The 72,089-nt window shown below is 42.0% G+C and overlaps 3 protein-coding genes across 11 annotated transcripts in view; 1 reads left to right on the top strand and 2 right to left on the bottom strand.

Annotated features, from left to right (window-relative positions):
* ST7 (suppression of tumorigenicity 7) overlaps positions 1 to 8,775 on the top strand; it is a 135,585-nt gene extending 126,810 nt beyond the window's left edge. For all 9 annotated transcript variants that reach the window (XM_042815680.1, XM_042815678.1, XM_042815677.1 and 6 more), the window contains 3 exons: positions 4,086 to 4,178; positions 5,832 to 5,971; positions 8,460 to 8,775. In XM_042815680.1, coding sequence (XP_042671614.1) covers positions 4,086 to 4,178; positions 5,832 to 5,971; positions 8,460 to 8,555 — 329 coding nt within the window. In that variant the 3' untranslated portion in view covers positions 8,556 to 8,775. The remainder of the gene's footprint in view (positions 1 to 4,085; positions 4,179 to 5,831; positions 5,972 to 8,459) is intronic.
* A 2,487-nt stretch (positions 8,776 to 11,262) lies between these two features.
* WNT2 (Wnt family member 2) lies at positions 11,263 to 26,530 on the bottom strand. Its single transcript, XM_042815941.1, has 5 exons — positions 26,397 to 26,530; positions 25,432 to 25,655; positions 24,037 to 24,314; positions 20,863 to 21,127; positions 11,263 to 13,046 (listed from the first exon to the last, which is right to left on the bottom strand). The coding sequence occupies exons 1-5, from the start codon at positions 26,528 to 26,530 to the stop codon at positions 12,817 to 12,819; spliced, it is 1,131 nt and encodes a 376-aa protein (XP_042671875.1). The 3' UTR covers positions 11,263 to 12,816.
* A 5,886-nt stretch (positions 26,531 to 32,416) lies between these two features.
* Positions 32,417 to 69,410, bottom strand: ASZ1 (ankyrin repeat, SAM and basic leucine zipper domain containing 1). Its single transcript, XM_042816034.1, has 13 exons — positions 69,303 to 69,410; positions 67,712 to 67,808; positions 63,635 to 63,757; positions 60,090 to 60,201; positions 51,905 to 52,016; positions 51,474 to 51,608; positions 48,878 to 48,990; positions 45,568 to 45,643; positions 45,176 to 45,232; positions 40,935 to 41,047; positions 35,775 to 35,880; positions 35,246 to 35,359; positions 32,417 to 32,861 (listed from the first exon to the last, which is right to left on the bottom strand). Exons 1-13 carry the CDS (start codon positions 69,408 to 69,410, stop codon positions 32,712 to 32,714), a joined length of 1,416 nt encoding a protein of 471 aa, XP_042671968.1. The 3' UTR covers positions 32,417 to 32,711.
* Between the last annotated feature and the right edge of the window lie 2,679 nt (positions 69,411 to 72,089).

The following is a 72,089-nucleotide window of genomic DNA, read 5'->3' as shown; positions in this document are numbered from 1 at the left end:
ATATTTGAAATTCAATCAGAAAATATACGCCTCATTTAATGGGAAAAAAGTTTCTGAAGTCTTGGATTCTGTTTTTTGTGTAACACCAAACATATTTTCCCATCTCCTTTGTGACATAATTTTTTACTCATGAATAAGGGCTTAATAACTTACCTTCCTCATCCTGAAGTTGCAGAAACTTGTTTGTCACTAATTTTGATTTTGGCAAATTATGGACGTGCCTTACAAGCAAATAAAGACCAATGTGTAGTATAAAACAAGATGGTATTTTCTGATTTCTTTTCTCTTTAAATAGAGTGAGTCCAGTGGAAGACAACTAGAATGCCTGGGAAGCTGACATAGGAAAGACACTGAGGGAGCTGTTCTTAGCCAGCTTGGAAGAGACTTCCTGTAGTTGAAGGGGGGTCTAACTGTGTCTTTAACCACCTGATAGGGATAGCATGGAAGGTGGAGTCAAAGTCACAAGGGCACAAGGAAAGGCAGGAGGCAGTAGACACGAGTTTTGGCACAAGAAATTCCATCTAGACATGAGAAAAGTATTTTTAGAATAAAAGTGGTGATGGATTGGAAGAGGTTGCAGATAGGTGGTGGGATGTCCATCTCTGGAGATACTCAGAGCTCAGCTGGACATCGCCCTGAGCAGCCAGATCAGCTTTAGAAGATCACCCTGCTATGAGTAAGAAGTTGGAGTGTGACCTTTGGTCAGATCTAATCCTTGTCTTTTAGACATGTTCTTTTCAGGTTCCAGGGAATTAAAAGCTACTATTTAGAGTCAGCCTTTGTAGGCTTTTTTAATGCTGATTGTTCGTTCCCTAATCCAATCCATTTGTTTCTGCTGCACTTTCCACTGCTTTCTTTCAGCCTTTTCATATGTTATTACACAACTGTTTTTTTTCTTCCTCCATTTGCTATTCTCATTTAAGTTTCTTAGAAAGATACAGTTTGTCACCATGATAATTCCCACTGAAAGGAAGTTACCACTTGAAATGCAACTTAAAAGTTGTCACAGCTTCCCTCCCCGTGCTCTTTTTCACTAGCTATCCTTCTGTGGTGTTACTTCTTTTCCAGATGCTTACAGAAATTCTTTAGCCCAACACCTTGTTATGCCATCGTTATTGAACAGTATTTTAGAGGGAATCCTGAATAGAATCATGGAATCATAGAATTGCTCAGGTTGGAAAAGACCTTAAAGATCATTGAGTCCAACCACAACCTAACCTTACTACCCTAACAACCCTCCACTAAATCACGTCCCTGAGCACCACATCCAGAGCACACATCCAGGGATGGTGCCTCAACCACCTCCCTGGGGAGCCTATTCCAGTGCTTAGCAACCCTTTCAGTAGAGAAGGTTCCTGATATCCAACTAAACTTACCCTGGCACAATTTGAAGCCATTTCTCCTTGTTCTGTCACCAGTGAGAAGAGAACAACCCCGCTCTCGCTGCAAGCACCTTTCAGATATTGGAAGAGAGCAATAAGGTCTCCCCTCAGCCTCCTTTTCCCCAGACTAAACAGCCCCAGTTCCTCCAGTCTCTTCTCACAGGCCATATTCTCCAAGCCCTTCATAAGCCTTGTTGCCCTTCTTTGGACCTGCTCCAGCACCTCAGTGTCCTTTCTGTACTGAGGTGCCCAAAACTGAACACAGTCCTCAAGGTGAGGCCTCACCAGTGCAGAGAACAGGGGCAGGATGACTTCCCTAGTCCTGCTCACCACACCATTCCTGATACAAGCCAGGATGCCATTGGCCTTGGCCACCTGGGCACACTGCTTCCCAGTGCTGGTGGGAATAGACCTTTGTTAAACTGAGGAGTGCCTAAGGGGTAGCTTACAGGAGCAGCTTTTGGCACTGGAGGCTGGTTACATTGCAGTCATCCTGCCAAGTACGAGCTCTTGTCATCTGTGCCTGAAGGCCTTCCGTCTAACTGTTCAAACTGATTCCTCTCTTCATTGCCTCAGCAATCTGAATATGTAATTCATTATGAAATATTTGTCTATTAGCTAGCCTGCAAGATGTAAATTACTGTTATTGCATAATCTGTAAAGAAAAATCCGTAATTTTTTTTGCACAGTAATTTCAGTGAGAGAAGTCCTTAAGACTGTTTTTCAGGTTTCCCTCATGCATGAAAATGGCCATAGATTTAAAGTTTTCACTCAGGTTTAATCAAATAATTATAACTTTCGGTTCATATCTTAATATGAGTAATATGTAAATAAGTAATATATTCAAGGATGTACTAAGCTATTTATGTCACTCTTACGTCCTTTCCTTGACAAAGATTTCCTTATTATCTCTGTCTGATTCTAAGCTAAATCCAGTGGAAAATGACAGAGGAAATGAATTTAATTAAGCACATGTTTGTACCAACAGCCTGCCATATATGGTCAGTTGCCATCACATTCTTTCTAGGTGTTCACGTGCTTGTCATGTCTTTAAATTGAGCTGTTCTGACTGTATTCACCAGTTTCACTTCAGCAGCTTGTGTGTAGGAAGTTAATGCCCATATGTATGTACTCTTCAGTTCTAACCTTGTAGAAATCAGGTAGAACTAAGTGCTGTCTTTAAGCCAATCAGTCACTTAGGGGTACATTATGAGTGCTGCTAAGGTGACCTCTTATGGGAGGTCACTCCTAATTAAGGCAGCCTCTAGCAAGGTCATGTTCTAACAGTAAAGAAGATCGCGCTAGCTTCACAGCTACTCACTAGCTACATGGAGAGGTTGTAGGTGCTTTCAAAGAGAGTCTCATAATTCAACAGTATTTTGCACTTCTTGTTGAAAAAACATTATTAGTTAGGTAGTTTTATTCCACACAAGCAATTAGAAGCGTGAATCTTCCACTTACAGAGAGCTAAGGAACAGCATATCTTTAGTTTTCTATCTCAATTTAAGAAGTTTCTGACAACAGGCAAAAATGTGTTAAGATCTATCTCAATAGTCTCCCACAGAGCAGTGACTGATGTTGATTTGAGTTGTACACCTGTCGTATAGATTGGCTCCAATCCAAATACTGAAATTGGAAGCATGATGCTTTTATTTTATAACAATATTCAGTCGTATTCAAATACAAGAATGCCATGTGCCAGCTGGAGGTGCACTGGCATACTGTAACTGTGCTCTGAGGATTTCTGCCTTCTTTCCTCCTGCTTTAAACAGTTATCAAAAATAAACATGGGTAGAATTGCACAAAAATTATGGCTAGTGTTATTTCAGATGCCACACGCACAACTGAAAACATTGGGGTTTTATGTATTTTAAACTAATTCTTCTGTTGTCTTGTGAGCAATATTATCATGTAGGGGTTGCTGTACCTAATAACTATACAGTGCTTCTAGGACATTTGCTGAGGAAAATATTTCTGCAGTGACTGACGTTCATAGGAATAGTGAGAAAAACACATCAGTTACACTTTAAGAGTGAGATTTATATATCGGATAATGGAAAGGGATGCATTGATTGCAGAGCTGTAATTCAGTCAGTATAGATGTTTCCATAAACCACACGAGCATCACTCAGATGGCCCATGACATCATCACAGGCCAGACTGAGTAATGCCTTTCCCTCCCTCTCTGTTATTATTTTCAATTTTAAAAGTTTGTAAGATTAAGTATTGTTTTGTCCATGACCTGAAGATTTATATCAGAAACCTGACTTTATCTGGTCAGAATGCATTTGAGGAACCTGGTTTTAATAATTCAGCATTAATCTTTGATTGCCAAATATAAAATGGAAACATGACTGCGTTGGAAAGCTGTTTCCCTGGGCTTGTCTGATCGGTATTACCTGTCTTGCTTGAAATTCTATGACAAAATCTGTACATTTTCCTATAGGATTTTAAGTGTATTGGGCTAATATCTTACAAACATGTATTTATGCACCTGTAACATGGTCTGACTTTACACTGCCAAGAATAAAGGAATTGTGTCTTCAGGATTAAAAGCTTTCTGACATTTAGCTAAGCAATATATATACTGGTTGCAACCAAATGTAATTTTTTTCTGCTTGTTCTTCAAAAGTGTAATTACAATTACATGTCTCCAGTGAGTACCACAATCACAGTCATTAATGCACGGTGTTTTCTTTCCAGCTTTCAGAATGATCCCCTATCCACTGGAAAAAGGACATCTTTTCTACCCTTACCCTATTTGTACAGAAACTGCAGATAGAGAACTACTACCGTGTACGTTCAACTTTTCTTATCACTGACACCAAGGAATTGTTCATCTGAATCATGCACTACTGATTGCTCCCAATGATTTTCAAGTGGGGAGTAGAGCAGTCAGGTGACAGCAAACCTCTGGAGCTCACAGTTGTTTAAAAGGCAGTTTCAGGCCATCAGTCATAATGATCAGCTATCTGTAGTGTTGTCTGCAGCGTGGAGATAGGGAGTGAGATTACCAAGGAGATGTGTATCTGTTAGATCTTGCTAATTCTCTCTTGCCAAGACGGTAGAAAATACGTCTGATCATTTACCTAGGAAACACCACATCAGACCAAGAGCACGGCTGCACAGCGGTGTTAGTTTTGTGCAGTCAAATTAGCTACTTACATTCCAAGGCAAGATCCAGCCTGTCTGAGGACTGCCAGATCATTAGCATGGCTGTTACTCTGACAAATTATTTTGACATCTTCTGAAAAGCAATCCAAAATAACAAGAAAGGATTCTCCATGTGTAGTGATGTGTGTGCCATTCTAAAGAGACTGAAATTACCTCAGTCATTTATCATACACATTTATGGCATGTATTAGCAACATGCCAGCAGAGTTCCCCGTGCTCGACAAGATATGGCTATAAAGACAGGCCCAGCCCTCAGCAAGTGTTTCAGAGCAAGCTAATGGAACTATTTGCAGTGCTTGCAGTGAAGTGCAGGAATTCAGAAGAAGAGCCGAAGCAGTCCTTGCAAACAGTTACACTTCATTCCCACATGTTTTCTCACTGAAGTCAGTGGGACTTTGTGTGAGCACACATGGGACACGCACAAGGGCAGAGGGGATAAATATGACTTGATCCAAGGAAGGAGATTCCTCACTCACATTCTCTGCTGGGGTGAATCAATACAGAGAAAGATTCTTCTAACAAAAAGTGAAAGTCTGCTTCTGCCGTGAGCACCGATTTTGAGGGCATTTGCACTCTTTGTCGTCCTTCAGTCATAACTTCTCTGCTTTGGGCTAAAAAATGTGTTGCCACTTTTAATGAGCCTGTCTGAGTACAGGCAAGGTGAGAGGAACAGGGCTGAAATCCACCCACTCCGAGGCTCTCCTTCCCAGTTCATTCTCACTGATACTACGCAGAAACGCTTGGCAACCAACAGCGACTCCCCACCCCATTATAATCAGCCTAATTATAACAACACCTCCTAGAGTGTTTTGCCTGCTTTACTCAGAGGGATACTGAGCAGGGGAGGGTGGAGTGTCAGGAGATTTAGGAATGACAAAGTCATGCAGAATAGCTCAGCACTCTTTCTAGTTGCAAAACTCATTTTTCTTTTCAAATTCTAGAAGTAAGGGACTCTTTTAGCAATGTACACAGAGTGTCATGTTTTGCTCTTGCAGCACAGGAAATGCATTTCACTGCAGAATGGTTGGCTTTGAGCAGGGAAGGGTTTAACATACTGTGGCAGATACAGACCTGCTAAATAGATTCCTCATACCTGTCCACAGCCTTTAATTGCATTCAATTAAAAGGACAGTGAGAAACTGAGATCTAATAGGCTTTCCAAATTAAAACATCAGTCACATAATGTTAGTCATGACTGTGGCTGTTTAAACCAGGTAAGAATGTTGTTTGTTTTTTTTTTTACATACAGTGCATTCTTCCTTCTTTCTCCTGCAGCATTTCATGAAGTTTCAGTTTACCCCAAGAAAGAGCTTCCCTTCTTCATCCTCTTCACTGCTGGCCTATGTTCTTTCACAGCCATGCTGGCTCTCCTGACACATCAGTTCCCAGAGCTTATGGGGGTCTTCGCAAAAGCAGTGAGTATCCCCTTTTGTGTAGAGGTGACATGCTTTCCAGTGCAATGAAAACTCTTCACATAAGCAGAAACACAGCATGTTGTTAATGAGGAGAAATTTGCATTCCTTCCCCAAACTGCCATGAAAAAAGCAATCTCAGTATTTCCTTCATAACTTTTCTTAACTACATCCAAGGAACTGTGCGCTAATTCTGCTTTTATAATCCCCCAAGGATTAGTAAGAGTTGGAGACTGAGGGGGAAAGGCCATGAATAGTGCTGACATGCTTTTCTCATTGCAAAGCCAAGGACATCATTGCCCTGGTAGGATATTCTAGGATATGAAAAGACATCAATTTCTTGAAGAGTTGCTGGATGTCAAAATTCTGTCTCCTCCTTCAACAAATACGGATTATCCTCTGCAATAATATATTTTCTCAAACATATTTGTACCTGATGTAGGTCTTATGTCTCCGGTGCTTTTGATTTTGTGGGGTTCGGGGCTGAAACATGATTACTTTCTCCTGTTTCTTAAATGTGTATGTATGCACTTGGTGGACAGTAAGTATGAAATTCAGGCATATGTTCTTAAACTTCTTTGTTAAGCTTTTTTTTTCCTCTCCTTGAGTCTTTGCAATGCGTGACCCGTTTGAGGGCCCTTTCCATATAATCTTCAGTTTTCTGAGATTGGCAGTTGATGGCCTGTTGCAATTGTCCCTGTACTTTTCAGTCCTGTGTCCTGAATCAAGGGCTGTGTGTCAAACTGGCAGCGTGATGAGGTTTTGCACTTCATGTGCCTGCAACAGGCAGTTGTAGGCTACTGGAACAGACAAAACTTGGCAGTGTGTTTGTGTGAACTTGACTCACCTGCCTGTGGTCGCTGAGTGCAACCAGACAGAGGTATGAGAAGTGACACTGGTGCTGTGCTAGCTATTGTTTCTGAATTGTGTGAAGCCTGCAAGCTCCAAAGCCATTTCAGGGGTAGAGTCAGACTAGAAGAAGACTAGAAGACTCTCTTCATTTGTGTATGGAACAGCTGCCATTGATACTAACAGAACAGATACCACAAGACTCTGTATGTGACTGTTAAGCTTTGCCATCAGAGCATATAAAGCTTCTGACTAATAACGTAAGCACAGACAGAATCAAAACGTGGGCTGCACTGTGTGTGTAAAATTACTAGATTACTGAGGATCTCTGAACCTGTATTGACATAGTTGGTATTTCAGTTAGCAGCTATAGTGACTGGATTTAGGTGGATCTCCATCCTCATAAATCACCACAAACAGCAGATTAGCTTTTCTTTTACCTAGGAAGAGCATGTGACATTCACTCAGTGACTCACAAAAAGACTTTAATTCGGAAAGGCTCACAGTGCTGTCTGCTCTGGGAAAAGCAGCTGAGGGACATGAGATTGCAGAAAGTCATGGCAGATAGCTCTTTGAAATGCAGTTGTATCAGAACAGAATAACAGGGGTTTGCCAGCTGTAGCTCTTCCCTTTCAGTTTTAAGGAAGGTAGTTTCATAAGTAACTGGTTTTCTAACTAAAAGAGGAGCTATTTGTTGGCTATTGCTGTGGTTATGAGCACTGAGGTACCTATTCCAGTATGCTTGGTATTCACTGCTATCTGGTATATTACAGACAGCATTAAACTGTGGATTAGCAGCTCAAAATTATTCTTTTTCTTATGCTGGCCAATCTCAAAAGCATTTCACAGAAGTAATATCATCATCACACTCCAGGCTTATTTTACAGCAAATTGGTACTTACTGCATTTCACAAAAACTCAATTTACCGTATTTCACAGTCACCAGTTCTGGTGACTGAGTGCTGGGAGCTGACACTGGCCTTTGCTCATTCTCAAGGTGGTCAACATTGCATATTATTGTATGCTCCTGTGCCTACATAGAGCCCCAGAATAGCTGTATGTGACTACTTCTGTTCTCAGGTGCACAATTTGCAATTTTTTTCCTGTGCTAAACTGGCCTTTATTAACTTGATTTTGTCATGTCTGTCATGATGTTCATGTATTGAAATTTCTTCCGTTACTGACTGCGCCACAGTAGGAGGACATGGAGATGAATCCCAGTTAATGACACCTCAGAGAACCATTTCAAACCTGAAGACGCACATTTTGTCTCTGGCAGGTCATGACAAATTTTGCAGTGATGGGAGAGCCTTTCTCTCATGCTTCAGTTGGTTTGGGGTTGAGTTTTCAGTTGTTTCAGTGTGAGCCTGAGCCTGGGATATGAGATGTGGGGGACTTTTGTAGTTCAGCGCTTTAAGTTTTGTAAAAATGGGGATCTCTCTTGCCTGGCTGCAAAACTGAGAAACCTCTGGATGCACAAGGCTCAGAATTTGGCATAAGGGCTTTATGCTTGAATTATTTAATTTTGATCATGCTTAGAGGGTTTTACAGAAGCAAACAGCAAGAGCTTGTCGTGTTGGACAGCTTTGCATTGAGTACTGTCTCCAGGATTTTGATCTGAATGTGTCTGCTTTCTTTGCAGTTTCTCAGCACCCTCTTTGCCCCTTTGAATTTTGTGATGGAGAAAGTAGAAAGCATCCTGCCCTCCAGCCTGTGGCACCAGCTGACGAGGATCTGAGGGAGCACCCGCTGACTGACTGCCACGACATCTGCTGTGCCAACATTTGGTTGACCACAAGAAAGCATGATAAAAAAGGGAAGCAGTTCTAAGACTGAAAAAATCTTCATGGATTGTCTGTTCTCATATAAAAACTGTTTCGTTGTACAAAATTCATTGATGTTAGGTTCTATTATATTTTGCCTTCAGAAAAGACAAAAATAAACTTTTGTGTATTGCAGCATTGCTGTCTTTTGGCTTCTTCTTCAAAGCTCACATTGTGCTTTGTGTGCTTGAGTGTGTCTGGAGCATCTGCTTCACCACAACTCAGTTAATGAGAAAGCACTTACTATTCACAGTTTAAGGCACTGAGATATGTTCGTTTGTCAATAAGAGCAAAGATGAAACTCCCATTGCTGGAGTTGGTGTAAAAGGAGAGTGTTCCTTAATGGTTGCATTATTTTTGCCCTTTGATCACACATTCTCTAATCTACACAGGAGAAAGGCTTTTGGCCAAGCGAGCTGTGTTAAAGCAAACACTGCTGTATGGTGAGAAACATGGCAGCCCCGTGCCAGGAGAAACTGGCTGTGAGAGTGAGATTTAGGAAGAACACAGAAGGCAGAGAGCCCCATGGCTGGCTGCAAAGTAGTTTGCTGTGATGTCATAGAATCATAGAATGCCCTGGGTTGAAAAGGACCACAACGCTCATCTAATTTCAACCCCCCTGCTGTGTGCACCAACCACCAGACCAGGCTGCCCAGAGCCACATTCAGCCTGGCCTTGAATGCCACCAGGATGGGGCATCCACAGCCTCCTCGGTCAACCTGTTCCAGTGCATCACCACCCTCTGAGTGAAAAACTTCCTCCTAATATCTAACCTAAACCTCCCCTGTCTCAGTTTAAAACCATCCCCCCTTGTCCTATCACAATCTACACTCATAAACAACTGTTCCTCCTCCTGTTTATAGGCTCCTTTCAAGTATTGGAAGGCCACAGTGAGGTCTCCCAGAGCCTTTTCTTCTCCAAGCTAAACAAGCCCAGTCCCCTCAACCTTTCCTCACAGAAGAGGTGCTCCAGTCCTCTCCTGTGTCATAATTAGTGTGGCTTATGTTTCATGTGAGATGTGGCCTGAGATAGCAGGAGGAGGTTTGCTCATGGACAACATGTGGAAATGTGGTCTGATACATGTATTCTTGGTTTTGCATCTGAATTGCTAAAACAGCCACAGGGAACACCCTCAAAGCAGGCACACCTGCACACGAGCAGTGGTAAAACTAAGGGTAATTCATGCACCTGTTATCTCACAGCAGTGCTGTGGAACCAGAAGGGGCAGGCACAGTCTGCCTCTGGTGGCTGTGCTCAGTTAGCTCTCAACTGTCCTGTGGTTTTGTGTCACTCATCCCAGCCTTCTCAAAACCTTTTGGAGTTAGTTTATATAATGCCCTACATTTCAGAAGAGGAAAGTGTTGTGATTAACAGTCCTAACAGAAGTGTGTTTGCATATCGGTGTCTACGTAGCTATGTACAGATGCTGATGTTTACCAGCAATCAAGGTACAAGTTTGGCCTGCTGCTAGGGGAAGAGGTAATGTGAACGACTGTCTGTGTGGAAATCATTATTTGTAACAGATGGAGAGAAAAGAATGCTTAACTCCTTGGAATGAACAATCAGAGCCTTCACTTGAACTACAGGAACTTAGAAGAACTCAAAAATGTCAGATATGATTATTTCTGCTATCTCTAATATCCACCTCCCTTAGCAGCAAGGAGCGATGGATTTGATCTGGCACGTACCTTTTGAGCTGTAATTGGAATGGTGGGCAGCTGAGACCAGGCGGTCAGACTGGGGTTCTTTGCCACTGGACAGAGGCTGCAGCCTGGGACTCTGCTGCTGGGGAGCTCAGCACAGCCCAGATCAGGAAGTGCAGCCTGCGCTTCTGCTGACAGAAGGAAGCCTCTGCCTTAGTGCAGAGAGGAGCACTCTGACTTCTGGCCAATCTGAAATGGCAGAAGCTCCCAGGAGTGCTTTCTTTGTGGAAGAGGCAGAAGAAGTGCTGATGAGAGTGAGCAGCCCACACAGTGACAGCAGCCATAGTGCCATGCATTCAGGAAGTGCAGTTTCCAAGAACTTTTAAAAACCCTCTAAGATGAAAGCAAATTAAAAGCCCCAAAGCAGTCAGAAAATGTGTTTTTAAAGGTCATTCTATCTGCAAATTCATCATTACATTTTTCATTCATTATTTGCCCCCTCCCTGGAGACATTCAAGGCCAGGCTGGAGGGGGCTCTGAGCAACCTCATCTAGGGGCAGGTGTTCCTGCCTATGGCAGAGGGTTGGAACTAGATGATCTTAAAGGCCCCTTCCAACCCGAACCATTCTATGATTCTATAATTTCTACATCATTTCTTGTATAGGTGAAATAAGGGCTTAAGTAACAAGATGTGTATCTAAGCCACATTTCCCAGTAAGGTGTCAGTCTTGCTCCAGGCTTCCCAGTATTTCTTCTGCCAGAATAAAATTTCTGGCACCTTTAATACAATGATCCCGAAACACTTTACATGGGGCTGCAGAACTCAGGTGCATTCTCCTGCTGTTGTTCTAGGTGGATGGTTGGATCAAATGCTCTTAGAGGTCCTTTCTAGCCTAACGATCCTGTGAACCAAATGATGACATTAAGAAGCAGGTGAGGCTGATCTCATCCTCTTTTATTTGACTTCCCAGGACAAGTTCCCTCGCAGAACTGAGGCGCCCTTTTTTCCAGAATATCAAAATACTTCCAGCATTATTACCTGCTGAATTTGTACATCACTCAGATCCCTGAATCTTTCCGAACACGTGGCACACACAAATAATACTGTACTGCTTCTAGGTTCTTTAAGTGTAAGGCTTTGCTCAGACTACGAACTCCATGCAGATTCAATTTCACAGTGAAATCTGAATGAAAGTTCTCCTTAGGGCTGACCTCTAAATAAAATCAGGTGTGAAATTTTGCTTGTCCAACCTAGAACCAGAGTTTCCAGCAATGAGGCCAATATCATAACCACTGACCTTAGATGTGCACTGGGGTACGTGTATCCCATTGCACACATGTATGCGTGTAACACTCGCACAGCTGGCAGGGCTGTTCTCAGCAGCGCTCGGTTTGTACCCAGAGTCACAATCTCCGTCCACAACAGCCCCCAGCATTTCTCCAGCAAGGCCATGGTCCCAAGGCCTCGTCACCTGCAGCCATTGCTGTCGCTCAGCTTTGTGTGCTGAGCCAGGCAGGACATGGGCCCAGGCAGTCTGCCACTGCCACCATCAAAGGCCAGCGTGCTCCTCATCAGCTGTGGGTTTGTGTAGGGTGGATTTGGAGCAAGCCTCACTGCACCTGAACTGTAAGTATCAGTTTAAGCATACTGAATAGGTTTATTAAATTTAAAACAACGTGAGAGCTGATAGACTCTATAGAACAAAACCCAATTATTAAGATAAGGCATTGCCTTCTCCACCAACTTTCTGCATGTTTTCCTGTTTATTATGTAAATGACAAATAGGAAACCCTATCCCTGCGTAGTTGAGCATCCTGTTTCCAGACGTCATTGGGCTCAGAAACAAAGATATTTTCTTTGATCCTTCAGATCAGTGGTTAATATTAATGACCTTTAACAAGCTCTCAAGGCAAACTGTCACAAATTTATACCAAAGGCATTTGCTTTCACTCTTTTATAGCAGATGAGACTGTTGCAGTTGAATGCATTTCCTGTTCTCTCCTTTCTGCTATGGGCCAGTCTCTGCCCAGCACAGCTCATGCCCCAGAGGGCCCCGCAGCGCACACACAGCTCCGTGTTGGGTAGATGGACAAATTCAACTCCAGCAGAGCTGTGGAATCATCCTGGCCTCAGAGCTTTCCATGGAGGGGCTCCTGACCAGTGCCGAGCCCTGCAGCCTCACAGGCTGAGCGTCCAGAGCAGCAGGTCCTCTGGAGGAAGCCACAGCCATGGCAGCGGGAGGCCCAGTAGGATAGGCCTCATCCTGGGGCCCCACCGTGCTTGCGGTGGCAGCAAGGGCTTCCGGTGAGGAGATGGGGGTCTGTGTCGGATGGGAGGCCCAGTGGTGGCAGCTCCTTCCAGCACAGCCGTTGGTCCACACAAATTGTGCAACAGCATGGTCCTGCTGAACCGTGCAGTGAACGCTGCAAATTCAGCATGATCACTGGGCAGCTTCTGTGTAATGAAAGAGAAAACTGGCGTAAATGTAGCAAAGGCCTCAGAAGCATTCCCTGCGCAGACCTGCACCACACGTCATGTCCGGGAGGCCCAGCCCGCAGCCTTGGGCGCCTTGCATGTGTGGATGTCCACCTCCTCCAGGCAGTCCTGGCAGCGCACCGCGCAGCACCAGTGGAATTTGCACTCGCATTTGGTCATCCTGCTGACACGCAACGTGTCGTAGCCACGGCCGCAGCACATCACCTCACAGCTGTCCATGCCGCGGGAGGTCTGGTTGCACACCCGGCCAGCCGTTCCCGGAGAGCCTGCAGGAGAAAGGCAGCGGTCACGTGAAAAGGCAGGGTGGGTTCCAGGAAGGACAGACAGCATGAAAATAAGGAGACACAATCTGCTATGCATTCGGTCCTCCAGCATCACATTGCTGTGGATTATTTGTCAAATGAGAAATGATTGTAAGGCAAAACTGGCCTCATATTTTGGGCAATCTGATTTCTGGAAATGAGCCTTGGAAAGGAGGAGTACAAGTGACCAAATGTTGCAGGGCTCTGCCTGACCCCAAGAATGCCACAGCCCTGCATTCAGCCCCACGGCTGTGCAGCACAGCACTATCCGTTCTGCAGCCACTGGGTGGGCACACAGAGCAGCACAGGGCAGGCAGGGTAAGGCTGCTGGGCCTCAAACTGCTATAGCTGGTGGCTGTGACCTTGCTGCTGGCATTAAAGTCTGCAGAACCACAGCACCCGGAACACCTTCTACCACAGCTGCAGTTCACAGCCCCTGCATTAGAAAGAACTGATCTGCTGTGGGCAGGAGGAGGGCAGGGAGACGGCCTGCTGCTCTCTGCACATCCCCAGGGCTGGGACACCTCTGCTCACACCCAAGTGGCACAAAATGGCTGCAGTTACCTCCTCAAGGCATTCCTGCCTGGAGGCTGCTGTGCCACACAGGAGTTGGTGCTCAGCTGATGAGAACTTATTTCAGAGAACATTACAGGATCTATGCCACAGCTCTTGGCAGACCGTTTTCCAACTGAAAACCTCTCTGCCTACCTAATTTCTTAGCTATTAATATTCCAGTGAATTTCTGATGCAGCCTTAAGATGAACATTGCTCCAGCATTGCCTTTAGACCAGATAATAGCTCTTTTTGTCTGTTCTTGGCCAAAATGAAATCCCCTACACAGTGACTATGATCACTAAATTAACCGGGAACATTCTACAAAGTGTATCTGCTCAGTTTTGTTACTGGTATGTTATTTCTCAGGTGTACATGAAAATTCCACCTTTCTAAGGATTAAAATGCATGCGAACAGTAATTCAAATCCATGTGAAGTAGGACAGCAAATAAATCTTAATTAATAAAAGCCCAAGCCATAATTTTTAATTATTATAAAATCAAGCTGCATTAATTCCTATTTTCTATTGCTTCTCCCCACAGTGTACTTGGAATTATGTCCTACCACTACTGTATGAAGCACTTCAGCACACAGCAGCATGCACTGTCCACAAGGTTTCCCTGCCTCCCAACCCAGCATCAGGCAGACATCAGATCCCATGTCTCATCACCCCAGCACTCAGGCAGCAAGTGATCTCACACCTGTGAATGAAGCCACCTTCTCTTCTGCCAATTCCCACCTGACCAATGCATGACGAGCACAGTGTGGGAGATTTTGCTTTTAGCCACGGTATCAGAAATTTTACTCTTTTTATACCTAATCAGGACAGGCTTCAACTGTTGTTCCAGCTGCTCACCCAGCCCAAGACCCTCCTCCAGCACGCTGCTTTGGCCAGCCCTGAGCTGAAGTGCCCCCTCGGGGTGGAGGAGGCTGAAAGCAGGATCATGTGCCCTGTCTCCGGGTCGTGCTGCTCTGCCTGGCTGAGCTCTGCCATCCCCAACTCAGCCCTGTCCCAGCCTGCCCAGCTCTGCCTAGACTGGGGAGCTCACAGGGAGGCAGCTGCTGGGCAGAGCTGAAGCCCTTTCTGTTTGAGCAAACAAATAGCGTTGATGTGGAAACCAGTGACAGGCTGCACCAGTTACGTTCTACACCAGGAAACAGCAGCAGCTCCTGGAGTCCCATCCCCTCCGTCTATACAGGGGCATGGATTGCAAGTGGGGAACCTAAGGGAGGGCAAGGTAGCACCAGTCCCAACCCTTACTTTCCCAGGTCCTGTTTTCAGGGATTGCTCTGCACATAGAGGTCCTGGCGCCACTGATTTGGGCATGGGCAAGGACCCACAAGGACACAGAGCTGTGTGACCTTTCTAATGGTCACATAGGAAGCCGGTGGCAGAAACCAACCAATCCTACTTTTCAGACTACCAACTTGATCCATAAACAGTTGGAACGGCTGTGCCCAAGCCAGCCCCTGGAATCATCTATCACATCCCAGACAGAGCAGAACACCTTTAATTGAAGAAGTGTGTTTGTAGGGCCTTGTCCCTCAATCTCCACTCGGATAAAATAAAGTCACAAAGGCCACGCTCTTGACAAGTATGATTGGTGTTTGCATTAGAAATTTGATTTGAATTCTCCCATGCTTCTGCCTCCCAGCCACCCACACATGTGGTCGTACTACGCTGATGGGGCCCAGTAACAAAGTCCTGGAATGCCCAGGCTGTGTGATGCGGCATATAGAGGACAACAATCCATAATAACTATGATTTGGATTAGATTCAAACTGCCTGGTGTTCTGCTATGGGAGGAAGGCCTCACGTCAACCTCTGTATAAGGTCAGGTGATGCAATATGAAAGCTGTGATGAGGTGTGGGAGCCTTCCCGGGAAGGTGAGCAGCATTCCTCAGCCAAGACACAGGTTATTTCCCAGCCCAGAAGTTCTGGTTTCCAGATGTCTGGGGAAACTGCACAGCAGCCAAAGAGAATCTGAATGGGAAACTCCCACTGATTTCAATGGGAGTTCTGTACTGACTTCAACAAGAAAATGATTTTATTCCCTCATGGGGAATCTTCCCTAAGATAGTCAAAAGTCAGTATCATCTGATGTCACCCACAATACAAAACAAACATCTACAGTGCCATTAGGGAGGACCTAATTATCCACAGAATGTGGCAAAAGACAAAATAGTGCACACAGAAGCTTAGCTCCTGAGCAAAACTAACATTTCTGAGACGTTCAGAGAGCTTCTTCAGCATTCCTGTGGCTCTGCCTGAGCTCAAGGACAGTTGTTGGGCACCAACCTCATTGCGGAAACCAGGGCACACACATCTCACTCTGGGCTCCCCCTCTGGAAACAGACATCTCAGCACTCTGACAATATTCAGCATGCAAATTTAGCTTGCCTTGCTCTTGCCAAACTCAGTTCACCTACAACATATACATGCAGAAGAAACATTCCCCTCACGAGGCAGAAAATGAGCAATAGCTGACAGCAGTCACACACATCACTGTACCTCTGGAGGTGCTCGGGCACTCAGGTGAAGAGGACAATAGAGGAAACTAAACAAAGGAAGGTAGAATTTTGTAGTCTCACCCTGCTACCTACCGTGCACCTGTGAACCATGTGAGAGGCAGGAAATTGTTCTGACTTGCAGAAAGTTTTAGCGCAACATCTTTGTTTTGATTTGAGTTTCAGAATTGCCATGCCAACACACAACGTTGTACACGCCAACATACCCACAGCCCTGAGCACTGCCAGCTCTACGGCCTGCCCATCAAGCCCTTCTTTTCTTCCTGCTTTGCAGTCATTTACTTGAGCAAATGTGGAAAGTTGAGAACTATCTTTTTCTCTCATTCCTAAAGAACGACAGTGACATTATTTCTCTATAATGCGAGATTTTCCCTTCTATTTCTGTTTAAAAATATGGCTTCAAGCAATGAACTTCATTACTCAACACTTGCCTAAAAGAAAAAAAATGTATTCACAGAAAATTAGTTCTGAAGGTAATTTTCAAATCAAGAAATATTCAGGTGGACCCTACAAGGCAAGTGTGAGAGGGCCTGAGGGATTGGGCAGAAAACAGCCATCTCTGAGAGAGCTGGGATTGAGCAGACCAGCAATGGAGAGACAGAAATGTGTTGACAAAAATCAGCTCATTCAGAATAAGCTGACAGTGCGCACATGGCCGACTTCTCTCTCTGCAGCCACTGCCAGCTGTCCTGGTCCCTGAGGCCCAGGAGGATCCCAAGTTTGCTGGCATCTCCTCAGTCCCTCAGGAGGATTCCAAGTTTGCTGGCATCTCCCCAGCCCTCAGGGCTGGCCCTTGCTCTGACTGAAATCATTGCGAGCTCAGCATCAGCCCCACGGGCTGGGACCTTGCCTCATATGTTCTCAGTGCGTAAATTGGGAGATGCAGGCCAAGTAGTCACACAGGGACTGACTGCGTAGGGCTAACCTTAGCGAAAAGTGTCTAACACAGATCAGCATTGGTTTCCCTCCACGGGTTACATACTTGAAGTGCTAACACATCTTGCCCAGTGCCAATACTTTCCAGGCCACAATTTAATTTCATGTTTCTCTTTCGCTTCAAACTTGGCCTTCCTTATTCCTCTCAGAAATGCAGCAGATGGCTTATGTGGAGCAATAAGGGAAAAAATGACAGGAAAGTAACCCCGTGAAGGAGTCCTCAGACACAGCTGCTTGCTGGAGACACATAACATTGTCACCAGTCTCCCCATGTGCAAGCAGAGGCAGCAATGCTGGCTTTGATAGCACCAAAACGTGACCAAACGGTGTCAGGAGAAACCTGTGTGTGACCCAGAGCAGCCTAAGGTACATCTCACATGGGTTTTCAGCAGGTCCTGAGGGGCTGCCTGAGACCACCTGCACACGGACACGACCTGTCCCTTCACCCCACCACCACCTTAACACAGCCAACACCTTGGTGCTACCAAAACATCTGCAAAAAGTCAACCCCTGCTCACCAGTGCAATCCTGCCATCACATCTAACTGGGAGAGGTCAAGTAACTTGGATCTCAACTATTTTTTTACAGGAATACATTACATGGCTTTAACAGACTCCACAAACAACAGCCCCTGCTAAAGGATCTGCCAGTAAATCGATGATGTCTATCATATGGCTGCTCACACATTTATTCCCAAAGCATTTTTTCACCATTCTGGTCAAAATGTGATGAACTTGCTTCAATTTTCAATCATCCTATCCTGCATGTATGGTTAAAAAGCAACATTTTAAAAATTGAAATGTTTTTACCAGCAGCTTACAAGCAGACAAAGAAGGCTTTAGAGCCTTCTGAGGTGAAGCTACGCATTTGAGGAAAGCCAGTACAAAGCTGCACCCGGACTGCCATCGGTGTAACCTTCCCTCTATCTCCTTTTACAGCATTATCCTCTCTGTACAGGGGATGCTTTTATTGAGTTTGGCAGCTAGCAGTTTTTGTTAATATAAAGGAAGCCCATGCAAAGTGTGTCAAAATATGAAAGTTCACTGTAAGGTCTTCAAAAGCCCTCTGGGATGTCCAACCTCTGCTTCTAGTGAATTATGATTAAAAAATATATAGATGGGCAAAAATTGTTCTGGCTTCCACACAACCAGAATCAAGTGGATTCAGAACAATTCTACAAATCTTCCTTTGGTCCTTTTCTAAAAGCCTTGAAATCTTAATGCTAGATAGAGGTGGTTGGCTTATTACACTCTCTTGCTATTAAGTGAGCTGCTATTTGTGGTTTCCACAAATTATCTCCCTTCTGAAAGCAATGACTCTTCTTCTCCTTCTAGGAAAGAAATAATAACTCAACGTTTTTCCCTCTGTAGGGGTGAATCATGTATATATGTTCCAGTGCCTCCCCCAGACAGACTGCGGGGTGTATGCAGTGACAGCACCCTCAATGGCTGCCTGCCACCAGCAAACAGCCAAAGCTGCAAGCTCCAACAGGAGGAGGTGAGACGTGGGGATTTTTGGAAGGATCATTGATGATACAACTCCAGAGCACCTTTCATATACTGGGGTTTATGCATTAACACACCCAAGCCACAGAGAATACTGGCTCTGTCACAGTTTGTGAAGCTGTTGAGTTGTGATGCTTCACAAAGCGTGCTATGGGAATCCTTCCCCCAGCCCCAGTTCTAATCAATCTCTAGGTGCACAGCTTTTCTGAAGCATTACACTGCTGGAATTCCCCAGAGGCAGAACTATATTCAAGGGCATGACAAAGAACCGTGGTATTGTATTTAGCTGACACTGAGGTGCTGCCCGCATATTTCCAAACTCAGACTTCCATAGTCTCATTTCATTTAACCTCCAATCATCTAGCAGGCTAAAGCTCTGGAGTGCTCAACAGGGCAAAATAAAACTAATCAAGAAAAAATGCTGCTCAGCTGCTGATGTTATCTCTGCTGAACTCGGATCAGCTTGTGTTTATCTTTCCTTGCTCCACGAGAGTAGCAGGCAATCCCACAGCACTGTTCCTGTTCCACTGAAGGCTTATTGCAGCTTTCCAAAATCGCACTCTTCCCAACAGCCGTATCTTCAGGCTGCTGCACGGCACAGAAACGCCTCATCAGAAGTGTTATCTGGGGAGGAGTGGGAGCGTATGCCAGGCTCCCGGTGGGGAGCAGGGAGAAGCGCTGCAACACACGCCCAGCATCCTCCACCAGCAGCTGGCTGCACCGGGTTAGGTTTGCTGCAAAGGCTGTTACATAGCTTCCTGACATAGAATTGGGTTGTGCACTGGCTCTCTGTCTAGGGGGAAAGAAATCACAGACTTCACAATGAAACAAGCAGCTCTAAGCAATGAATATCAAATACAAATTTCAAACCTATTCTGCAGAAAGTTCAGTAAGTCCTAGTCTGTGCACAATGCCACAACATGCCAATTTATTCACTTAGATTGAACTATTAGACCTTATGGTACTGGTCACTACCCAAGGAACAGCACGTTCTTGGGCAGGTAATAAGCACCATCTGCAAAAGCCATAAATAACTTTTAAAGTTACGTTGACAACTAACCAGGATCAGTGCACAACATAAGCATACTGGATGAAATTCCGGGTTTGCTGAAGTCAATAGTACATGAGAAGGATTTCACATATTGTTCTTATTTAAGTACAGTTGTTTTGCAATGTTTATTCCAAGTAAACTTGGATTGTAAATACACAGCAATGCCAAAAAGAGCTAAGCTGCTTTGCTATCCAGAGACTCCTATGGATGTGTCATAGCGGGTGCACTCTGGTACGTTATACAACATATTCATCAGTTCCACAGCATCTTTCATACATTACGCAGTCTGGCTCTCTTCTCCACATTTCTGTTTTTCAGTTGCTCATTGTAAATTGCCACATCAGGAAATGCTGCACACTGGTCAGGAGCTGTTGGCACGATTAGCACTGCTCAGTAGTGCCTCAAACCCTGTAACATTGCTAAGGGTGTCCACGGAAATCTCCGAAAGCAGAACACTTCAGTGCTAACAGCAGCCCTGCAACTCCACCTCTTCCCACCGGGGCTGGTATGACTGCAGAAAATGTGATAGCTGCTATAGACTGAGCCAATGCCGACTCAGAGAAAGAAATAACCACAGTGAGACCTGGTGCAGCATGCTGTGCCCCACCAAATTGCACCCCTTCAGCCACCTCACACCCTCAGCAACCTGCGCCACAACACAGGCTGGTGCAAGCGGTGCACAGAGCTGCTGGCCTCCTGCCTGCAGGAGAGGAGTGTCTGCAGCAAGGAGCTGTGGGGAAGGAGCAAGTAAAGGCCACCCAACTCTTCAGAGTGTACAGCAGCAGCATAATAACATGGAAAAGAAGTGGTGTTAAGTGAAGGCAGCACCATGGGGACACCACAGGACTTGACTCTGCTGCAGAGACACGGGGTGGCTCTGGAGGCTATGTGGTGTGGGCCTGCCTCCAGAGCACAGCTCCAACTTGTCCTAAGGACAACCTTTGCCCTGTAGAGCCTCCAGGGCTCCTCAGCACCTGGAAGAAACTGCTGAATGACATCAGAACAACTGGCTATCACACATCTAGTGACATTGAGGAGCTATGGATCTTGTACAGAGCCGTTCTTCCAGCACATCTTCCTTCCTGTTTCCTGCTGGTTGTATGCTTGGATTTATATATATACACTTCAATAATAATGATTTTTTTTTACCTGTAAAGCACAAAGGTCTGAAATAAAACCATTCATGTGTAATGATAGAGGCTTACCTACATCCCTGTCCCTGATACAGTAGTCTGGAGAGCTTTCAAAGTATACCAGGTCATTCTTAGTTGGCTTCTTAAATCTCTTATTAGCCACAGTGAAACCCGTGCCATCTTGATTCATGACCACCTGAATCGCTCCATTGTATTTCTTCCACAGATAATCTCCTGTTTTCCTAAAGTCTGCCATGGCCAGCCAACAGGTCCTTAGAGTGCATGATCCACTCACACCGTGACATTTGCACTCCTGTTTCAAAAAACGCTTCACGGCCTGTTTAGAAACGCAGCAAAATATACACAGGTAAAACAAACTGTAATCGAAGCTTCTCAAACCCTTTCCATTGATCCTGCCATGCCAGGCTTGCAGTGGGCCTTGAAACCACGGTCTGTAGTGACACCCACTGGTAGCACCAAGTCATCCGACAGGGCTGGTCCGATCTGCTCGTTTCTCTCAACCACACCATCTTCCGAGGTTTCCTTGCCTCCCCCCTCCTGCTGTTCATCCCAAAGACCTAGAGCACACAATAGTGCCAGATACAGTTCCAGCAATGGGAAATAAATTGGGTAAGGGACACAATTGCTCAGCTCCGATAGGTGGAGGTGCTCCATGTCACCATGGCTCAAGCTGAAACACTGCCAGACTGCATGTCCCTGCTTGGGCTTCATGGAGCTGCTCCTGGCTATGAATATTTTTATTGTATATAAATAAAAGAACTAAGAATACTGTGACATTTTTACTGCTATGTTGTTAGTGAACATTTTAATGCAATCAGGTTTAAATTTACTGTGAATAATCTAATAGAACTGTCTAACTTCCTCAAATTGCTCTTAGGCATGGTGTCTAGATTCCCACACAAAAGTAGGCAGTGTTTCAAACACTGCTGGGGAATTGATAAGCATTTCATGTTAAATGATTTTGCAGAGACTCCAAAGCATCATACCTGGGCTGAGGGAACACAATTTAAAAATGACATTTGTAAAATCTTACAAACAAACATTACAGAGTGAGGCCTTGATTAGTTTGCACTGGAGAGATCACCATCATTAATTTAACATCTGAGAAGCATTAATGTCTTTTCAACTTCATCTCAGACCTGGAAGCTATCTGCAAGATGTTAGGGAAAAACAGGTTCATAAACAATAAATAATTTACTCTAATTCTGAAGATAAAAATATCTGATCTGTTATGCCTTAAGGGTTCATATTTCATGAACATATTAGAGTTTGTATGAGGAACAGCATCATGGGAGGAAGATAACAGACAGAAGAGGCACAAGATCAAAGATTGGGGTGCAGCAGAGCAGCGCTCTCCATTCATGCGCCTGGTAATAAGGTGAGGATGTGTCACACAGGCAAAATATGCTTAATTTTCTTTCTAATCTGGGTGACTGCTTCAAAGAACAAGTAGGACTGGGATTCTGCTCAGACAGGGACTTAAGTGTGTGCTTGGTTTTAAACATCTGAGGAACTGTTTTTAAAGGAACCTGGTGGACCCAGGCTGACAACACCTGAAGAAGCACATCAAGATTCAACACTATTTTGTTGGTGGTGTCCCTGTACTGATACACAGCAAAGCAATATGCTGTTTTCTGATTCCTATGAGATTACTGTGAATACTTTTCAGTGTATTTCCGAATTAGTAAGATCCAGGCAGTCTCCTTTTTAAGAGGAATCTATGGACACGGGCTCAGTGCTGGGGGTGAGAAGAGTTTGAGGGCACGGACCCTTGCCTGTGTGTGCAACCTGGGGGCAGCTGAGGCAGTGAGGGGCTGCAAACTGAATCTGCACTGCTGTACGGAGCAGCACTGCTTCCTGTGGAGAAGGCCCTAAAGGATAAGGGAATGTGCAGGTAATATTTAACAAACAAAAAGCCTACCTGCTTACCAATAGTATCCTACCATTTTGCATGTAAGTGTTTTTAAACTTACAAAGATACCCAAATATTCCAGAAAGCACTTCACAGCATGGAGCCAAATTACACCTATGAAGTGTTTCCTTGTGTTGTAGATGGCAGCCTCTTTTGCCACACAGACAGCTCTATTAGCTTTCTTTGCCCCCCACTAGGCATACCATAACTGTGCCTATCACACTGGTAGCATTACACATTAGTTACATCTGCTGCTAGAAAACAGATGAAATAGAGATGTTGGAGGACAAAAAACTATTAGGAAAACCATCTGCTTTCAGTACAATTAATTAATGAAAATTGGATCTTTTCTTTCTAATAAAGCTACTTAATATGAAAGAATTCCACAATATGTTAAGGGAACTTTATAATACAAAAAAAAAAAAAAAACAGGTGAGGATATGAGCAATGAATATGCTGCTGAATATGTGCTAAGGAAATCAGAAGACAAGAAGAAGTCTCTTCATGCCAGAAGTGGTTGGTGAAGCGCTATGAAATATCTTCCTGTGTTATTTTGGATGGTAAGAGTGTAGTGAATTTTGAGCACATTCTGAATAATGAAAAAGTACACTCCAATCACATGCACTGCTCTCACAACTTATTGCCAATATCCTCAGATATCAGAGCATGCATTCTGCAGCTCTTGCACCAGCAACAGCCAATGTGCCTGCAACCACTCCTGCTACCTGCAACAGCCAGCTGAAAACTTCCCGTGGAAACTGAACAGTGGGATTTGTATGCAGTATATAGAGATGTGTTTTTCTTGTCGAGGCCAATGTCTTTTGGAATTAAATGCAATGTGACTTCTGTTTTCTAAAAAGTGAAGTCATCGCATTTTCTCTCTGCTCGTTCTGTTTCAGTTTACCATACACGCAGAGGAATGGCCGGTACTAGTTTTTCTCCAACACTATTTCGAATTTGCTCTCTAATAGCCCAGCCTGAATCTTCAGCCTCCTGTAAGAATTTTTACTTTTCATTAACCAAAAGTAGTAGAACTCCTCCATGCATAAGGATGAGACTCAAAACAAAACCTCCATCCACCTGACCCTGCAAGGGCTGTACCTGCGCTCAGCTCCTACACAAAGAATTGCTGGATGGACCCAGAGGGGCACTGACAAGCAGTAGCACATGGCGTGCTGGGAGCCCTGCCACCCCCAGCCTTCAGGGCAGATCAAATGGCGCCTTGCCCTCCCACTCTCCCCTGCTTTTCCTGACCTGAGGTTGCTGTGAGAGCCCGCCCCACCACACCCCAGGAGCACGGCCATGGCACCCACCTTCCTTCCTGCGCGGTTGTTGTGGAGGTTCATCAGCGCCCTGGCGTCCTTCCCTTTCCTCTCCTTGGCATCCACGAAGGCCCTGGCGAACTTAACGCCATAGTCGATGTTGTCGCTGCAGCCGCCCCAGTCAAAGCGGCCCTTGCTGTCCTTGGCAGAGCCCTTCTTCTCAGGGTCACAGGAGCAGGACTTCAGCTCTCCCTGGCTGCACGCCCTTGTGATGGCAAACACAACGCCAGCAGAGGAGATGGCGTGGACGAACGCGGACTCCCGGCTGCCTGCAATAAGAAGCAGGCCTTAGACATGGCTGTGGTGCTCAGTGTGAGCAGCCGGCCTAGTTCAACAGCCCAGCCTGTGTGCTGAGCTACAGGTTAAACTGGGCTGGGGCCACACAGAGGTGTATGCCTTGCAGTCAGAGCTGGCCATGGCTCAGGGCTGGATCCCTCCCTGGTACAACCCCGATGCGGGTTGGAGTTTGTTCCTGACATGGGTGACCATCCTTCCATGGCTCAGTTGCTCTGTGGAGATGCAGGGAGAGGGCAGCTGGTATTTCTGCCACGTTCCATCAGCTAAGAGAAATACATAAAGTGCTGGGTTGGAGAGTATTTGGGAAATCACTACACAGGGACACGGGAATAGCATCTGCGCTGCAAAATACTGCAACTAACTTCTCAAGCCAGCTTTTCCTCTTCGGAGGCATTTAATCTTGCTAATTTCAAAGGGAGTAGTGAGAAATCTTTGGTGCTTTTTTTCCTGAAAACGAGAAAGCGTTGAACCTGGCGGCCTTCACTGATCCAGGTGTGCTTGGTGCGACCGGCAGCACCGGCCATGGGACACTCTGGCAAGCCAGGACAGTGACTTCCACACATCACAGCCCAGGCACAGTTCCTTCCCAGTAACGATGTTAATTCGTTACACCAAAGACCAGCTGTTTTTCTAGACTATGCCTACTCCTCAGTGCATATTCCAAGGCAATAATTGCTTAAGTTTACTTAAAGATGTAGTAATTTACAGCACGGAGTTGGGTTGTGTTGATACAACTCTATAGTAAGGAGCTATCTTCAGACTCCAAGAAGTCCTGAGTTTCACAGAAAGGAGTGAGCAGCAGCTTCTCCCATAGTAGTTGGGGCTGGTATCAGTGAGCCATGCCTGCCCCTTATCACACCGTTATCACAGTGTGAATCCAAAGAGTCCATGGCGCTATCTACAATTTCACACTGGGGGAAATTGGACACTTTCATCCTTAGAGCTGATAGAACAGCCACGGAATAATGCTGAGCACTTATGTCACGGCAGCACCTGGATGCTTCACCTGTGCCACCCGCCCAGGCCCCCTCCTCAGCCATGCCGAGCCCCTGCACCCACCGCCCTCTCCCCATCCCCGCCCGCACTCACTGCGCTGCAGGACGCGGCCGAGCAGGCGCTGCCCCCGCTCCAGGGCGCTGCAGTCCCAGCGGTGCCGCCGGAACTGGTGCTGGCACTCGGCCGTCCAGGCGGCCACTCCGCGCCCGATGGACAGCATGGCCTCGGGGTGACGCCGGCACAGCTGCCGCTGCCGGCTCACCAGCCCCGGCACGTTGTCGCACATCACCCGCGACGAGCCCACGGCCCCCATGTACCTGCGGGAGGCAACGGGAGGGGCAGCGACGGGAGCACCCGGCCGGAGCCCTGCGTGCACGGGGACATCGGGAGGGGCGCGGGGAGGGATGGGGAAGGGATGCGGAAGGGACCGCGGGGCAAAGCGCCGGGAGGGGTCGTGTTTGGGAAGGGGCCGCGTTTGGGAAAGGCTGCTTCGCTCTGCTCCCCTCGACTCCGACTTCGGCTCCGCACCCACTTTTTGTGGAGAAAACCTTTAAAAACCTCCCGGGCTGTGTTTTGTTCAATAACTTCAAGAGTTCAGACTTAAAGAACCGCCCGGCCAGAAATTAAATTACATCATCTGCACCCAGATGTTCCCGATTAAGCCCTGAAATGCTCCGAAAGTGTCTTTTATCAAACCCAAACCGCGATAGGTGTCTCCTGAAGGGACCAAACACAGGAAAACGTCCTTTCCACGGATTTTCATTATGTCGAACGATCGCGAAATCTATAAGGCGCGACTTCCAAGAGTGACATTTCAGCGGCACCACAAAAGCCTTCCCCAGCAGCAGAGCCTGTACGGACACGGTGCGGCCACGGGCGGTCCCAGCGGCGGGGACGCGCTCGGTGCCGGGTTCCGGCCGGGATCCGCCGCTCGGTTCGCGCCCAGTGCTGCGCTGCCCGTCCCGTCCCGTCCCGCCCGGGTCCACGCGTGGGCTGCGCCCGGTGCGCTGAGCCCGACCGCTCCTTCCCCGCGAGCACGCGGGGCCGCCCGCACTTACCACCACGAGGAGGCGACTCGTGGGGTCGCCCACAGCAACACGAGGGGAAGAGACCACCACCAGATCCCGAAGAGAGAGGCCATGGCGGGGGCGCGGCGCTCCGCATCGGGGCACTCGCGGGGGGCAGCGGACATCCCATGGGACAGCGCCGGGCGGCGGCGGTGCCGCGGGGCCCTTCCTTCGCTCCGCGGGGCTCTACCGCTGCCCCCCCGCGCCGGGGGCGCTCCGGGCCCCGCTCCGCGCCCCTTCGGCTGCGCCCCGCGCCGCCCCGCGCCCCTCCTGCATCCCTGCCCCGCTCCGGCCCTTCCCCGCGGCCGCAGCAGCGCTGAGGGGCGGCGTGGGCTGCGCGCTGACTGGGTGGGTTCTTCTTTTTTTTTTTTTTTTTTTTTTTTTTTTTTTCCTTCCCTTCTCTGAAACTCTGATGGATGAAATGATGTCAAGAGACACTGGGGAGAGGAGGAGGTAACACCTCTGATTAGGATGGAGTTCCGAGGAACGGCTGCTTCCCAATGACCCCGCACGCAGCCGCCCCGCGTACCGTTGCCGGGCCGACCCCGACCGCCTCCGAGCGGCAGCGGACCCCCGGCACAGGGCGAAGCCGCAGCCTCGCGTCCCGCGGGGATTGGGTGGGGAGGTGGGGCGGGGGCGGCGAGCGAAGGTCCCGTCGCGGGGGGCGGCCGGGCCGGGGCTGCGGGACAGAGCCGTGCCCGGCCGCGAAGCCTCTCGAGCGCTCCCCGCCGCTCCCGTATGGCAGCGATCAGGCGGAGCCCCTCCCGCCCCGCGGCCCTGCCCGATCCGCTCAGCCGCTGCCCCGCCACAGCCGGCCGCCACCCGTGGGCAGGGACGGAGCCTGAGCCGCACACACCACCCTCCGAGTCTTCGTGTGCACGTTGCTCGTGCGCCAGCCCTGCGTGCACCTCTGTCACCGTCAGCTAGAGAGGTCAGATACGGGAAAGCAGACACAAAAACCAACACTGCAAAACGTCATTAAAAGAAAAATGCCCTGGTTCAGGCTCAGCCCTTGGGGTTTGGGATGGCTGCAGTCAGAGCATCGCTCTCCTTTTGGCTGTCAGTCACATGGGAAAATCGTGGAAAACTCAGCAGTTCCACTGGGACCCAGTCCATAGAATCATAAAGGTTGGAAAAGGCCACTAAAGTCATCCAGTCCATCCATTAGCCCATTGCCAGCATGCCCGATAAACTACATTCCTCTGTGCCACAGCTACACGTTTCTTGAGCATCACCAGGGCGGTGACTCCACTACCTCCTTGGCAGCCTGGTCCAATATTTCACCACTTTCTGAGATTTTTCTTAATCTCAGAAAGAAATCACCCTGAATCTCCCCTAATGCAACTTAAGGCCTCTTGTACTATCTGTTACCTGGGAGAAGAGACCGACCCCCACCTCACTGCAACCTCCTTTCAGGCAGTTGTAGAGAGCAATGAGGTCTCTCCTGAGACTCCTCCAGTGTAAACAGCCCCAGTTCCCTCATTTGCTTCCCATAAGATCCTTCAGAACTTTGTTGCCCTTCTCTGGACACACTCCAGGGCCTCAACGTCTTTCTTGCAGTGAAGGGTCCCAAACTGAACTCCTCAGGCACAGAGGACACAGCTGCAGTCCATGCCATCAGGCCTCAGGCTGGCACCCAAAATGAGACCACAGCCAGGGGAAAGTCCTGGGTCCTGCACCAGGAAAATGCTTAAGCAATGGCTGTCAAGATGTGAGAACGTCCTCCTGCTTCTCTTAACATAAACAACAAACCACAAACAAAACCAGCAACAACCCAACCACCCAACCCCACAGAAGGGCTTTCAGGGCTTTGGGCTGCAGCAGCAGGATAGGGGCAGGTCCAGCCCAGCACAGGGACAGCCCCACAGCAGAACAGCTGCACAAGAACTGTGTGCCCATGGAGCTGTGCCAGGGCCTCATGGCAACAGAAGAGTAGGCAAATCCATTCAATAAAGCATCGTCAATGTGCCTAAAAAAATACCTCAATTTTCAGCCAACTTCAGTTTCTGGCGTTGAAGGAGCACGCACCTTGGTTCAGTAACAGAAGGAGAAGGTGGGGACGAGACAGCAGATCCCAGCAGGATTTGGGACCTGAGGCTGCAAGCCCCATGGCCCCCTTTGGAGCTGCAACCAGCAGATGACTCACTGGGCTTTTCCAAGGCACCCTCCTCAATCAACAGCTTCTTTGCTCTCAGATCCCACACCGACAGCAGTAGGACACTGCTGCCATCAGGTACCCGCACACACAGAGACATCCCCCTCCCCGGCCTCTGCAGCCCCAGCTTCCTCAGCCTCCCCTCAACTCACTACCCTGAGCCCTCAGCATCCTCACGATGCCATACCCACACCATTACTCATCCAGACAAGAGATTATGCCACACACTATGCAAGTGGCAACACCAAAAGCCCAGCTTCATGAGCGCATACCTTATGGGGCTGAAGTTTTTCAGCAAAACAGTGAAAATAATGTAGTTAAACCTGTACTACTACATTCATAGAGACTGTTTTCAGAAATTCTGGAGGCTTGGAAGGCTCATTTGGGAGGAATACTTAAAATCAACCCCCAAATCTTTAAGTGGAGGTCATCTTCCCACACATACCACAGCCAGGGACACATCTCAGAACTCAAAATCCCTCAGAGGGAGCCCCCAAGTCTCATCTGTGAGGACCTGGGCTCCACGTCATGTGAACTGCTCCATGTTTTGTGAACTGCAATGTTTGTGTCAGGATAAGAAATGAAAATAATTTAGCAGTTATTAGAGCTGTTAAGGACAAACACCCTATTATTCGCCCGATGCCAGTACTACTTCATCTCATACCTTAACACTTGTAAGTCCTGGTATATAAAATCCAGAGTAGAATAATCCAGACAAGTAGAAATTTCCCAGGATAGGCAATGTCATTTCCAAATGGAATTTTTAGCAGAAACTAACAGCTTTGGGGAATGCTGGGAGAGACTCAAGGAAAGCAAGAGGAGAAGGAGCAAACCACACAGCTCACGTTTACATTTTGTCTGTAACAAGGCAGCTGGACAAGGAAAAAGGAAAAAAACGCAACCAAATGAATGCAGCATTTCTCCAAGTGAACAGAGAATGTGATTAAAGAAGTCCATTCGTTTCTCATTTAAGAATGCACATACCTAAACTTACTGTCTACTCTTTGCAACTAGAAACAATCAGGAAAAAATGGTTATGCCTTAGTACAGGCTAAATACTCCACAAGTCAAAACCCAAATCCCAGAGACAGAAAATCTCTTGTTCACATCCTGCTCCAGGATGAGCAAGGTAAATGAGAAGTAGAATTCTTTAGGCCCCTTCTACAGGCTCACCCAGGGCCCTACATTTTACATAACTGCCCGCAGATGCAGAAAAGACCATTGCCTTGATGTTCACCAGCATTCAGAGCAGTTAGATATCCAACACATGGCACGGCCAAGTAGGAACCTCACTGCATCTTTAAGCAACTCTGTATCTGTAGGGCTCGGCCCCAGCTACAACCGGCTCAATCCTCCTGCTTCTCCATTTGCACTACTGTAAGAGGAAAATAACCCTTCCCAGGGCTGGGAGGCTTACCTGCCTAATGTATGCAAAGCTCTTTAGCATTTTCCTCCCATCCCCTCATAGATGTGCAAATCACTGTACCATTACTATTCCAGGATAATGACTTTAATGTGATGACTTAAAGAAGAAGGCCTCTCAGCAGGGTTATTTCCATCTAAAGGCTGCCTCAGCCCGGTGCTGGCTGGGGGATTCAATTTGGACAGCATGGTTTAGGGGCCAGATTTTGCAGTAATCTCTTTGTTTCTTGCCCTATCACAACCATACTGTGATACCCTCTCAAACAAGGAATTTGAAAAAGGCGCTGGAACAACATGAAAGTGAATAAAGGACTTTGAAATTCATTGTTTAAGCCCAAGTCTGGAATCTGGAGAAAATACACTTTTTTTCCCCCTTCTCTTTAATGGTTGAGTTAGAATAAACCTTACTTATTTGGCTCTTCACATATCCTACTCACCCAGCACAATTCATTCCTGACCAATGAAATGAGACACAGATCAAACCGCTTAGTCCAAGATCTTCACTTCTCATGTGTGATTTATGCCACTCTGAATGATGTCCTTGAACACTACAACACAGCAAAGATGCTGACGACACAAAGCCTGTATTTATCCTGGAAGTTGTCTACATGGAAGTGTCACAATTTGATGATAAACACATGAAATAAGCAATGTTAGGACATCTTAACAGGAGCAGCTTCTCTCAAATGCAGCTTAAAGTACTGGAGAAATGCACAACCCACTTCATCAATGAAGCGGTCAATTCAAGTAACTGTAAAACAAAATAGAAATCATTTAAAAGAGAAATACATTGGTTTTTTTTGTTTTGTTTTGTTTTGTTTTTCTTGTACAACCTAACAGAAAGAAAAAAAGAAAGCTGTCTTCTCCTTCTTTCAGTTTTAGATTCATGACATGAACTGACAGAACCAAATAATGAAATGGCACGCACAGAAGTGTAGTAGTAAAATGAAGACGTCTGGAATTTAAGCTATCATCTTTCTGCTGACTTCATGCATTTAGGAGTTCAGTACAACATTCAGACCCATGACTCATTTCTGCACAGAATATTTTGTTGTAACTCTCAAACTAGAAAACATTTATCAATGAATATTATGCATTATTCTCTCCCTCCCTAGCCCCAGCACAGGTAAATTTACACTGACGACACCATTCACATTATTATAATTCAGTTAAATGCTGATAAATCTATTTTCTGGAGCAGCTTTCCTAATTAACTGCACAACCTGCAAGGTCAGCTTCAAAGGCCTGCATACAAGTGGATAATTTTTTCAGACTTGCAGGAAAAAAAAAATCATTTTCATTACTGTCTCCAATGGCAAAATGTACCAGAAGCAGGAAATGCATCTCTGGAGTGGCAGCTACTTGCAAATCTTCACTGAAGTGGAGAAGTGAGGAGCACCAAAGCTAAGAATCAGAATCCTCTCCAAGGGCTGTACCACACACACCATGTGAGTGGCTGAAATAATTCCACTTGCATAACCTACACCTTGCAAAAACAATGTGAACAAGCTTCTGACATGTACCACAATTACAATAGCAAGGAAACATACTAACACCCAAGGTAGTTTTCTCAAATCAAAAGCAGGAAACAACTGTGACAGCAGTAACTGCCTGGAGCAGCACTGGGTTTTTACCTTCTCATTACTATTCTCCAGAGGGAGCATTCAAGATGATGACTGCACACATCTCTGGGAGCAGAGCACGCTAAAGCAAGGCACACCCACTGAGTCTAATGATGATTTTTCAGACTGCTTCTGTTTTGACTGAAGAACATCCCATCACAAACATGCAGCACTTTTACAGACATTCACTGAAGTCTACAAAAATGTGGTTTTTGTAGATGACTTAAACCAATTCCTTTTTTTTTTTTTTTCCCCCAACACACTCAGTGTGGAAACTGGCTGTAAAAACAGATATTAAAGTTTTGCTGCAGAATTACAAACACCTCTAAGTGATGAAAACCTTAAGAGGAAAATTAACATAAAGCTACTGTAGTGAAAGTTGGGATCAAGAAACACTAATATTCCTTCTAAGTTGCCTGCATTCTTATAGCAAACAATTGCTATAAATCCTGTTAGTATCCTTACAATCTTTTGTAGTGATAAAACTGATACAAGCAGACCTGAGGAAATATATCTCAGGCATAATGTGAATAGCACAGTTCAGTGGGAAATGACTTTCAGAAAAGGTATCTGCAGTCCTGTGGCTGTGACAAATATACCTCACCATAAAGTTTTTGATAAGAATCTATGCCTGAGAAAAGAACTCCTTCAACATAAAAATCACACGATACTTAATGTTTAAAAAAAGAAACAAAGCAAAGCACGCCTGCATTGCCAATTTATTTACAAGCAACCAAAATAAACAACAGCATTGCTTGCTTACGCTTACCTATGTGAACAACAGCATAGCAGGTAACAGTTGTTATGTTAAAACAAAAACTTGTGATCATTAAGTAATAACTATAACTTTAGGGCAAAACAAACAAACAAACAAAAAAACCCACAGCTCTGATAAGATTTTGTACTTATAGACTATACCAGAAATAACTCTGAATCTAAAACATTAAGGTACATTAACGCGAACAGATTTTGTTCAATCATTTTACAGCTAGATCAATACAAGAACCAAATGTAGATGTGACAGATACGATGAAACTACACAAATTTTCACGTGAATTCAGCTCTGCTACATGCACTGAGCACAAGTTATTCACAGCACTGAAAGAGTCAGCTTTTCTTTACCGCTAACTTAGTTATAAAAAAGAAAAAGCCAAACCCAAGCAACGTTACTGCTCCCATTTTTACCAATCTTTTTTCCAAGGTGAGTGATTTTCCTGAAAACACCACTAGGCTGAGGTCACTCCTCTGCTCTTCTTCCTGAGGCAGATGTTAAATCATGAAAAAAACACAACAGAAAAGGTTAGCGTGAAGGTTTCTGAAGTGTGTGATGAAGTGCAACTCTGGATTCTCAGGTCTGAAGTGCCCCTTTCTAACTGCCTTAATTACCTGCGCCTTAATTCGGTGGAAATAAATATGCACAAACCTTTATTTTATCTGATGCTCAGTGGCTCTTTATGTAACACATTCTAGAAAACAAAAATCATTTACAAACTGAATTCCTCTGGAGTGAAACATACTGCCAACATGTGCTAAAAAAAATCCGATACCAAAACACAAACTTTAATCATCCAATATTTAAACCTTTTTTTTTGTTACTAAAATATTTTTTTTTCAATTTAATTACAAGAATAACTGTTTATTGAAACAGAAAGTTAAATATGTAACACAGATCGAGCTTTCAAGACTTTTTAAAATTGAAGTGACAGGAAAAGTATCTCACAAATGCCTGCCCCAATATCTACTGAAGTTGAGTGGAGCCTTGCCATGAAGTGCAGCAGGGCTGTCCTGCTTCCCTCCCTTACTTCATAATGCTTGGCAGGCCATCCCACTTTAAACATCACTTACAAAAATTGCATGTCACGCACTTAACACGCATTGCAAAGAAGTACTGTTATGACTAAGCTCAGCAAGTGTATGTACATCATTTTAAAAGTAATGCCTCTTATTTACTTCCACAGAAACTCCAAAAGCAACAAAGAGCACGGTAACAACACTTGATAGAGCAAATTCCCAGCTACAAAACACTATTTTTCAACATAATCACTGCCAGTAGCTGTGCATTTTCACCAGAAATGAACAAGAGCCTCTATGCTGCACTCCTAACTATCCACACCAGTGGAGGTGGCCCAGTGCCACAGTCACCACTGTTGAAATGCACTGCCTCGTTGTGCTCACATCTGCTGTTTGGTGTCCATGAACACTCAACGAGCAACAATGAACATCAATGGGTTCCATTTTTCCCCACATGGAGGAATTCAGTGACACAACTTTGCTTCATATGCCCTTCTATGTCAGATGCCATTCTGTCAGACTGCCCCTCTGCTGCCATCTGTCACATGGCAACAAATGTAATGGGATACTGGTGGGAAGGTTCAACCTCTACTGCCATCCCACCAACATCTGTCTCTGACTCAGGGGCTGATACAGTAAAATATTACTAACAGAGCAGCTCTGTTACTACCAAAGATTTAGATAAAGGGAATTAGCACATTGCTATACAAGAGGTTTCACAGTTTCATTTAAATTCACAGTTTTCATAATAAATGTTTCAGAGCTCTCCAGTGATTCAGAAACGGTCCATCATAAATTAAGAAATACCAAAATGCTTTGGATTGAAGTCTTCATCAGTGGAATAAATAACACACTACAGTATTTTAATAGAACAGGAATTAGATCTTTGAAATAACTGGAAGGCTAATGTTTGTTGTCTTTTTAACAGAAGGTACAGAGCCACTATGCTACATCTTGGCAGCTACAGAATCTTAAGTATGTATGAGAGTAAGTGCAAGTAGCACCTAAACTTAGGCCCACCCCACTCCCTTACAACTGGCCTGCACCCACAGCAGGCAGATACATACATGCAGTTGACTTCTGCATATGCAAACTAAGGAACACAAACAGCTAGAAGTTCTTCATTGCAACCTCTTAAATATATTTGGTGTTAAGTGATTTATTAGGAGAAGGCTGTTATACTATGTTAGATTTACTTAAACTACAGGAAACTGCATTAGAAGCTTTATACTCAAAGTCTGAGTTCCACATGGCTTCATTTAGTAACAGATTCCTTTCTGACACTGATGCTCCATTTACTCTATTCCAGCAGCCATTCATTTTACTAGCCTATTACTTAAAATGACCCCATCTGACAAGAGCATATCATTGTGTTGGTCTGAGAAAGACTGATGTGGTGCTAACATCTAGCCTTGACCTCTCCCACCCTCTTCTTTTGTCACTCTGTGAAGTTATCTGGGATGCCTCTGATTCAATCCATAAAACTGTACTATCTTCCTTGAGAGTCAATAATTCCAAACAAAAGATTCCTTAATTAAGAAGTATTCCGAGTGGCATTTATGCCACAGTGGCAGTCCAAGCGCACAGGCATATTTCCCACTCAATTACTTCCTGTGATAAAAAGATGGACTACACCTCCCTTTGGAGACACTCCACACAGTTTTAGAATACTTTAGATTATTTCACTTTGTTACGGAAAGGTGGAAAACCAGACTGGGGAGTGGGAGTTGCAATGTTCAGATTGCAGCTGGTAGAAAAAGGTATCAGACATCTCACCAATGAACATCACTTTCAATACCGCACGCAGCAACTTATGTACAGTAAGAAATAGCCTCACTGCTCACACCCACCTTTGCCACAAGTTCGTTCAGCCTCTTAACTTCTTCTCCCAACTTTTCAACATTGCAAATCAAGTCTCTGCAAACTTCAATATATCTTTCGGTTGGTGCCCACCGCAGTACCATCTGTCAAGAGTCAAAGAGTTATTTGCCACAATGACTGTACATCATAACTTAATACAAGTTGATGTAGCATAAAAGGCAGTGTCAGAAAAAGTTTGTAACTTCATTTCTGTCAGGTTTTCATTGTATGATTTATACACGACACTGATCTACTATCCTCTTTAAGCCTTTCTGGAAACTTGTCACTTGAATCACTTGAATCAACAGCAGAAACACTGAAAAGCAGATTTATCTTTAGATTTAACTTTTTGAAACAAATTTTTCAAAAAAGCCCCATGTGTTAGAGATAGAACATTGGACAGTTCTATAAAACTAAAAGTAATCAAGACAGTTGATTAGCATACACATTTGTCATTTTACAAAGGTAGGACAGTGCTATTCCCCCAAACTAAATCATTTTTCCCCTTTTATTGAATACCTTGTGAGAATTTTCGAGGAAGTGTTTATTTATGGTCTGCACAGGAACAGTCAGGTTGCAACACTCTTTATTTAACTTCTGAAGAAACTTGAGGCATTCATCTCCACTATCAAAATAAAACCATATGCCATTATTTGTAAAACGTTATGTCTTACTGCAAGCTAAGTATCATCTATGCATTTTCAACACTGGCTAGTGAGTGAATCAGACATGCAATTTCACTACAGTAAAAAACCCAGTCCGTTTAAGAGGGTAGTTAAACACTAACATGTAACATCTTAGCAAGCTGCACACTTTGATTGTCCATACCAATGCTCCTTCCCATCTCCTCCCTCCCATTCTGGTAGGGCAACAAACTGTTATGCTACTCAGAATATTTAGCTACACATAGAGCTGAAAAACTATCATCCTAAAGCATTTTGGAAACATTCTGTTAACCTCCACTTCTACTTCTCATTTTCAATCCTATTTTTATCAATGAAAACATTTCATTACCTGCTACAAGTGGTGTTTTGTACGACATTATGCATAATAACCATTATTCCTGTGCATGTGAGCACAGAGATCACAGTCTTGCAATACCAGGAACAGACAACTGAGTCAACTTCATACTGATGTAGCAGAACTTGTGACTGAAGTTTATATTTTTGAGGTGGGGAAAAAAAAAAAAAAAAAAAAAGAAATGGCTAGCCTACAGGCATTTTGTCTCCAGCACAGCTGAACAGTGAAGAATCTGATAATACTCTCTTGGGCCTAAGATGTGGAAATGCTTTCCTTCAAGTCTAAAATATCTGATGTTATCTACTTTGAAGGAAATGTAAACTCAATATACTCAAATATAAGCAGGAAGATAACTCTGAAAATCAGCCTCTAAAAATTGGAGGAAAGGATACAGGAACTTAATAGACTAAATTTCAATGCTAAGTTTTTAGAGCAAGCTATAAGCCATCCAGGTGAATAACATCAGGACCAATATAAAAGACTATTTCAAGTGGATATTGCCCTATCACAGAACCTCATTACACTTACTGGAGAATCTGTGTAAACGGATTCAAAGTGCGATGCTCCTCTTCTCCCTACTGCCATCTGCTATTGAATCCAAATTCAACACACTCACACCCTCTTACCTGCATGCCTCCTCCAATGGCAAAAAGGTCTAAACCCAATGTGCCAAGCACCTAAACTAATCCACAAACCTGTGTGGTGCAGGTGCCTAAAGAGGCTGGATTTGGCTCACAGAGTGTTTTCATTCAGCTTTCAACTTCTTCCCATGACAATGCATACTCCAATCAATACTGATCTGCTTGGCAAAACATCTACTTCCTAAAAACAGCTAAAAACCTGGGGCCTGATATACTGTAGTATCCAGATAAGCAGAAACAAGCAAGACTGGAGACTCAACTCTTAAGGAACGACTCTCCATCAGGAAAGGAGAAGTGTGTCAACAAAACCAGAACAAAGTTCTCACAGGGCATTATGCACAGCTAGGACTGGACTTTTTTTATAACTTGTTTTAGAATAATTTATTTCCTAAAATTTTCACTTTATATTTGTTGAAAGTACCTCCAATTTAAGCAGCTGTTCCTTTGCTCTAGATCTCAGCTTCCAAAGCAGAGCCAAACATTCTGCCAGCCCTGTGAACAGTCTACTCTGCACCTAAACCTCAGCACCAAGTTCCAATCTTCTAGTTTTTCTTGGTGGAAGATGCAAACATCAAATCCAGCTCCTGTGAATTCACCACCTAATCAGTCTGCATAATGACAGTACAGCAACTTCAGGCAGAGAAAAATGAAAAAATGTTATGCTTCACAAACACAGTAATCCAGTTTAAAAAAAAAAAAAAAAAAACACAGAAAATCAAGATAATATAAAGCATTCAATAATTTTGAAAACACATCCTGGAAATGTAAATCTCTTCCTACATCATATAAATCAATTGGGATTTCAAAAATGAGCTTTTAAAGCATCATTCAATTCTGGTGTAAGACGATTGCGAGCCCAACAACCGAGACCTCACCACTTCAAACAGAAGCATCAACAGGGGTGCTGAAGACTGAAAACCAAGATTGTTCAGAGTCTGACATGAAGAATTGGAAATGAGAAAGCCTATTATTTTTATATATTAAATTACTATTTATTTCAGAACAATATAACAACAATTATATTTAAAACCAACACTAAGCAAACTAATCACGTCTAGAGCTAAGAAGTTTCTCCCGTGTTACTTCAACTGAGTCACTCATGAAAAATTTCTTCTACTTAGAAAGAGAACTTATTAGCAAGCTAGAATCAGTTATGGCACCTTCTGTCTTGTCAGAAAAGGAATTATTTTTGTTGAGAATGGTTCTAGAACTCCTACAGTAAAGCACTGTAAATATTTTTCCAACATTACGCCTCATACTTCTTTATTATACAAATAGAAATTCCATGAAAATATATTTAAGAACTATCTGCTGCAGTGATGTTATTTCCATTTGGAAATATTTGGAAACAAAAATAACATTTTCAAAAAACTCATCACTTTTTAAAAGAATTAATGGCTGTCAAAATATCAGTGGCTAAACGCTGCTGGACAGTCTGCGAGTTTATAATCAATCAGTTCAACATTTTCTACTATGTTAGTTTTTTTATGACTTAATGACTGATCTTCCTTCTCACAGAATGACTTTGAACAAATGGCGAGTAAAATCTTTATATAAGAGCAGGTAAACAGAGTATGATTTTAGTCTCAAGGTCAGATTCCTGAAATGCATGTCAAGCCATTTTTTATAAAGCTATGCAGTACTCGCCTGAACTGAAGTGCTGTCATATTTTTTGTATTTAAGTCTTCAATTACTTTCTGGTTTTGTGATCTATATAGGTTTCAAAATTTTTTGTGTGTGCTATTTTGTGTGGTACTTAGAATTCTATAGGATGATCATGTTACTGGTGTGTAAGACTGTACCTGAGTGTTTGCTTCCACTCCCTGCTCCTCATACACGCCCTGAACTAATTTTTTCTATTATTCCACTTATTTCCCATTTAATCTTTTTTAGCTGTCCTGCTTGAGCGTGTAAACTAAATACCACTTGCTATTGGCCAATGTAAAAAAGCATACATTTCTAACATAAAACAATGTGTGAAGCTTGAACTGGTCATCTTAAACTGAAATGAATGATTCCTTGATGAAGAATCAAAATCATTTTCCAAAAGTGCCTAACTTGGACACAGGAACCCAGATGACCAGTCTGCTTTTTCAGCTCAACAGCAAAGCCTCAATTTTAACAGGAAAAGCCCAGGTGCTGCCAGAAAATACGGATGTTATGATGCTTTGTACCCTCTGGCATGCCAGAACTTTAGCTCTCTGGTCTTGTAGCACACGTGCTAGTTTGCACCTTAATTCTCTTTCGGAAGTAAGTGCTTGCTTTGACAGAGAAATCTCAGAGACAAGTAGGCAGTACCAAAGTCCTCCATTAAAACATGAACACCTGGCTCTCCCAGCTCACCTTAATCTTTCAAGTGTTTCCCATTTCAAGAGCCTTACGCGTCCTCTCATCCCACAGTTCACACTTGGTATCACGGCACAAAAATCTAACTCAAAAAGCCTGCAAAGACTTTTTTGTAGGAACACAGCAATGGTTACAGAAACAGGCAGAGTGCCAGCATCAGAAGCAATCAGTATATTTAAGAGTGATTAAACAGGAGTGGAGAATGCAGTAGACAGAACCACAACATGAGGGCTAAAGCACAGTGTCACCATGATTCAGCTGCCTCCAGAGGATGGATGGCGACATATACAGAACGCACTTGAACCCTAGCACATTCTTCAGTCCAACTTACAACATAATGTCAAGTTTAGCCTTACAAGTTTAGCCTCCACATAAGGCAGACAGGTCTCTGCAGAGTTCTGGAGAAGGAAGAAATAGGCTAAGAAAACTGTCAAGCCACATATGTGGGCTTCAAGCACCTCCCTATACACACACTTTAAAGAGGAACTACACTCACTTTCCTAGATAGAAGAAAATTATGTAATGAACAGATCAGATACGAGGAGGAGTTTGTCACAAGTCCTATGCAATTAAGATAACGCCACACAACTGGTGATGAGAGTAGGAAGAGAGAAATCTAGCACACAGAGCCTAACTTGTGAGGCAGCTACAGCATGGGGATGGTGCAATATCTCCTAAACAGAGCAGTCTGACCCAAGCTGAACAAAGATAGTACAGCTAACAAAGGCTTCTGAAAGGCAAACCACAGTTCTGTGCTGAGGTCTGTTTTCTAAGTATCCAAGTGGTCTCACTCTTCAGAAACAATTCTATGGCTCTGGAAAGTAACATGAAAGAAGATATGAACACAGAATCTAAATCCAAATCCACAGCTCTCTTCTAGATAAAACATTCACACAACAAAACAGAAGGATAAGAGGTTTAAGAAATCTTAAGACACCTCTACCCTTACTACATTCTTCATTTTGTGGCAGACACAGGAACTGCTCTATGAGCACCTAGGAGACAGGTAAAATTTAATAATACTGTTTCTAGAAAAACAAGGAATCCAGAAATCTACATGAATTAGACGGACACAGACAGGTAGTTAATTAATCAGTTGAAAATTAAACCCATATGCAGAAATAACAGGCACCTCTGCCTCCTACTTTTAATTGCATTTTACTCTCATATTTGATAGCAGTACTAACAATCTGTCTTGTCTACAGACACAGAGGAGAATTACACAGACCATATTGTTTAGAGTTTGAAAGTGTCAGTGATGCTCTTGAAGCATGGGTAAGCAAACAGAGCAAGCTTATCAGAATAATTAAAGAACAAGTTAATACTGGAGCCAGAGAAGTCGCTTGATATAAACACACCTATTGAAACGTGCACAGCAGTGCAGGTCTGAGATACAGATAAAGAATTCATCACTCAAAGATGACCAAAATAATGACATAAGAATTGCAATATAACTGATAAAAAGATTTCTACAGCAGGAAGCTGTGCTTGTAATTTTCTTTGTATAAAATGCACCTACTTTCATTCCTCACGATCCACTAACAGGCATCCCATGAATGTTTATGCATAGGATGAGGTGCCAGAGAATCCAAATTTCATGCTATAGAAAATATTGCAGTTACCTTAAATAGTTTGCATTCCAGTTTACTTTCCATAGAAACGTGGTTATTACCTGACTTCCAGATTTGCTAATTCAGAAAGGTCTCTAAATCTTGTTTCTTCCACTTGCAGCTCATTAATGGCATCTAGGAGTTTCTGTTGATCTACGGGATTTGTAATACCTATCTAAATTCAAAAAGTAATTTCAGACATATGATTTAGTTTTAACACGCATTAAACATAAAACAGTTCAGTACTGCTCATTTTATGAATTTATAATTAGTAGTCAAAAGAAGTTACATTTAAGTAATCAACTATGTATGTTATTTCCAAAGGAAATTAGAATTAAATAAAAAAAACCATGATAATAACAGAAAATAAGACAAGAACCAAGTAGGAGCCAAACTGATCTTGCACAGGATACTCAAAAATCTGGGTATTAAAAAACATTAGCAGTAGTTTTTATAAGTACCCCCATGCTAGGATCTTATGCTTCACTAATTCAGAATCATCTAAACCATCTTACAGTAAGAAACAGCTAACCATAACAACAGTGATACAGTGTTAATAGTTTGCATTATTTTTTTCCTGAGCTAAGTCTGCATCAAATTGTAAATTAGAAAGAAAGAGTCCAAATTACAAGAAGGCTTTTATGTGCTTTTGGACATGTATTTTATTTCTCCTCTGTTTAGGGAAACCTGTCTTGCAAAGTATCATATCTCTTTCAAAAACCTTATTTTTTCAAGAGTTTTGTGGTACTACCTAGTATGAGCTAATGTTTTCTTACTGTTTACAAAACAAAGTGAGATCTAACAACTGCCATCTCATGACACAGCAGTAAGCTGACCTGTGAGCAGCAAATTTAAGCACAATTAGAAAAATCAAGTGAACTCTTCCAAGGTCAGAGCAGGAGTTACTCCTGAATATTAAATCTGGCCAAAGTGAGAACTATTACCATTGGAACTGATTTTGATTCATCTTCTTGTTCCTTGAACAAGCAAATAAGGATATAGCTTTCTCATCAGTGCATCAGACACACGTTCTAATTTGGGTTCCTACAAATAAAAGATAACTACATCGTTCTGTGAACAGATCAGTTGACTGAGCACTCACACAACACCTTGTAGATATGCCTTGTGAAGAAAGAACTGTCAAAGAAACTGTCAAAAGTCTACCATTAGCACAGCACTTTTTGAATTGAGAAGTACTAGGTGCAGAACTCGAGAAGAAAAGGACCAGTCCAAACCTCTTTCCAAAGCAGACAATTTTCTTTTCCAGACCACTTATGCTGAACAGGAAAATTTAGCCACAATCTGACCATTCATGCAATGATGAAATGGAACAAGATGCGTGTATGAATGGAACATGAACAGTCTGCGAAGCCCTTCTTCTTCCTCATGGATGAGAAAACCTTTAGGCTAGTAATTGTTCAGTTGTACTCTGCAGTCTACACAGTGCAACTACTATTTTTTAAGTGGCCATATGTCTAAGAAAGAAGTGTTGTATATGGATTTACTTATATCTGTAGAACAGACTACACATAGTCCAGATTTTTATTTCAGGTACGTAGACTTACTTTGTTTTTACTTAAGAATAAAGTAAAATGAAAAAAAAACAATAGCTAAAAACTTGCGTACCAGCATTAACATTCTCTGTCATCCTTCAGACAGAAATAATAGAAGGTGAGTAACAGACTGCCTCAAGTGAAAGATGGCATGCTTCTCAGATAACATACCAGAGAGGTTATATATGAACTCTTTGTCATGTTGCCCAAATGGTCACTATTTTTTATTCACTTTATTTTCTGCCAAGTATAAAATGTTTTTTTGTGTGTGGGAAGGTGGTCAGAGGAAGGAGAGTCTTGGCACTGTGATACAGAAGTATGCAGACTAGATAACTCTCCAATGATGAAGTTAAACTCCTGGCTTATATTTTGATGTGTCAAATTTTTACTACACATTCTCTAATCTGAAGAGGATGCCAATTTCTCTTCTAATAAGCTAACAGACAGTGAGACAGGAATTTTGTCAGTTCAAAACACATCAAGTACTCACGGCACTGCCTTATGAGACAAATACTCAAAAAAACATGCCTCTCCTCCAGTAAAAAAAAAAAAAAAAAAAAAAAAAAAATCTAAGTGTCATAAGAAGAACAAGCAGACAAAAAGCTCCAAATGTTGTATAGACTTGTCCCAGTATACTGAGCAGACATGTCTCAGTATGGAGCAGTTTATAACTTGAAGGAATGCAAGGATTTCAACTTGAAAGAGCCATTGTTTAGGCTCTGTTGTAGAATACAGATAAAGATATTTACAGAGAAAATATCTTCCCGATATAGTTTGATGGAGGAAAGTGTCTCATGTTAGTGACAGGATTTTTTCTCCAGTTCCTTGGATAAAAAGCAGCATGGTTCAGAGGCATCCATCAGAAGTCATCGTTAATCTTTGCAGTAATAAGATCCAGGCTATTTAAAAGAGCTGGCTGTTAGTGGAAGATCTGCCATCACACCAAAAACTTTCAACTCTGTTATGAGAAAACAGATTAAATTTTTTTCTACCAGCAGTAAGGGGAGAAATTGTTAGCAGAGCTCTAAAACTATAATCAAGAATTGATGATAACTTATGAAATGGTAATAAGCCAGGTGTGCGATGTTATTTTTTAAATTCTGACTTGGAGACTAATTGATTTACGTCCATGCACAAAATATGACTTATTTTCCAGGCACTGTTTTCTGCTGTTGCCAAGACAAGATGCAAAAAAGAATCCTGCTCCTAGAGAAGTTGTCTTCCTGAGCAAGAACAGCCAGCCCAAGCATCATTCCGGACTGTCCTTTGTATTAAGGAATTCCAAACACATCTGAACACTGAAAGAGAAGTTATCAGTTTGCGTGAAAAGTATTTTGTCTCATCAGTGAAGCTGAAGTATTTTAAGTAAGGCTCAACTATTCATTTCAGTCCATAATACTCTCCCCTCCTCCAACGCACCCTGGACAAAACAAAATAAAAATGATTGCATCAAAACAGGTGGTGAATTTTAATGCATACTCCATCAGATTTGCAGTTCAGTGCAGACATGAGAGCGAGCAGTTCACAGTCATGAGGAGAAAACCACAAAAATCTCTTAAGAATGAAACCCCTGTAAAGGGGGGCTTTAAGGAATCAAATAAAGCCCACACTGGGATGCTACGATCCACACAGGTGCTGATATGCCTTGTAATATTTATGTCTAAATCAACTCTTAAAAAAAATCTTGATTGATAAAACTCCCTATACATGAACCTTCTGAGAATACAGGTATTTCTGAGCTCTGTCAAAACACTGAAAATGCTAGCTCAGTGACAAGACAAATCTCCACGCAGGACAGCCTAGCGACATCAGCTCTGAAGGAACACCAATATCTGCAGTTATGTTTTGATCACTGCTGCTGGAATACATGCCTCCTTGGTACCACGAATGTTCTGGCACTGTTCCAGGGTAAAACAACTGGTTATCCAAACCAGAATAGAGGGGAAAAGAAGCTGACACTTAGGATGTACACAGATAGCATGAGTAGCAGGTCTGAAGGAGCTAACTGAACAAGGCCTCTCTGGTAACCCGGACCAGGTACAGACTGCTCAGAAAAATGCTGCAGCCTGAAGTACCTGTGCTGCACCAAGGAGACTCTATAGCACAATTTCATTTTGGCCTCTTCCTTTAAGTGAACAAAATCTTTCATTTTCCAGAGCAGTAATTTCAGTGAGGAGTTTAAGGAAAAAGCAACTGCCCTATTTCTATTACAAACTAAAACTTTATAAAAAAACGTATCGATTTCTCCTGGACAAGGGTGAAATACTGAGCTTCCCAAATGCAGTAGGCTGCAAGAAAGATTTTTTTTTTTAAAACTTAAAAAAAAAAAAAGAAAAAGAAAAAATGACCACCTTTAAAATGGATACATAGGATTATCTGCTGCTTATCCTAGCACTGATCTGCATTCAGGGAAAACACATCATAACAGTGGCAGTAACTAAAATTCAAAATTGAACTATTTCCCGCACACCCCAACTCCCACTTCATTACAGCAAAGAAACAGAGGGAACCTCCACAGTCAGATGTAGGCAAAGACGACCTGAGAATTCACCTCACAGAATTGAAGGCAGGTCTGTCAGATTACACAAAACAGTCGTCTACATTTACACAGAAATTGAAGAATTTGTCAAAGATTTTGAGAGCAGGTCTTTAAAGATGACTTTTTATAGTGGTTAGATATTAATAAAGGTAACATACTGAAACCATTTCTGAAAAAGAAGAAAACAATTTTTGAATTTTTTTAAACTAACCTGTATCATCTCTTCTTTTTGCATGGTCAGAAGCTGCCATAAGTATACATCTCTGTCCTACATAAATTAAAGGATTTTCTGTCACCAAAAATAGTTTCAAAAGAAAACAGTGCTTTCATTTTTTTTTTTTCCACGTACACTTTACTTCAGTTTTCATAAACAAAAACAATGACACCATATATCTAAGAAAAACAAGTGTCCTCCAGTTCAGAAATATCACATTGTGACTTATGCTCAAAATCAAAATTAAGCAATCCAGTCCACTGCAGTGGACCTTTACACTTCAAAGGTGAAATTTCACTTAATACATTTACTTAAATGAATGTAGAATTTATTTTGACATTTATGGTATGTTTCACAAAATTATAGATAGCAGACACATTATATCTTACCTTCAATAATCCTATTATGTGTTCTAGACCAATACCATGTAAAAACACTTCCATGGCATCTAAAGTTGAACACGAACTGTAAATACATTCAATAAAAGTTCAAAATGAAAACAGAGGAAATTAAAAACAAAGCAAAAATACACCCAAAACAAAACGCTACAGAAGAAATCCCAGACTGACACTGACAGATCCAAACCTCTACATTTTTACTGATAGTCTCTTGTAAGCATCATAAGCGTAACTTATAAAATTTTTTTAATTGCATTTTTGGTCTAGTGAGTAGAATTGACCATAAACACAACTGCTATTATAAATGAAAACCAATAAGTAGCAGAACGTTTCAACGTTTGAGCAACACGAGGACCTCAAAGTTGCTCACAAAAGCCTGAAAAATCTGGAAGTGGTGTTAAGGAAGATAAAACTGTGCATTCTTATCAGCCGATCATCATACAAACTGGATTCAGCCCAAAGTTGCTACTCTATCAGTTCCATTTAAATCAAAAAAGTTATCAAAAAAAAAAACAACACAGGAATGCGTATTTTGAAGACAGCAGAGATAAGTCTGATAAGAAATTCACTGTCAGAAGACTACTTTTCAGAAGGTAGACAAAAGAAACAGTGAAACTCATTTTAAGTTCTGAGCTCAACATCAGGTAAAACAGTCTATTCTTCAACCTACTAAAAGATAAAAAGATGAGAACAAAGGTCCAAACAACCAGATGAACAATTGTAATGAACAGAAGAAAAAAGTAGATCACATAAAGTGCAAAAAAACTACTGCAGTTGCTATAACAAACCTTTGCCGAAAACAAATTAAGAAATAGTTTGCTCTCTTGCTGTAGGCCCCCCAGAAAAATCAAGGTTTGCCTTCTTATCCTATCAAAGACTAAATTAAGTTTCTACTCTCAAATTGGCAGAAAACAATACAAATAATATTAAAAAAAATTCTTTGAAAATAGTTCAGAATGCCTAAGAAAACATTTCAGGTTTGCACACTGAGAATCTTGAAAATTCCAAGGATTTCTGCTATTTCGGTACATTTAACCCTTCACAAGGTATAGGCATTCTAAATCACCTAAGGAAGAGTTAATGCAGCTTCCACTTCATAGCAAGTCAATAAATCGTTGAGCGTAAGGTATGTTTCAGCAGAAAAATACGAGTTTAAAACTACTGTCTCTTCCATGAAGTTGTGCAGAATCATGTTATCCTCAACACAAACATCAACAGCCAGCCTCTGAAGTAAGCAATTCACAGACACATTCGCACAACGTACAACTGACACCCTCATACTGGGGAGAGGAACAGTATGTATGAATATAGAAGAACTACAGTGATCAGATCTTTTTATTTAAGCATTCAAAGCATGTATTTTACAAAGCCTTCGGGAGTCTTCTGGTAACTCAAGATCTCTGGTGCAAGCAAAGGACATTTTTCTTTTTGTGAATCGAAGAGAGAGCTATTCAGCAACTACATGTTTACTTGAAAGCCTCTGCACAAGAGAACTAGCCCAGGAGTTGAAGAAAACAAATTCCTTACAGATACGTTTTCCTCCTTTCAGAATCCAGGCATCTGGAGTCAGGACTGTTGTTCCACTAGATAGCAGAAGTCAGTGACTGAAGCCACCCTCACTATCTGATGTCTACAGAAGGCTGACACAAACATCTATGACAGTGGGGCAACATGCTGACACCCAGTACTACACGATGCATTAGGAAGGAGCAGATGAGAGAGGAAATGGAAACTGAGAAGACAAGTGGCAATGCTTGCAATGAAAACTACAAGGGCCAATGGTAGGAAGAAGGTATCCAACTCAAGGAGCTATGCTGCTGAAAGATCTCATCACAGCCAACAGCTCCCTCACAAGGGGAAGTGGAAGGGCAGGCGCTGATCTCTTTCTGGTGAGGGTAACAGGGCCCAAGGAAACTACATGAAACTGTGACAGAAGAGGTTCAGGCTGGATATCAGGAAAAGGTTCTTCTCCAAGAAGGTAGTCAGGCACTGGAACAGGGTCTCCAGGGAAGTGGTCACGGCACAGAGCTGCCACAGTTCAAGAAGCATCTGCACAATGCTCTCAGAGATCTGATTGGTCTTGTGTGGAGCCTGGAGTTGGACTCAATGATCCTTGTGGGTCCCTTCCAACTTGAGGATATTGTACCTCTTGACTATCATTACACAAAAAGAACAAACACATGTATATGTGTGTTTTCAAAGCTTATCAAGAGGACTAACCCTGACAGAACACCCTCTAGCCAGCATCAGGTTTCAACAGGACAAAATTCATTTGAATAACTGCTGCGTAGGGTTACTTCCTTATATCACTAGTAACACACAAGAAACAGAGAACAACACAGATAATTGACTTTACTATGCAAAGTCTTCAACCCTCAGCTTCAGAAAGTGCCTCTAAGATGATTGTGGTTGAAGCCCCAGAGGAAAAAAAAACATCTGATGTAAACGTTATTCTAGCAACAGAATCTGATTAGATTCTGTCTGACACTACCTGAAGCCTGAAGTGCTAATTAATGAACTACCATCAGCCTCATGATATGTAATTTAGTATTTCAAATTCCACATGACCTGGCTAAGCAGGGACACAATATTAAACTGACTAATCAGAACACACCACACAGAGCCTACGGGCACTGAGGATTGTTTTCTCAAGGCTATGCAGCTCAAGGAAGAAAATGGATGGTTTGCTGAGGACTTCTTAGCTGTATGTTCAATGACAAAACAGTACCAAAAACCTTCAAAGCAGGTACTGAAGTCAGCCACAGGACATCTGCATGCTTCAGAGTTAGAAGCATGCTTATAAAAGAAATTCTGGAGCTTAAATACTGTTCATACTTTACTTGGGGTTGCTTGGATGTATGGCTCTCCTCAAGGTGATGCAAGTATCTGAAAGCACGTGGAAAAATGGGGCACAGCTCTTCTTGGTGGCATGAATATGAGAACAGGCATTCAGTAAAAGTATCTGAAATTGAGTATCAAATGAAGATAACCACACAAGGAGTATCCAACAAAGGAGTATCCAACATAAAAATTTAACAGCACTGAAACACAGGTAAGTGCCATTGAACCCTGCCTCTACTATACTTTATGCCAACTGAGAGGAAAGGAAGACCTAGAGCATGCTCATAGCTTACAGTGCAAAGGAACCATGCAGTCCTGAAAAATGAATATTAACATACTTACTGTGGGCTCTTGGTAGTGCTTCAAATGATACACAGTGCATTTTAGTAAAACTTACTATGAACAAATACAATCTCTCATGAATGTTTATAAATTAAAATCACACCATGAATTTATTTACCTAACACTGTGGTCAGAGGCAGCTGTCAGAAATTTGTACATAGTCTCTTGCTTCACTGTCCCACAGTATTTCCCTTGCAAGTGATTTACAGTCAAAGAGAGTAAACTATAAATCTGAAAGAGCCAAAATGAGTTTGTTAGCATGCATAAAGAAATACACAGAAGTCAGACTACAAAGACTTACTTTATGAATTACTACATTGGGGGAACATGAAACATCTGCCACATCTTTTCTAATTCAAGTACAGTAAGGAGTTAAGACTAAGCTCTAAGAGTGTATCATCAGGAACATTTCTGGATGCAAAGCAAGTTTATATGCAACGCAGTCATAAAGGAGTTAGCAACTATTATTTCAGAAGCAGCAATACTCCAACAACTGTTTCCTGTTGTTTGTAGACAAGAGTACCACATACTCAATGGAGTTAAGTTTCCTAAGAAGCTAAACGTATAAAACTATTTTAACACCTCAGTTTCCAATGCGTACACGGACCCAACATTTAGCAGTTTACATCTGACAATTGAAGTTGACTATATTTGGCAGACAAGGATTCTTTCAACTGATTAAACAAGGAAGACTTCTACCAGGTATCACTACACATCAGTGATGGATTCAAAAAACTGCACTGCCCTTGCTAGATACTAGAAAAGCTAGCAAAGCAAGTAGAATCCTAGTAAAAGTATAAAAGTAAGGGACTGGTGAGATCACTTTTCTGAAATTCAGGTGACTAGCCAGCTTTTTGTCTATACACACACAGTGTGGATTGACTCTGGATAGCACATAAGTCCCCACTTAGCTGCTTGTCCATTCCTTAAAATGGGATAGGGCTGAACTGGAAGAATAAATGTGAGAAAAAAAAAAAAAAATGTTGGTCAAGATAACAGTATTTTAATTAGAAATGTGTACACACACACACACACACACACACACACACACACACACACACACAAATTCGTAACAAAAAAGCGATGCAAAGGCAAACACACCATCTCCCAGTTGCAAACTGATGCCCAGCCAGGCTCCAAGAAACAGCTACTTAACAAAAATCCCTCTGCTCCTCCCATGTTTTTACTGCTGAGCAAGGCTGTTACATACCAACATGGAATAACCCTTTGGTCACTTCAGCTGCCTCAGCTGCGTCCCCTCTCAGACCCTCACCTACCCTAGCCTGCTTGCTTGCAGGGCTTCCCTGACGAACACAGCAAAGGCCTTGTTGCTGCATAAACACTCAGCAACAGTTAAAATACTAGTGCATTATCAACACTGGTTTGGTCACAAATCCAAACCAGCACCACATAAGCTGCTAGGAAGAAAACTTCCACCCCAGCCAAACCCAATACAATATGCAAGGAAATAAACGTTCCCTCATATAGTTTCTGTTGCCAGAGCCTTTGACAACACAGAGGGGCTGTCAATGGGCTGAAGAGCAGACAAGCAGACTTCCAAGCTGGAACAAGCTCACAACCATTAAATATCACAGTAACATCTGCATGAGTTTGCAGTAACTCTGTAAAAGCTAACAGTTCACAGGTCAAGAAGCAAGACCCACCTCTCAAGTGCAAGGAGCCTGTATTCCCTCTATGTCAGACAGTCATGTTGTAAGACTATGTGGCCACAGCCTGCTGAACAAGTCATTTATCACAGACAGAAAGCATGTGGAGCCCCTTCCAATAAGCTGAGTTGACAGACTGCTGAGCCTCAGACACTGATCTTGCTAGCCTACGCTCTGCGCATAGTTACCATTTTTGCTCCTGCCTAGCCTTGTAATATGACAGGAGGAAAAACAGGAGAGGAAAAACAGTAGAAAAATCACTAAAGTGAATTACATATTTTTAAAGGGACACTAGAAAAAACACTAACAAGTTATCAGTAAGAGCAACTCAAAGCAAAACACACAAATCTGATTTGATTGATCCACCATGTACCATTTAGTATGGGCAATTAAAAGAATTATTTTAGGAGTACGTGTGCAATGTCTTCAGCAGCTTTCTTCAAACTGGTAATTAGTGACCGCTTTTCCAATGACCTGATGTGATCCAATGATCAATTCACATTGTTTTAAACTGTCTTCTGTCCAAAGAATCTGAGAATAGATTTGGAAAATGGCCAGTACATATCACTGAGTCTCTCTGCCCCTTTAGCTTTGGCCTTTTCACTTTCAGCTTCCAACAGAAATTATAAACTGCCAATTAGTTTGATATCTGCCTTCTCTCACACAGTTGGGCAGCCAGGAAAAAAGAAAACAAACAAAAACGAACACATGACTTTACTACTTCTCACGGCACCATTACTTACATTACTAATCCCTTGCTCTACATTTCAAATCTGAAGTCAAAGATTCTAAAAAGAAATAAGCCAAAGAAATGACAACAACAAAACACAAAAAAATGCACAACATTTAAAAGCGTTTAAAACTGTGGAAAGTTGGCAGGTGTTCAACTCGCTCCTGTATTGTAGTTACTAAAGTAAAAATTCTGCAGAAAACCATAGGATTAATAGCAGAGGTTCTAATGTCAAACTCAAAAAACAAACCAAACACTCCAAAATAAATACAAAAAACCCACAGAATTCATATTTCAAGAGAAATGAAATTAAGTACCTCTGAATGTTCATTGATTTTTGCTATCTCTGCTGCTGTTTTCTTATCCTTCGTCTGTACATTTTTGTCAGCTCCAAGCTCAAGCAACATAAAGACTACATTTTTATGTCCATGGTGTGCTGCCCATATTAATGCCTGCATGAAAAGCAACTTTGTTTTATCAAGCTTGCATACAGAAGAAAAAAAAAAATAGAGGTTCAATGAATAACACAAAATTTGTAACTTCATAACTTCTTACATGGCAGAATCTGAAGACAAAGACACAGTGCAAAACAATCTGAAGGTAGAGGGGTAGATGCACAATAAATAAGCTTGAGTATTTGCTTAAAGAAAGTATATTCAGAAAATAAGCCTACGGGCTCCTGCTTTTTTTTTTTTTTTTAATACTTTTAAATAATTAGTTGAAATATATACATAAGGAAACCACTTACTGAATATCCATTTTCATCTTGAGCATTTATGTGTGATCCATGAGCAACAAGAAGACTAACAACGTGAGGACAGCCTTTTCTAGCTGCATACATCAGTGGAGTCATTTGTTTCCTGGAAGGAACAGTGACAAGCATACCAAGCTGTTAAAATCCAGCTGTATGATCAGAGAGGGTACTTCAATTCTGCAAATACTCTCTTCTGTAGAGCCATTTTTGCCGAGAATGAAAGCCCATGGCACAGTGTTTATCTTTACCACAAGGTTCAATTTATCAGAACATAAGATTTAGTAACTGATTTACATCAGTTAGCATTTTTTATACATTTTAAGAATTGCTATTTATTTTCTAACTGAAAAGAAATCAAGAGTTAGTTACTGCCCTCTGCACTTAGAGGACATTCCCAGAAGATAGAGGAAACTTAGAGGAATCACTCCTGGAGATTAGAATATAAACTAATAGTTTGTACTTCCAGGAGAAGAAGTTAAAAATTATTTTACCACTTTCAAATTCAAATACTGCATTACATCAAATATTCTTAACACTTCTCAGCTATGAAAAGCTTTCTGGTTTAGAAATACATGAAATCTGTTTCTCAAGGTCATCTCTCTTGTTGCTACCACAGACCCAACGGCAGGCTCTCAATGAAAGCACATGAAGCAGCTTCGTAAAGGAATGAGCATAGTCAGAGATCACAGTTTCTATGTTAATAAAGCAGAGAATATCAGCTTATCACCCATTTTAAAATTCAGTTCAGAGAAAAAAAAAAAAAAAAGTGGCAGAGCATCACTTGTCACATAAAAAAATGTAAAGAACACAGCTTAAGTGATAAATTCTTCACACAGTTTATATGAAAGTTCTGGAAAGAAAAAAAGTATTTTTGTGGAGGACACGTTATAAAACATAATATTTCTCTTGTTAAAGAGGAATGAACAACTACATACATATTAAGATTAACAACTATATACATGCTTGCAAAACTCTGACAAAAACATTACCAGGAAAAAAAAAATCACTGGTCACACAACTATGGATAATGTGCAAAATAGGTACAGTGCAAAACCACAGCATGCACAAGAACAACCAACATTCAGAGCCTTCCTGAGCATACCTGAAAGAAGTCATCAGGGAATTACATAGAAATGCCATACTAAAAATGTTTATAAATACTGAAGGTAAATGTACATCAAAATACTTATGTCCTCGGCCTTTTCTTAATTTTCCATTCCCACAGGTATATTGACATTTGCTCTTTTACACATACAAAACTATTACTTGTAACTGCGTAAGTAGAAATTATAGATACCACCTTTCCCATTATTCTATTTATTTTGTTTATATCCCCAAATGTGATGACAACAGTCTATTACGCTTCCTCTTAGATGCTTGTAAGATGAAGCCATAGTGAACTGGTCTGATGTTTTTCAGAAACATATCTAAATTTATCTAAATATACATATTGCTCAAAAGATTCTGTTCAGAAAATATCTTTTTAGTAGCCTGATTGTTTCTCTATGGTGTAATAAGACTAAAGACTGACAAGCATGTAGTATTGCAGGAGAAAGCTGTTGAGTTTCTGGGTGCTATGAAGTAAACAGTTATAAGCCAAAATATTTTACTAACGGTGTTCAATTAAAAATGCACCATATCTTAAAACGTGTTTTTTTTTTCCCTAAAAAAAGCATTGCGTATTTCTAACGTATGGCTCTGCAAAAAAAAATCTGATGTAAAAGTTTATTCTACAACAACACCCTGCCATGAATGCAGATCTAGAGATAACTCCGTGACAGGAAGGTTGTTAGAGTTAGGGTAGTATGGTTAGGTTGCAGTTGGACTTGATGATCTTTAAGGTCTTTTCCAACCTGAGCAATTCTATGATTCTATGAATGCAATTTGGGACCAGAAATGTTTTCTGAAATGGTTTCTTACCAGTAATTTCAATGCCGACCACTAGAGGGACCCCAAAATACATATGTATACCTAGTAGATTTCATCAAACGCTGCCTTTCTATAGCTACAACTACGGCTTTGCTCATTCTTCTTCATTATTTCTTAATCTCAACGTCTGTTATTACCTGTCAGGATAACGTGGTACAATACAAGTGTAGTTAAAAGTCCACTGCAAAAATTTCAGACATACACAAAATGGAAACAATTTGACAATGTCCCACACGACAACTGAATCACAGAATTAAGTAAATTGGAAAGGACCTTAAAGATCATCCATTTCCAAACCCCCTGCCATGGGCAGGGCTTCATCCACTGTGTCAAGTTTTTCTGCATATCTCCAGGGATGGGGCAATCGGTTCCAGTTGTTTAAGTTCTCTAGACTCTAAGTTGTCTAAATTAGAGACACAGATTCAACAGACGGACGACTCAGTGGACAAGAAATTGGCTGGATGGTCAAACTCATTTTGATCAATGGCTCCATGCCCAGGTGGAGAACATTGATGACTGGCATTCCTCAGGGGCCAGTATTGGGATCAGCACAATTTAACATCTTAGTAAATGACACAGACAATGGAATTGAGTGCATTCAGCAAGTTTATAGACAACACCAAGTTGTGTGGTGCAGTTGGTGGTGCTGAAAGGAAGAGATGCCATCCTGAGAAACCCTGAGAAGCTTCAGAAGCTTGCCTGTACAAACCTCATTAAGTTCAGCAAGACCAACTGCAAAGTCCTGCATATGGGTTTGGGTAATCCCAACTATCAATAGAGCCTGGTGATGAACGGGTTGAGAGTTGCTCTGCAGAGGACTTAGGTGTGTTGGTTGATAAAGCTCAACGCAAGCCAGCAATGTGTGCTTACAGCCCAGAAATCCAACTGTATCCTGAGCTGCATCAAAAGAAACAAACATCAGGTCAAGAGAGGTGATTTTTCTCCCCTGCTCTCCTAAGAACCCATGTGCAGTACTGTGTTTGGCTTGAGAGCCCCAGCATAGGGCAAACATGGAACTAGTGGAGCAAATCCAGAGAAGGGCTAAAAGGATGATCAGAGCTAGAGCATCTCTCCTACAAAGACAGGCTGAGAAAGATGGGGATATTTAGCCTGGAGAAGAGGCTTCAGGGAGACATTACAGTGGCCTTCAAGTACCTAAATGGGGCCTAAAAGAAAGCTAGAAACAGACTTTTTGAACTTTTTTTTCCCCCCCAAAGAGCATAGTGGTAAGGATTATTGGCTTTAAAATAAGTGAAAAGATTTAGGTTAGACCTATGGAAGAAGTTCTTTACTCAGAGGGTTGTGAGGCAATGGGACTGGTTGACCACAGAAGTTGTGAATGCCCCATCTGTGAAAAGTGTTCAAGGCCAGGTTAGATGGGACTCTGAGCAACCTGATCTAGTGGAAGGTATCCCTGTCCGTGGCAAAAAACAGACTTTATAGGTCCCTTCCTACCAAACAATTCGACAATGCAAATGGGAATGCATCGTGATAGGGAAAAAAAAAAAAGTATATTATTCAGAAATAAGCAAAATATAAGGTAACTGTGTCATCTCAAGACACATAGACAGTAAGGGAAATGAACCTAGTAACGAAATGAAGAAGAGGTCTACATTGGTCTGTAACTAAATCATTTTAACCTGTCAGCACTTCAACTGAAGTTGTTCTGATTGAATAAAAGGAAGGTGAAACAGTCTCTTTCTTTGGCAGCCTCACAGACCAAACGGTAGTGTGATGTTTAAGCTGATGCATTTTTAAGGAAATAGTTGGAGTACAGATATATCTGGAGGTTCTTTCTACTTTCAGTGTTATTTTTATGAAACTTGCCCACTACTACCACCTCACAATTATCTTCTACTTTTTTTAAAAAAAAACTACCAAGCAGAACTCCAAAAGCTACAGAACAGTCTTTTCTCTGGAGCACAACATGCAGTGGTTACAACTGTACAGTACTGCAAAGATGACATCTGAAATCAAGGCACTGAGTCAAACAAGCAGTGAGAAAGCATCACCACTGCTAAGTAAAATCAAATTAATGTGATGTTTAAAAGGTCTGATGACATGAATAGGCATTATGACTTCAAGCATCCAATTTTACATATGTTTTAATTTAAAGGGATAGAGTCTGTTTCAAGGTAGAAACATTTACAGTGCTGAATAAATATGCAACTGTATTTATGCAACTCTACCTACGCGAGGGCACCATTTCATGCCTTAGTCCCACAACCAATGCTTCAGAAAGCAAGATACATGCATGTGTGAAAGAGGGAGATTAGAGTAAGAAAAACAAACCTAATCCATCAAAGAAACCAAGATTTACGATAAATAGATAGATATAAAAAAAAATAAATCCTCCATTACTTGTTAACATTGAAGAAAAATCAACTGTACTCATACACCTTACCGTAATCAGGAAAAAATGTACACAGGAAGTTTTGTTGTAACTACTCACAGTAAAAGATTTGAAGAATCCTTTCCTCATTTTGAGGAGCCCTGCAGACACTGCAGCCTCAGTGTCTTGTGTCAAAAGCTTTGCTCAAGTCTAGGTAGACTACATCAATAGTCCTTCCCTCATCCACCACGTGGATTACTCAACCACAGAAGAAGGTCAGGTTGGTCAAGCAGGACCTGTCTTTTATGAATCCATGCTGGCTGGGCCTGATCCCATGGTTGCCCTGTATATGCCATGTGATCTCTCTTAAGATGATCTGTTCCATAACCTTCCCTGGCACCAAGGTTTGTCTGACAGGACTCTAGTTCCCTGAATCCTCCTTAAGATTCTTGTTGTAGATGAGAGTCACGCTGACAAGCTTCCAATCCTCTGAGGTCACTCTGGTTCACCAGAAACACTGACAGATGATGGAAATCGGCTTGGCAATCACTTCTGACAGCTCCTTCAGCACCTTCAGGTGGATCCCATCCAGCCCCATGGACTCGTGGCAGTTGAGATGGAGTGGTAGGTCTCTGTTTCCACCTGAACCATGGGGGATTTATTCTGCTCCTCATTCAAGACTTCCAGGTCAGGGGTAGAAAATCACAAGGATAATTGGTCTGACTTTTAAAGACAGATGCAAAGAAGGCACTGGGAACATCAGTGGTCACGTTCCCCACTGCATCCAGTAAAGGATGGAGATTCTCTTTAGCCCTCCTCTTAGAGTTAATATATTTGTAAAAACATTTTTTGTTCTCTTCCACTACAGTGACCAGGCTGAACTGAAGCTTGACTTTAGCCTTTCTAATTTTCTCCCTGTGCATCCTAACAACTTCTTTGTATTCTCCCCAAGTTGTCTGTCATTTCTTTCACAGGAAGTACTCTCTTCTCTCCTGGAGCCTCACAGAAAGTTTCCTGTTCATGCACACTGGTCTTCTCCCTTACCAGCTCATTTCGCAGCACAGACACAGCCTGCTCCAGTGCCCCTAAAACTTCCTTCTTGAAGAGCCTTCTTAGACTCTCTCATCCTTCAGGACTGACTTCCAATAGACCCTCCTTACCAGTGTCCTGGCTGCTAGCATTTTTGCTGATCCCCCTCCTGACTTCACCAAGAATAGAGAACTCTTAATATTCTGTGGTCGCTTTGCGCAGGACAGCTCCCAACCTCCACACCTCCCATCAGTCCTTCTCTGTGAACAGCAGGTCTAATAGCAAACCTCCCTGGTAGGCTCTCTTACTAGCTGCAACAGTGGAAATAGCCCTTATGAACAAAGTTCTCTGCTAAATTCAATTCAGTATGTGATGGGGTTTTTTTGTTGCTTTTTTAATTTTTATTTTTTATTTTTTATATTTCATTCCCCTGTACTGACATTTGACCAACATACAATGTCTTTCCGAGTTTATGACGTTAGAATAAGACTTTCACAGTAATGAGGTATAATATAATGAGATATAAGATCATGAAGTATAATATCACGAGATAATTTTCTCTTCGTAGGTCAAAGACATTTACTCAATTGGTAGTAAATGCCCTAGTTTTCTTGCCTCTGGCCATAAAACACACCCTAATGCATTAATTTTTCCCAAGCTATTTTCCTTTACTAAAATGTATTATTAGTCATTTGGTGCAGTTAATTATCACACCATGATAATGTCAAGGTCTTTGAAATTATTATGTGGCAGTACAGACTTACTATCTTATAAATGGCAATAAATATCTTGCTAAAATTGAAGCATTACACAAGTGCTTTATTCTGACTGTGCAACCTGGAGACCCACCTTGTGAACTCAGCAGTACTGAGACAAGAATTAGATACACTCACTACCATCTTGCCAACAGAGCAAAGCAGGCAAAAGCTTCCATTGTAAAACTTCCGTTGTGTTTTTTTATAACCTTCAAAACTACTCAGTGTAAGCAGAATTGAATGTATGTAGGCAACTTAACAACAGACTTCAACGGCAATTATATTTTAATGTGTACGTGCTCCTGTACCTAACAGTATGCTTCAGTCTCAATCTACAAGAGAAGTTTAGTTTTGGAATACTCCATACTTTTTTCCACTTCTCCCTGCCACCCCAAAATACCTAGGACAGCCTTAGTCACTGACCAGGCACATCCATCCCACGTTCTTCTTGTAAAGCCATTAGGTTTTTTTTACTGCACTTTACCTAAATAAGAACTTGTAAGATGCCCACCATTAAGATCCAAAGTTTACGAAACACAATCTCAGTGACAGTTCTGTTAGCTTAGCTGTCAGTTCATCATACATTTTCCTTCTGTCTAAAATAGTCAAAGGTTAATTTTAATAAAATCAGTGTCCCTTTAAGAAAGCACTGCAGGTTAAAAGAACTTTAAAAAGCAAGTAAACAAAATCAAATAAATAACAAAGAGTCTGCTCAAATATTTCCAGGATTTACAAAAAGCTGAAGTACACAATTTATATGCTGAAGCAAGAGGGAGGTAAATTTCACAAGATAAGCAGAACACATTTTTCAAGCTAGCATTCATTTAAATGAAGTACTGAGCACAGTAACTCCACAAACACCACATAGAGCAGGTCTTAAAATATCTTCCCATCTCACCTACCCATTACCTTGCTTCTTGTCTTTCAAAACTCCTCAGTTTGCACTTACACTTTCTTACACTACCTTCTCTACAAACCTTTCTTGTTTCCTATTTTTGATTCAGCAAAAATATAAATTACTCTTAGTACATTCTCCTCAACACTATTCTATTTCAAATAAACCACTCACCTACAGACTCCTACATCCATATTCATTCTTTGATGACATTTCAAATGAGTTTATTTTTCATCACCCACCACACCTACCCCTACACATTTCATGAATTAGACAAAAAAACAACAACAAAAACAACACAACCCAGCAAGTTTCCATTTATCAGCTTCAGATGATGTGAAACCAAAAGGCTTTCCATACCAGCACTACTCACAGATCGATAGAGAAAGGTTTCTATTCTCTGTGCATTAATACTATGATTACAGTAAGGTTTGGGGCCCAACACAGTATGAGTTCTACTAATAAGAGCCAATAGACTTCCAGTGCTTTTGCATTGCTACATAGTCCACATATCTTAAGTACTGTGGTAAAGAGGTGAAAGAGCTGTGGTGTAAGTGAATTTCAGTTAACTGAAAAACAAGCAATTACAATGCACCCCAAACAGAAACTTTCTTCCAGCAGAGGGATGAGAGTTTATCACAGTCAGACCATGAGCTTTCTTTACGACGTAAAATATAAGTTGCATCAGACTATGCAACTACAGACAACTTACAGCGCATTGTTTCAGACTGCTTAGACATGACATGGTAATCCAAGAAATAAGCTGTCATTTTAACAAATAAAATAATGCATGCTTGTACTGGAATAAATGTATTCTATTTACAAAGATTTTTACTTTCACCATAGAAATCTTGTTCATGAAAGGAATACAGCTAGACATGCACAAAAAAACTCAAAATCAGGGCATATATCACATATCTTTATACAGGATAAGAAATATGACCTGGGAAGGGCAGAGGACATTTCCTGTAATTACATTGTGGTCAAACAAAAGATTAAGGTTAGTTATTATCTTAAGAAAAGAAAAAAAAAGCACAAATTAAGTTTGATAAAATTGGTCATACACATACTTACTCAGATAAACTACTATATTAGGAGAAAAAACACCTGCACATTTATCTTCCTATATACATACAGTAGAAGGTAATACAAAGCTAATGAAGTAGACTTAACTCACAACAAGCACATCTAAAAACTTCTCTACAATAACATTAAAGTTTACACTACATATTTTTGTACCTGCAAGCAAGGTTAGGGTCAACATTCCTTGACAGAAGTAGTTCTACGGTCTTCAAGATCTTTTTCTCTGAAGCATCAGCAGCACAGGCTGCCATCAGCACCGTGTACTTATCTGTTTTGAAACTCACAGTTAGAAAATTACATACATAAATTTAAATACCATGCAAATCCAAAAGTTTCTTTAAAAGCCTTAACATTTGCTAGAGCTCTTAATCAGATTCTGATAAACTAAGATACTCAGAAAAAGGTAAACTTGTTTTTCTTCCAGCAAATGTCACTAGAATTATCATTATAGATGGAAGCACCAAATAAGAGAAGAAGACTAGAGTCAATGAATGTAGCAGAGCTTCCATCTCCACTGAAGGTGAGGATGCTGCTTAGCTACCCCCCAAAAAAACCTGTTGAAGCTTAACTTCAGGTTCTTGTTTCTCACATCTTGGTCTACACCAGTAGCTTCATTATTCCCTGTTCCTCCCCACCTCTTCCCAAAACACAATCAAAGAAGAAACAATTTACAGGAAGTTAAAAAAAAAACAAAACCCATAGCAATGTAAATTTTAGGCAGAATAGAGATCCATCGAAAGGGCAGTTGAAACAATAAGGTCTTAAATGGCTTAAGGAAATCAGTTTAAGAACTTAGATGGCTTTTATGCAGCAGTGACAGGAGAAAGACGGCAAAAAAGGAACATTTTTAAAAATGTTCTTTAAATTCACATCTGTATAATACATGAGATTGACCAGGAGGGACCAGTGTATTTAATCCAGCTCTGAAGCCACCAGGGCGCCACAGGATCACTCTGCTCATGAAGCAGAACTGCACACCACTGCCGTTTGTCCAGAGAACAGAGATCATTTTTCCTGTAGTCTTCCTGCAGATGAACCTCAGCCAGGACCTCAGTGAGCTCTCTGGCTCTAGCATCAGTTAGGAGACCGCTGTTTGAACAACTGCTCATTTTGCTTATTGCATAAACCCACATACAAGCTCAAACATGCCTTTAACAATTTAACCAGCATAATGTTGACTGCACATACTTCTGATCATATCGCAAAGCGTTCCAATGTATTCTCTCTTCCCTGTTAAACCTGAAGATTGTGTACACACTAACACCTTTGCCAGATGAAATCAGATTTTATTTCAGAAGTTTCTTCTGTGCTTTACCTCAATCTGCTCTACTTCTCACGATTTCTTGTCCCCCACTACTCCAATCTAAGACCTTGTGTTCAAATTCACCTTGGTTTTTGTACACCATCTTGTAACTTTCAACTATGTCACGTAGAAATTGTACCACGTATAAACAAAAACTTCAGCATGTTACACAAAAAAAATCAAGTTTCATGGAGTTAAAGTCCTGAACAAGTAATTAACATTTCAGGAAATTATATAATGCACTGACAGATTCTTAGTCAAATGTTTAAACCATTATCAACAATAACATGAACTGAAAGGCTGGCAGCACTTTGAAAAAAAGGCAGCAACAAACATTATTAATTTGGGAATTATATTTAAGAGGAAACTGTAGTTGTATTCTTACTCAGTAGTTCAGAAGATGAACTACTCTCCTTGCACAAAGGAGAGGAAGTTGATTCCTGTGCGCTTAACTGTAGCTCATGCAACACACAGGTTTCTCTTTTGTGCAGAAAAATTGGTAAGAGACTGCAAAAATATCAGTCTGTACGATTAGCTGAAAAATCCTGAAGACATGGTGAATTTACACCTCAAAGACACTACATTCTGATCTCATTGCATGCGAGTATTACATCCAGTTCCTTGTTCTTCATGACTACCAACTCATTCTACTATTTGGGTAAAATTAAGCAACCAGCTTACAAAGAATAACCATAATGTGGCGAGAGTTAATTAATAGTATAGCTACTATTAGATTATAAGGTTATAGGACTGTTAGTATAGAATCACTGCTGATACAGAACAACCAGGACTGGCGACACTCCGTACATCAGGATGGCATAGCTTTCTCAAACACATTTGGATTTATATGTAACAACGACTGGCAAGACTGCTCCCGCTGGACAGTATTCCATTGTATGCATGCCCTAGCTACTGTTTCCCCACACAGACAAGCAGGGAAACCAGCTAAGAAACCTGATCCCAACTGGTCACACACTGAAGAAATGCCACATATGTTGGTTAACTGGCTGGCTGAAACTGCTGCCCGTAGCAGTTTCTGCCCTACATTTAGCTTTCTACAACCAAAAACACTGAACAGGTATGAGTTGCAGGCAGCCACACGGAAGCCCTCTATTGTTGACTACAAGGATATTTAGAAGCACAACTGCTTTTTGTGCAAGCAATCAGAGTTCATACTCTGATCAGCTCCTAAGAAGTTCAAGAAAAATTTAAAGCCAGATATCTACCAGCTGCACTGCAGTTTACTACTTCTATTACAAATGCTGGCAAGCTACTGGAATGTAAGATCACTGTTTTATGCACTTCACAATGTTGTGCCCTTTGTCAGCATCATCTGTATTGTGATGTCCTTTCTTGATCTTCCAGCACAGTGAAACAGAAAGAAAATACTGCAGTTGAAGTAGGAAAGCCTTATTAATAAGCTGTAAAAACTGACAGAGGAGCTGGTATTACCTAGAAGTTCCACTGAACTCTTGCAGAAAAACCTGATCCAGAAACACAATGAAGAATTTCACTTAATACAAAACTTGTCCTCTAGATTTAAAAGTCCGCATTTGTTCCTTATTAATTAGACAGCTATTCCAGTAGACACTTTATTTCTTCAATTACTGCCCAGAGGAGGAGAATTACTGTTCATCATCACCTTGCAAAACTCACATTTGACCTGCTCCTGAGACTGCTAGGGTGCAGTCAATAAAAAATAATTAAAAAAAAAAATCCCTATTAACTATTAACCTAAAATCCACTATGTATTTTTACTTTAGTCTGAAAGAAGACACACTGCAATCATATGGACAGGTCACCTGGCATGTTTGAAAGGGCAATGTTGAGTGGCTGGAGAGCAATAAACTGGTACAGTTGAGCCAAGAAGAAAAGCACATGTGGCCTTAAAGATGAATCCATAACTCATATCCAGTTGGAAAGCTGAACAGAAGAATCATTACATTTTTGAGTAAACAAAAATTCGTTAGATTTAGAAGGGATGAGATAATATAATCGTCATAAATTTAACAACAGTGGACACCAATTACAATCTGGGATTCCAGCTGTTTCCTGCAGTACATACTACATAACAGGACATTCTAACTCTAAAACTTCATGGGAGAATTTTTGAACAAGTATTTCCAAGCTCCATTTTTAAAGAAGCACTTGGGGATTGAGAGATAGAAGGGAGACAGAGAAAAAAGAGAAAGAGGGAACAAAAAAACTCTATTAACTGAACCCAGATGAGACCCAAGAACACATTTTTTAAATTTAAACCTACTACTTTTAGTTCAAAATTAGGAAATTTAGAGTGTGAACTTGGATTTTTTTCCTACATATATACAAAAAGAGAACAAGGGTAGGACAGCGTCTGTTACTGAGAGGTACTGGATGCTAAGTTTCATTTATATCTTACCTATTTCAAAACACGCATTAGCACCTCTGTCCAGAAGAAGACGTACTACTGCATCATCAGCCACACTGGCAGCATGCATCAGGGGAGTCCATCCAAACTGAATGCTAGCTTCTATGTTTATCCCTGTCAAAATTAAGATGCTAAAATTTTAAAACTACACCAAAACAAAGATGCATTTTGTAATCCTCATTCCAATGTGTTGTTATCAAAGTTACACTCCTTTTGCACACAGACCTAGTGAGAGGACTTGCACATTATGTTTTCATTTTATATATACAACTTTGCCTGGAATATCAAAAAACAACTTTCAGAACTGACCCCAAAGAAGCCTAGCTCTCAATGCAGTTAATGCACAAATAGGAAAATTACATTGAACAAACACATATGTGATAAATCTAGCTGCAAAAATAATTCCAGATTAGTACACACTTACATTCTACAGCTTTACCTCAATCAACCCCTTCCCACCATTATTTTCATTCTTACCAAGCTGTGGTAGAACCAACTTGCTTGTCATACCACTAGTACCACACTAAGGTTTTCCTACTTCATAGCTCCTTTTAGTCTCTGCTATCCAATGCAGCTTAGCAAATACCAGTTTTTTGCATTCCATACTAACAAAATATGAGCTCAACAGAAGGAAACAGAGGATAATGCCAGATTCAGTCAAAATCACAAGTTCTGTCTGTTAATCAGTATAATGGCAAGGCCACAGCTTCTCCTGGGGGTAAAACTAAGCTTGACAGACTACCCTCCCAAATTCACCAAAAACTAAGTGCCAGACCCAGCAACTTACCTAACAACTTTCAAATAAAAACCTCTGTAGATTTTCATAGTAAGACGAATCACTCCTTCAATAATTCCTCAAATATTATTTCCTCTATAGCACTGAGTTTCCATCTGCGGATTCCATGTTAGTCAAACATTTGATTATGAACAATTAAAACTACTTTTTTTTTTTTTTTTTACAGTAGACAGTTGTGGGGAAAAAAATGCTATCCTAAAAAACTCCCGGTAGTTGAGCTATCTGCATATTTCTCCATGCAGGATGTGTATTTACTTTCCCTGCCTTGGTGGTTTGTCAAAGATGCAATCAGTGTAAGCATCATGAAGTCATTAAACCTGAGGGAGTAAAAAGCCACTGCTCTAGGATTGATTCTTTAACTGTTCAAGATAAGGAGCTGTATAAGGAATCAATAAGGAGGAAACATTCAATGAATGCTAGGTATTGAACCATTTTTACTCCTGCTAGCCAGATAACCTATGACCAGATACATATACATATACAAACTACAATCATCACTGCCATAGTATTACAGTTTGTGTGAGGTACACAAAACATTTCATTGTTCTCCACATCCAAGTTCTACAGGGAGAGCCAGTAAGTCACACCTGAACTTGCCTATAGACAAATCACTTACAAAGTTAGGAAGTTTGATATCCAACAGTATCAGGAGTAGAAAAGGAAACTGGAAAACTGGCACTCATAGCATAAAGAAGCCACTTTCCCTCTTTTGAGGAAAAGTAGTCCAAGCAACTACAGCTCCCACCTAGAGCTTTTTATTTTAATGTGTTTTTAAATAATAGTGACAAAATATCTACCTGACAGCCATATAGAGACTTGCTAAAACACCTGTGATAGTGTTTTCCTCATTGCTTTATTTATGTGTATAGCAGACAGTATTTGCCACAGTGCTTTTCCCAAGTCTAGGAATGCTCTCACTTGCAATTGGACACCAAAGCCATCACTAACTATGCTATCTTCAGTTGATGACACCACTGACAAATGGGCACTCCAGCTCATAGACTCAGTTTATTTGAGGGACAAATTATAAAACCTGCCCAACCCTGACCACTGCAGGAGGTTCTCAACTTTTGAACTTTAAGAACCTAAACCATTCCACAATTATTTGAAAACAAATGGTACAGCAGAATTTCTCTTCTGTTAGAAATACTCATTTCTTTGAAGTCAGTCAACACTTAGTACTGTGGCTCCACAATACCTTAAAGGTGAGTGAGTAATCAAAGCTGCTGATGGCTCTCATGCTGGGGGAGCTATGGTTCTCATCTGACTTGGGATTCAAGTCCCAGACTGGCTGGAAAACTGTTCATTTTTTCTCCCCCTACACAGTTTGCTATTGTTTATTGTCTGAACACCCTTCCATGTAGACAGATAAGCTCAAAGACAAATGCAAAGACAGGACTGGAAGAGACTACTGAAAAAGCAGGAGTGACTGTAGTTCCATCTTCAATCAGTCTGATCTGCCAAAAGGTCCTTCTAATTTTCAGCTCCATTTAAAAAAAAAAAAAACAACTTACGGATTACACAGTACTATTTTACTTCCAGAGCAGATTAAAATGCCAGAGTCATCTTTGCACCTTCTACTTCTTTGCATTAATTTTTGACAACATACACTTCAGAAGAGTGTTCCCAGAGGGTTATCATTTTAAAAGAGGGATAGGAGAAGACATGGCACTTGTCCATCTCCTCAAGGAGCTCTATGAAACTCCCTCAGCACTACTGATTCTTAGAGCTATCATTATGCAAGGCAAAAGACAACATGTTCTTGTTCTGCCTGAAAGAACATCCATAACTGTTGCTAGGATATGCCCTTCAACACAAACCTGGAGTCAGAGCACACCTTGCAAGACTCCTACAAGCTTTACTGAACATAAACTAAAGCCAACTTCAGACGCAAAGATTTCATCTAAGGACTGAACCTCTAAAGGACGATGTTACCTTCCTTCAGAAACACCTCCCTCTAAGAAAGGCATTACGTTGTACTGCTCAGAAGATCCTGTACTGCACACATCAAAATTTCTGTTAATTACCATCTTAGAAAATGCACAGATTCTCTTGTAACACTCCACTGTGTATTTTAGGGGACAGGACACCAGACTACAGGGATCTCTGTCTTGACCTTACGTTCCTGTAATCATCTTCCAAACTGACAGCTCATTATGTGGCAGGCATCAACGCAAAGATTTGATCTGAGCTATTATTATTTCTCTGATGTACGAGCAGTTAAAAATGGCCAAATGTAGCAAAACAGTTATTCAATCTAATGCACAGATATCACTAAAAATTCTAAATAAGAACAGGTTTTTTTGTTTTTTCAGTGTAGGACTGAAGACATATTTCAGTCACTACTATTAGCTTTGACTTAATACTGATGTAAACAAAAATTACTCCAAAAGGCAAGTAACATCACTGCTTTAAAACTCAGGAAAAAAAAAGTGCTAACTAAAAACCTACTTTCTCCCAAGCAGAAGACATTTTCTAAGAGAACAAACTCTAGGCTACTATATTCTGCTTGCTTGCTGAAGCAGAAATTCCTTATAATTAGCACTAGGCAGGTCAACTCAGCTTCACAGCTACTGATTGCCCTGGATGCTTCAACTAGTGATCCAACTCTCTTAACACTAAAAAGCAGAAACACTACAGAGAAATACTGAGTAAAAGAAAAGGGAAAAAAAGGTTTTAGCGTTAAAACAAACAACCTTTCACAGGCAAATGCCACACAAATGCTATTAGACCCTCAGGAATCACAAAAACTTTGTCCAGCTGATGTTGCCAAGACAGCAGCATTACACATGGCACATACAAGCAACGTAACAATTTTGTGAGTAAAAAAGACATGGAATTCCCAAACTGAAGGTATATGTTTTTTTCAAAGCTTCTAATGTCCCACTTCACAACACTCAAGGTAAGAAAGAACATGCACTGAACTCTGAATATCAATTTAAAATACCTCAATTTCAGTGTTTGCAATGGATTTTTCAGCTAAAGATATGCTTGAAAACAAAGAAACACTGTATTTCATTGTGTATGCACCATAACTTTCCCAGTTTTCAGGACTCCTGATTGACCAAGTAAATAGAAATTAGAAGGAAGCTCCTGAAGTATATCATGCTGATATACTGAAAATAGTAATTTCGTTCCACATTCCATATTGGAAACATTCACATATTTCTACATAAATCCCAGACATTGCTTTGAAGCAAGGAACTTCAAAGCTTTAGAATTCTTTCCAAGTTCAATTAAATATATTCAGATTCCTATTTGACTTTCATCACCTGAGTTTAAGAGTTCTTCAATAAGCAACACATCACCACTTGTCAGAGCTTTCTGAAATGCATCTTTCTTGTCTGCTGGCGGCACCTGATCCAGCTGCTAGACAGAAAAAGAAAAATTAAGTCAAAATATGGTAACTGTTTCAAGGTAAAATTAACAGCTTAATTTCAGTGCAAAAACATTAATGATCTCTGTGAGCACACAGGAGCAGGGATTGAGCAGTAGAGAAAAAAAACATAGTAAGAGTCTCCTTCGTACACTTCTGTAGACCTGCTCTACTCAAAAAAAAAAAAAAAAAAAAAAAAGTTTTAGGATTACATTTTTTCAGAAAGGTTCCATTCTCCGAAAATATAACTAAACTGCTTCTCAATGGATGAACTATCCTCCTACAGCACACTAAGTTTTTCTCAAAGGCGTTTCATTTTAATTAGGACTCCTTTCGTAGAATCATAGATCCTTACAGCTGGAAGGGACCTCTGAAAGCCATCTTCCAGAGAGTCCAACTCTCCTGCAATGAACAGGGACACCACAGCTAGATCAGGTTGCCCAGGGCCTGATCCAGCCTCGCTTTGGAAGTCTGCAGAACACCGCAATGTCTTTCTTTACTTTTTTTGCACATCTCACATACTGCAAAGAGTACAAAAACCAAATCCACTACAAGCAGACATAGACATGGCAATCTGAGGCAGTGTAGCACAATGGTTATCACAGAATCACAGAATTGTAGGGGTTGGAAGGGATCACCAGAGATCATCGAGTCCAACCCCCCTGCCAAAGCAGGTTCCCTACAGCAGGTCGCACAGGTAGGCATCCAGGCAGGTCTTGAACATCTCCAGAGAAGGAGACTCCACCACCTCCCTGGGCAGCCTGTTCCAGTGATAGGCATTGGCTTAACCCAGAGCTGAATCCGCTGCTAGAAAAGTCACTGCTCTTACTGCTGTGGGGGCTGAGGAATTTGTGTTGCTGCGTCATAAATAACTCACCTAAAAAAGGATTTGACCAAAGGTCCAGTTTATGAATCGGACTGTTGCCTGATTTATGTCCCTTTCACATGCGTGTCACACTGTTTGTTTTAGATTAAAGCTGCAGATGCAGATTGCTGCAAGCATCACCCAAATTACCCACTATTAATACAGCAATAAATTAAGGGTAACTCAGTAGTTTCTTTGCAAATAGGAGACAAATTTCATAGATCATTCTGAAGGTGTATTATGACAGGTCAGAATTACTCAACATACTGTTATAACCTCTCCCATAACTTCTATAAAGCGATAATTATTAAGTAATTAACATCTACCAAATTGATGACAAGAACTAAGCAATAACATAATTCAGACCTAGTTCCAATCCACTTAATCAACAAACTTCCACTTCCTGCATACGGCCGGATGGGAACGTTGCTGTAAGACCAAGGCCAAAGACCCGAGGACAGCCTGCAGCAACGGCTCATTTCCAGCTCATTTCCAGCACACAGCTCCAGCGGGGAAAAAAAAAAGCCACGCATGTCTCCCCGTTCGAAACCCCCGCCGAGGCCGCCCGCGCTCGCTGCCTCCCTCCCCACAAGCCGCAGCCGGCAGAGGCGCTCCGCCCGACCTGCGTCCCCCGGCACGCCACGCCGATATCCCAGCAGTCCGCATCGTCGCTGTCGTAGTCCTCGTCGCCCCCCGCCGTGACGCGGCAGCCCCACACCGCCGCGCACATGGCGAAGCCGCCGACCCAGCACGCGCCCACGGCACGAGCTTCACTGACGTCACGGCGGCGCCGAAGGGTCACGTGGCCGCGCCGCCTTTTCGCGCGACGCGAGCCGAAGGCTGTAACCGTCTGCGCGCTGCCGTGCGGGCGAAGCGGGGGGCGGGGTCGAGCGGGCTGAGCCCGGTGCTGTGTTCTTCCGCCTCAGTGCGTGCTGCTCGTCTCAAAAGCGTGGCCATGCTTTTTAGAGTGATGATGACACCTTGTCTGTAACAGGGTTCACGGGAATCGCAGAGTCGTAGGGGTTGGGAGGGACCTCATTGAGAGGATCATTGAGTCCGACTCCCCGCCAAACCAGGTCCCCTGCAGTAGAGTGCAGGAAGGCAGGTTCTGAGTATCTCCAGAACGGGATACAACCTGTAGGCTGTAACACGAAGCTGCTTCAAAAACGGACGAGGAGCCATATGTTATATTCTACCCATAAGCACAACAGTGCTTTGAGCTTGGTGCAGACCTTGCCTGAATCTGAAGCGAGTTTGGTCTTCCGCTAAAAGTCAACAGAAGGGAAGAAGGCAGGGCTTGCCAAAGAGGCATGTGATGCTGTGCAGGACATCACAGTCCTTGAGCCTCACACAGCAGAAAAGTTCATTTTGGGGAACTTGTTTTTAACCAAAGTGTCACTTAGATAGAAGGTGGCTGCGAAGTGTTTCTTCTTACGTTTTGTCTTTCATAAAGAGCAGTGCAAGGCGCTGCCTTACTTTATAAGTGCCTTGCTGTGTAAGGCAGCTTTCCCCAAAACGCAGATTTGTAGGTTAGCTAGAACTTTCTTACAACATACAAAAAACTCCCCAGTATTCAAAATAATAATAACAATAATCATCTAATCATCATCAGGGTATATGTGTTCCTGTGTTCCACTCATGAATTCCTGATTTTTTTATTATTATTTTTTTAAAGTTGCTTTTCTCTAATATGAGAGAATAGTTGTGTGACTTCTTTGGAGCTGTACGGGCCTACCAGTCTTCCAAATTATGGACTCCAAACCCAGAAGGAGGCTTCTGTAATATTCTTTCTTTGGCTCAGCTGTGTTAAGAAATAGGAGCTTGCTAATAAAATTTGCACCCCTAGCTGCAGAACTTTAGAAACAATGGAGGATGCCTTTTTACTACTGATCTGATGAGTTTGAAGGGCAGTTCTAACAGGTTATGTTACTATCTGTAGATTCCTTATCTTTTACACTGCTGCTTATTCACTGCTGAGTATTTGATGTGATGTGTTTGTCCAGCTTCAGGTTTCAAAGATTGAGTTATGTTGCTTTTTTCACCCATTTTCTATGTGCCACCTCTGGTATGATTAAAATGTCACAACACTTCAGATGCAGCTTATGTGCTGCTTCTTTGTTCAAAGGCCTCCTCTTTTAAAAGGTCAATTCCAGTAACAGACTTGATGGTCCCTAGTGCTACAAAAAAAAAACCCCTTTTGAAACATTGGTGTGCAAGAGCCCTGCAGTCAGTGCACCTGACGGCTGATTCAAATATGAACATTCTGGTAAAGCAGAAACTTCTGTCAGATAACCTCTCACTGTGTGTCTGCATGGAGCTGTGAATCAAACATTGCTGAGGATGTGGATGCTCCCTCTTAATGCTCTTCTTGCTCTTGTCCATTTTTGACCGTGAAGCCTGTCTTCAGTGTTTCAGCAGAGCAGACTCTTCATTGTGGTTTCCAGTGTGGTAAGTCCTGGCTGCCATCCATGATTGCCAAATATCAGTGAGTTTTAACTTATTTGGTGAGAGCAGTTCCCAGCATCTTTTCCTTGTTGCTATGCTGTACTCATTTTACATGCAGGAGGCAATTACAAAATGGTTCCAGCTGGGAAAACATCTCAGGATAATTTCCTGTATCACACAGGGCATCAGGAAAAGCACAAAAAGCCAACTCTTACAAAATGAAACCATCTACTCTACATGCAGCCTAGCTCCATGTACTTGTATGTTAGCCTATATTACATATACCTCTTAACATTATGGTGGGTAGTAAGAATTGCAACCACTGGATGCAGTAAATAGCACTATTCTTGTAAGAATACATTTTTACTCTAATAAAGAACTTCTTTAATATACTGCCAGCCTTCTGCCACCCTTCTTGCTGGCCATACTTCAGCATTTTTTCGTTTATCAGCTGAATTCTTGTTCCATGACCTGCTGTTGAATAGATTTCATTCGTTGACTGAATTTCTTCTGTATTTTTACCTGTTCCTCGTGTTTTGTCTCACACTGGACTGATGTACGTATAGATACTCGTTCTAATATGGTTGCCAGAGTATTTCAACTAGTTTAATTCCCTCTGTTTCAGACCAAAAGGTCTAAAATGAGTAAGTGTTTAAAGACTTTGATGTTGGGAAAGTAGCGTTCTTGAGAGGAGAATCAGAATTAGTAAATGTTTAAAGAGAATGACTCTGTGAACCTTAACTGCTGCAATAATGTTCTACTAACTGCACAGCAGCTAACACTTTAGAGATTTAGCAGCAATTGCATTTTAGTGGCATTCTATGTAATATTCTCAATTACAGGTACTATTCTGAGTAAGACTATGCCCCTTCAGAATTATTCTTACATAATTTCCATCTGCAGTAACACTACGATACAGAATCACTGAGATTTTGCAGAAAATAGTGTTAGCTGGATATGACTC

The sequence above is a fragment of the Centrocercus urophasianus genome, unplaced genomic scaffold (genome assembly GCF_019232065.1).
Source record: "Centrocercus urophasianus isolate 14NV4802_14NV808 unplaced genomic scaffold, USGS_Curo_1.0 seq_15, whole genome shotgun sequence".
Classification (NCBI taxonomy): Eukaryota; Metazoa; Chordata; class Aves; order Galliformes; family Phasianidae; genus Centrocercus; species Centrocercus urophasianus.
Note: the sequence above shows the minus strand (reverse complement) of the source record. Positions and strands in the feature narration are given on the sequence as shown.

Coding starts and splice junctions, on each gene's coding strand:
- WNT2 (XM_042815941.1), bottom strand. CDS start 26,530: ATGTCCGCTGCCCCCCGCGAGTGCCCCGATGCGGAGCGCCGCGCCCCC. Junction 25,656..26,396: donor CGAGTCGCCTCCTCGTGGTG/GTAAGTGCGGGC, acceptor TGCCTCCCGCAG/GTACATGGGGGCCGTGGGCT. Junction 21,128..24,036: donor ACAACCGCGCAGGAAGGAAG/GTGGGTGCCATG, acceptor GTTTCTAAACAG/GCCGTGAAGCGTTTTTTGAA.
- ASZ1 (XM_042816034.1), bottom strand. CDS start 69,410: ATGTGCGCGGCGGTGTGGGGCTGCCGCGTCACGGCGGGGGGCGACGAG. Junction 67,809..69,302: donor TGGCGTGCCGGGGGACGCAG/GTCGGGCGGAGC, acceptor TTTTCTGTCTAG/CAGCTGGATCAGGTGCCGCC. Junction 32,862..35,245: donor TGAACGAACTTGTGGCAAAG/GTGGGTGTGAGC, acceptor CATCTGCCTCAG/GAAGAAGAGCAGAGGAGTGA.